The sequence below is a fragment of the Azolla caroliniana genome, unplaced genomic scaffold (genome assembly GCF_043228905.1).
Source record: "Azolla caroliniana isolate FFs.n. ecotype wild unplaced genomic scaffold, voAzoCaro1.0.p SCAF_8, whole genome shotgun sequence".
In the NCBI taxonomy this organism is placed as follows: domain Eukaryota; kingdom Viridiplantae; phylum Streptophyta; class Polypodiopsida; order Salviniales; family Salviniaceae; genus Azolla; species Azolla caroliniana.
Window position 1 is genome coordinate 9,634,694 of NW_028230443.1, and position 58,967 is coordinate 9,693,660.

Here is a 58,967-nt window from a genome sequence, read left to right on the forward strand (position 1 = left end):
CACAGCAAAATGGAGTTGCTGAGAGGAAAAACAGAACTTTGGTGAACATAGCAAGGGCAATGATGACTGAGAAGAACATGCCATTATACTATTGGGCAGAAGCTGTAAATACAGCAAATTACATTTTAAATAGATGTATTACATCAGGAGTACATGAGGCAACTCCTGAAGAGTGTTTTTATGGCAGGAAGCCTAGCTTACAACACTTGAAAGTGTTTGGATGCCTTGCATATGTACATGTGCCTGCAGAAGTAAGAAGTAAGTTGGATCCAAAAGCAGAAAAATGTATCTTTGTTGGATATTCAGAAGAACAAAAAGGGTACAGATGTTATAACCCTGTGACTAAAAAGATTGTGACAAGTCGAGATGTGATATTTGATGAGTTGGCTAGTTGGTACAGCCCAAAACAGAATCTAGAGACTGATGAAGACTGTCAAAATGAAGACAAAGACAGATCAGAAAATGTAGAAGACTGTCACAGAGATGGAGACAAGGTTGGACAGCAAAGTCCAACATCAACAGAATGTTCTGGACCATCAAAAAGCTCAGATGGTAAATCTGATTCAAATTCATGGAGTGGAAAAACTGGACAGAAAAAATCTGATGACAAAAAAGGAAAACAGAAAATGCCAGAGTATGAAATCCCGGATGACCTATCAAAAAACATGGAAGATGAAGATGAAGATATGTCTTTGGATGATTTCCTTGGAATACAGGAAATGAAAATCCCTGGTATGGAAAAGGCAATAAAGAATGCAAATCAGAAACTGAGAAGATCAGATAGAGAGAAAAAGACTGTGGAAAGATTTGGGTATGATACATGTATGGCTATGCACTATGCATATATGTCTAAGGTGGTACAGATCCCTGACCCAAACAGCTTTGAAGAAGCAAAATCTGAGAAGAAATGGATGGATGCAATGCAAGAAGAGATTGATGCATTGGCTGAGAACAAAACGTGGGATTTAGTGAAGTTACCAAAAGAGAAAAATGTGGTAGGCTGCAAATGGGTCTACAAGACAAAGCATGACTCCAATGGGAATGTAAGTAGACATAAAGCAAGATTGGTTGCAAAAGGATATGCTCAGATGCAAGGGATTGATTATGATGAGACTTTTGCACCGGTTGCAAAGATGGCAACCTTGAGAACACTACTTGCTGTAGGAGCAGCCAGAAAATGGATTTTGCATCACATGGATGTAAAAAATGCTTTTTTACATGGTAACTTGGAAGAAGAAGTGTATATGAGTCAACCACCAGGTTTTGAAGATAAGAAACATCCTGATTATGTATGTAAGCTGAAAAAAGCTCTCTATGGACTGAAACAGGCACCAAGAGCATGGCACAGAGAACTTTCAGATTCTCTGAAAAATCTTGGTTTCAAAATGTCAAAAGCTGATCCTTCTTTGTATGTAAAAAGTGAAAATGATTGCATTGTTATTATTCTGATCTATGTAGATGATTTGATTATTGGAGGAGATTCCGTGGATGAAATAAGAAAGTTGAAAAAAAATCTGGAAATGCAGTTTCATATGAAAGATTTGGGAGATCTGAGATATTTTCTTGGTATTGAAATCATCAGATCTGAAAGTGGTATATGTATGTTGCAAAAACAGTATGCAACAACTATGTTGAAAAAGTATGGTATGCTTGGATGCAAACCTATTGTTGTACCACTTGATAAAAACTGCAAATTGAGGGCTGATTTGGGAGCCAAAATAGAAGATGTAAACATGTACAGGTCTATGGTGGGCAGCCTTATTTATTTGACTATAACAAGACCTGATTTGAGCTATGCTGTTGGATTAGTCAGCCAGTTTATGCAACAGCCAACAAAGCCACATTTGGACTGCATTAGAAGAATTCTGAGGTATGTAAAAGCTACTCAGAACTATGGATTGTTTTACAGGGCTGATCTAGACATAAATCTGGAAGGATATACAGATGCTGATTGGGCTGGAAGCCAAACAGACAGGAGATCCACAAGTGGATACATGTTTACCTTGGGAAGTGCAGGAATTTCATGGAGCAGCAAGAAACAGGCTACTGTTGCATTGTCCAGTACAGAAGCTGAGTATAGAGGGGCTGCAATAGCCACATGTGAAGAAGTATGGATCAGAAGACTGCTTGCTGATCTGGGAGTATATATAGATGGTGCTGTCACAATCTGGTGTGACAATATGAGCAGCATTCAGCTTGCAAAGAACCCAGTGTTCCATGCAAGAACAAAGCACATTGAGGTGCATTATCACTTTGTTAGAGAAAAAGTGATGGAAGGTGAAGTTGATCTGGTGTATGTGAATACAAATCAGCAGGTTGCTGATATCCTTACGAAGGGATTGAGTGTGGAAAAGCATACACAGTTTCGGAACATGATGGGAGTTGTAGACATTGATATGATGGCTGAAAAGCATCATGAAAAAGAAGTTGTAGATAACCCCAAGAAAGGATAAGTTGAGCTTGAGGGGGAGTGTTGAGAAGCAAGCTCAACATGGTATGTGATGCTTATGAGAAATAAGCTATAGTAGCTATTTAGCTACTAGTGAACAAAAAGGTAAAACAGCTAATTAGCTAGTGAACAGCTATTTAGCGACTGACAGCTAATTAGCTACTGGCAGCTAATTAGCTGCATGTGTAATAACTTATGACTTAGGTAAAAGTAAGTGAGAGTGAATAGGAAGAAGTAGTAAGTAAGAAGACATACAGTGAGTAGAGAACTCTGAGAGAGAGTGAGAGACCAGAAGACTGACGAGAGCAAGTTGAGCTCTACATGTAATAGAAGAAAACCATTTTGCTACTACAGAGGTAAGTCCCCTTTCCTTTCTCTGTCTGTTTAGAGCACGCTAACGATCCAGCACACTACGATCCGCCGCGCATACATAAGAAGAGCCCGAGTGCCTTCTTCACGTTTTCTTAACAAATTTCCATCTTTAGGCACATCCTTAACCTTATTTTTCAATCTTTCTTCATATGCTTTACGACGAGCATTTTGTTGTGAGACAATACGATCTTCACTCACAAAGCATTGCGTACCTTTGAGGTATACCCAACTATTTTCGAGTATGATCCGCCACTTTGTATCATCTGTCATTGTACATACAATAGGCCTTTCTCCGGAGCGAGTAACACCATGTTTCCCAACTCGGTGTGCCCCAAATACATTCACATCTGACATCCCATAATGCATGCTAAAAAATTCACCAATGCCCTTTCAAGGGATGCGGGTGTTTCCATACTCTCGTCTTTAATCCCATGGAGGACAATGTTCTTTGATCGTCGTTCACATTCTTTCAATTCTCAGACATCTATGCTTTCTATATTCTTCTCTTAATGCATCACATGCATACTAGATGAGTTTGATACCACATCCCCACCACATACATCGGCCCATGACTTCGTTGTACATACATTTTTCATCTTACTTACATCCCGCCTCATCATGTCCAATTTTTCTTCTTTTAATACTTCCTTTAACTCAGTCTTGTTAAGGCACTCATTTGTTTCGAAAGAAACTCTTTTACATTCTTGAATCTCTTCTTGAAGTTTTGCAACCACTTGCTTAAGATTTTCATTCTCAATGACAACAATTTGGAGCTTAGCATTCTCTTTCATTAACTTCCTAATCTCTTCACCTTGCTTGTTTATGGTTTCTTGAAGAGAAATCAAGTGACTCATAAGTATTTTGTCCATTGCATTGGAATCGAGATTTGTTGGTGATCTCGGCTCATTATCAATCATACCCCCGAACTTTGCGGTGGCTTTACGAGTGTTTACCATTGTAGGGACAAACCCTACGGGAAGAGAGAGACAGAGAGGGAGGGAGAGAGAATGTACCTTTCACTCGATTTAGGGCTTCAAAATCTACCTTGCGTTTGAGGAACCGTGGGGCAAAGATGGTTGTGGATGAAAATGCTCATAACTTCAACGGAATTCAGTAAATGAACATTCTTTAGAAAGCTCTCTAAAAGAGATTTCCAATGAGCTAGAGAGAGAGAGAGAGAGAGAGAGAGGTACAAGGGGTGAGTGTGTGTGAGGGAGAACTACACAGATGAAGAGAGAGAGAGGGAGTGAGAGGGAGAGGGAGAGACTAGAGAGGGAGGGAGACAACAGACAATGGGAGAGACAGAGAGAGTGAGGGAGAACTACACAAATGAGGAGAGAGAGAGAGAGAGAGAGACTACACAAAGGAGAGAGACAAAGATAGAGGGAGACCACACAGACATGAGAGAGAGAGTGGGAGGGAGGGAGCGTGTACAATGTATACTACATAGTGGATCGTCTGAGAGAGAGAGAGACAGAGAGACAGAGAGAGAGGGAGGGAGGGAGGTTTCCAAAGCGGTTTCCAAGGGATCGGTTTGGTTTGGTTTGGTTCGGTTCAGATTTGAGAACCCCAAAACGGTTTAGGCTTAAACGGTTTGACTTGGATCAGGCCAAATCGGCTATGCCTAAACCGAACCATTGTTGATCCCTACTAATGTAGTAACTTGTTTGGGGAAAAAAAAATGCACCAAAAAATCATCCTAAAATCTATGAGTGAGGTGATCACACAAATAGGGTTGTGCAAAGGCAAACACACAATTTAAACATGCGATTCACGAGGACACCAAATTCATAGAAACTATTATTTTAAGATGTTATTCATTGTGAATTCATCTTCCTTAGTTCAGATTCTTAGTGATCTTGCTTGAGTAGCATCAGCCCATTGAAAATTATGCAACACGAATTTTTGCGACGTCTTAGGTGAACCCAACATAAAAAAGTGATAAGGGTAGATAGTCACAATACTATATGAAGTTTTATAAATGATATTCAAGAAACTTTTGCAAGAATGGGAAGATATGACGTTGCGAAAGAGAGTTTGAGATTGTTAGTTTTTTTTTTGTTTTTTTTGAAGATTCACCTTGGTATTATTGGGAAGATGCCAAAAGGCTACAAAGAACTCATACATGAAAACACAACCACCATACCCACATCAACCAACATGTCAAATAGCAAAAACCCTCACACTTGTTAGCTATTTTCAAGGAGACAACTCTCAAATTATAACGATATAAAATAATGATATGCTTCAAAGCAATGCAAATGAGTCAAGAAAATGGGTGTTCAATTGGAAAGGATGTCTCTCTAATGATTTCATTAACGAAGAACTTCATAGGTTCCATAAGAGAAGTAGTTTGTTTCCTCATTGGTGGCCTCAAGAGAACTTCTCTCATATCTAGTTTGTTGAAAGGGAAATAATTGGGGTGAATAGACAAGGTGAATGTCAAAAAGTGATTCAAAATGTAGCTCCCTCAAGTAGTGTGCTCTTAAGGGGATGCCTGGCAAATTGCAATGAGCTTCAACCATGTTGTGCACGTAGAGAAACTTGTGGATTCCATGAGAGAGTGAGTGCCCTTTTTCAATATGGTGAAAGGGGCTTAGGGTAAATAAAGGTCATGGTAATGATGGATGTGACATCCAACATAGAGTGATGGTAGTAGCACTTTGTTCAACTAATTTAATGAATGAAACTCAACATCCATTTACCAATGTTAGATTTGAGCTTATAACCTCTCTCTTAACACCCCATTTACTCAATTGTTATTGTTAGCTTTTATAATTTTTGTAACATTTATTCTATGTTTACCATCTTTCTGAATTTATATAAAAGCCATGTAGTCTTCTTAATTTCTTCAATTAAACTCACAGCCTCACCACAATATATGCCTACTTGAGGTTGTGGCACAAACACGAAGCTCATTATTCAAAAAGAAAAAACGACACGTTTGAGGTTGAAGGGGCATGTTATGATATCAAGCCCAACCAAACACTTTTTCAAGGAATATGTGCTAAAGTCCATTTTGTCATGACCCTAAGAAGAGATACATCTTGTATGATGTCACATCATGATGTGCCATGCTATACAAGGTTCATGACAATTTGAGACATATGAAATTGTGAAGACCAAAAAATAAGAAAACATAGAAATGTAGTTCAAATCGTAAGAGCTACGCATTGGGACAATAGGTTCAATAGTTTGAAACATAATTAACGAAGCTATAAATATGAACATGTCAAATTGTCACTCCATTTCATGTAGATTTGTTCTTAAGATCTTCAAATGTATTTGGAAACAAATGACTCGTCGCAATGACCTCAAGGATTTAATATTCTTTTTGTTTATTCGATGAATCTATAGAGTCTTAAAACCGAAGTTGAAAGTCCTCATCATTTTAGGGCTCCCTTTATCGCATATCTAGAACTTTAATTTTCATGTGTGCACTCATCTATAAAATACATATTTGAAGTATTTTTTCTAAAAAAAGATAAAATATTTTTAGCGTACATATTCAATGTGTATTGTATGCTAAGTATTTTTTTGAAATGGGGTGTCATCCTAATGATCTTGCAAGATGAGAAGGTCCTAATCTTCTTTACGGCCATGTAATTTGTATTGTCCTTTCCAAAATCCTGAAAACAAACAATGCATAAAACTCCCAATCCATATTGGCATTATTGTATTTGTTAAACCATGTCAAGGGTTACTAACAACGTAAGTTAGTAAGGTTCATTCAATATCATTGGCATTCACATGGGTATAGCTCTAATGTTAGGCACTTTTGTTAAGTCCATGATTTTAGAAAACATAAGAAAAAGAATAGGAGTTTGAATCCAACTCGTACTGGCCGATGATGAAGGGCACTAGTTTATAGTTGTAGGTACCTACTTACATTAAATAGTCAATTTGAAAGGATATGTACGTAGTCTCATATTCTTGAACTCGATTGGAGGGTGATTCCCTGATTTATGTATAGGCTACCTTTTGTAGTTTTTCTGTAATAATCTCTCCTGATTGATGGGAAAGTAGTTTTTCTTTTGAAAAAAAACAAAGGAGTTTGAAATCTTTAAATTAATATTAAATGAAAATTACAAACCTAGAAGTTTCTATTTCAAAGGTTTATTATTATTATAAATGGTGGGGTAAAAGTAAAGTGATGGAAGCAGAAACAAATATTGATGATCTTTTCATCATAAAAGAAAGGATGTGCTATAGGTAGAGATTTTTAAGAGATAAAGAAAGGATGTGCTATACTCATGACATTTTATCATTTTTTCTTTTTACGAAGAAAGTGTCTTTATGTGAGTTACCCCACCTTAAAGATATGGTTGGGGTACCTTTTACATTGGAATTTGGGACCATGAGTCACATCCACATCGAAACCCTTTGACCTCCCACTTCTTTTTGAGAGACTTGAATAGAAATGAAGTTAGGCCTAGTATTAAGCCATTTTCTTTATAGAACATGTTTTTTACTAGAACTCTTTATCGTAAATTTTATTTTTACTTTCGATGAATGGGTAAATACCCCATTTTTGTTGTAAACCAATTTTGGTCTTAGAAGACATTAATATATCTTTCTTTCTATCTAGCACATTACCCTATCTGGCACACTCCTCTCTATTTATCATTAAACTCCTCTAAAACCATTACTAATCACGAACAACAAAAAGACATTGTAATCTTCATATATTCAAGGACCACCCGTTTGTATTAATCATCTTGTCACTTGCAAAATTTCAAAAAAATATATTGTACATGCCCAAATAGGCTGTGAGAAAGGTATCTTTTTATGTGTCCCCTTTGTCTTTCAACAAAAGACAGAATTGCTATTTAATGGAGGCCTATGATATATTCCTTTCTCAAAGATACTCAAGTTGAAATCGGGGGCTTTGCATACAATATGCGTAGAATACGTATGCTAAGTATTATACACTTTTTTCCAAAATACTTAGAATATGTATTCTATAGATAAAATACATTAAATACATGTAAAAATATGCCAAACATAGTATGAACCATATGTATCATATGTGCATTCGTATTCGAGCATGTTTCGATAATTCAAGTATGGTAAACACCCTCGAAGTATGATAAAAACCATCCTTTTGTATTCATTATTTATTGTAAGATAAAACTATTTTTAAGGTTAAAAAGTGAGAAAAAAATCAAAGATGTAAAAAAAGTATGTTTTCATAAATAACACACGCATTGGTCTGCAAACATATGAAAAGGAATGTTAGAGCAAAAGAATGTGAATATTGCGTTCTACGATACCAATTTATACTTAAGAATATTTAAAGTTTTTTTGTAAAAAATTGTTCTTTATTTATTTTAAATTATTTTAGATTTTTCGGGAATGATCTAATACTTATTAAATATGTATAATACATGAAATATTATAGGTTGGCAAATCTAAAACATGGAATATCTATAGAATGCTTTAAGGGTATACTAGAACATATTCTAACCATAGAAAATACGATTTCTTTCACAACTTTGCTTGTGGACTTACTTGGTCGGTGATAATTCCCCGAATTCCAATTTATGCATAATTATAGAAGGCCAACACAACATGTAACCAACATTATTATGTTGCTGAAAATAATTGGAGGTGGTTTGATTACTAACTCCCATTACACTAACTTTGGTGGACATCGATGGTAGTGTGTCCTCAAATATTCTTCCATTTCGCATAGTGTTGATGGTTTCGATGATCGCATTCTATATCTATATCCATATTTGGGAGGGATCTAATTTTCCTTTCATTTTATTGCGAGAAAAAGAAAGTAAAAGAGAGGCACGCTCACTAATTGAGATAATTACAATGATAAAATAATGGAAACTAGAACTAGCAATCGACGATGGTTTGGTTTGAATCGAACCGAACCGCGACGTGACGTGACGGCTTAATGGTTTAAGCAGTTGATTTCGGTTTGAACCTTTATTGACTTAATAGCTTAACGGTTTAAAGTTAACATTTAAATATTAATTTATTTTCTTGAATATGTTTTTGAACAACTTATAAGTTTGAGGCTTAATTATAACATTTTTGACCTTAACTTAAAAATTGAAACCACACTTTTAACGGTTAAACGGTTTGAAAAACTCTTCAACCATCTAGTTTGGGCATAGAATTTTTGCAACGGTTCAGTATGAATGGTTTAATGGTTTGGTTCGGTTAGGTTTAAATTTCAATGCATAGTATGTAAATTTCGTGTTCATCTAGCATAACATTCGTTTTCCTACGTTGGAAAACGAATGCGAATGTTATTCAAACATTCTTGTGTTTTTTTCCCATTTTTTAAAGATTTATTTTAGGTTTATTTACCTCATAATAAATAGTAAATCCAAAAGTATGGTATTTATCATTCTTTGAGGGTGCTTACCATACTCGAATGATTGATACTATGTTTCAATGCTTTTAAACGGTTTGAGATTGAACTCTCAAACCGAACTGAACCCTTGCCGATTGCTAAATAGAACAACAATGACGTGAAGCAAGAGAACATGCCAACTCAATTCTAGAAATTAATGCTTATGTCTTGGACACATCGAAACACATAAAACACATTTATTTCCCTTTACTCATGGTATCGATAATCTATACATTTCCCTTTGAGGGTGCTTACCATACTCGAATGATTGATACTATGTTTCAATGCTTTTAAACGGTTTGAGATTGAACTCTCAAACCGAACTGAACCCTTGCCGATTGCTAAATAGAACAACAATGACGTGAAGCAAGAGAACATGCCAACTCAATTCTAGAAATTAATGCTTATGTCTTGGACACATCGAAACACATAAAACACATTTATTTCCCTTTACTCATGGTATCGATAATCTATACATTTTAGGTTTAGATATTTTTATTATCCCCCCCCCCCCCCCACCTTGTCAAGTTTTTGGTCCTAGAAGGCAAAAAAGGGAAGCTCAAAAGATCTGAGAATTTGATGGGAGGTAGGCAATTAGAGATGCCACAAATTATGTATTGATGGCAATTCAGCATGTGCTCATTGATTGTTTCATCATGTCATCCACGGAGACTTTAAATAATGTGCGCATTTGAACGAATGAATTGACGGCTAAACCATTTCTGTACACATAATACATACATACATACATACATACATACATGCATACATACATGTATGTATGTATGTACATTAAAACTCATCCAGACTGTACTTCATTTCAACATGTGTTCAACTAAAAAACAAAAGCTCTTTTTCATTTACTTGACACGCATTTTTATTGCTTCGATCACCTGCAAATCGTATTTTTCTCATGTATGGAAATCCATCGTAAAAGACATAAACACTCTGTACTTCATTTTTGGCATGTGTGCGAAAAGCAAAAGCATGACACACACCACTTCATTGGAATGGTAGTCACCTCCTCCTGTAATGAGGATATGATTCAGCTTCCTGCTACTCCAGCCATCCATCTGTCTCTCATATTGATCTCGCTGCCTAGATCTACCCTACTATTACTCATAAGAATCCTTCAGAAGCCACTCTAATGTTAAGTGGTGATCACGATCATGCAATCCCACCATGGGAGATCTGGCAGTGGCTGGACAATTATGATCAAGCTCCAGATGAAGAAGAAGAAGAAGAAGAAGAAGAAGAAGTTCAGGATGATGATGATGATGATGATGATCACAGCCATCATAACGAAGATACAGAAACCAGTCATCACGAAGGGTTTGATAAGTGCTTGGAGAATTACATATTGGATGGCATGCGGAATTGCAGTACTCAGTATATTGCAGGATCAACAAGAGATCATCGTTCCTTTATCACCAATTCGAGTAGCCATGATTTGGTGCCCATAATTAGGATGGAGGAGGAGAAGAAGAAGAAGAAGAAGAAGAAGAAGAAGAGGAAGAACTTGGTTGCAGAGAGGAAACGCCGGCAAATATTGAATGAGAAGCTCTATTCATTGAGAGCCCTTGTCCCCAACATCACCAAGGTAAATTCTTCTTCTTCTTCTTTTTAAGTAAGTCGCAAGCTTAGTAAATTAATTACATTCCCTCACTCTACTCATCCAGCTAAACAAATACAAAACCACGATATGATGGTTACAAAGAGGGGTTATTTAAAAGTATAAGCTCATAAAAATTAAGTGTGGCCTGAACCCTCGTATTCACACCGTTTTGTTCTTGTCAATATGTTACGGATCGGCTCCCTAAGTATCCTACACGGACGGATGGATTGTTTCATAAGTGTGTTGATTTTCTCAAACCCAAGAGATCTCATGTGTTGTTGAATTTAGATGGACAAACTGTCAATTATCGGGGATGCGGCGCGCTACTTGAGTGAGCTAGAGAAGGACGTGGAAGATGGCGAAGCTGACATTGCTACACTCATGGCCATAATGCAACAAGCCATCGCTACACGATGTGGTCGAGATGTCCGTGCACAACATGACGACTCCTTAAGGTTGCCTCCACCCACTCACAGTGTGCCCTTGCAACCCTGCGAGATTTTTAAGGTAATAGTTAATATAGTAACAAACACACTATTATACAAATTTAAGTTTGTGAAAAACACTACAATGGCATCACAACTCAAATGCTATCCCTGCCTCTACATGGGTACTCATTGTTACTAGATAATCTCTTTGCACTCTCTACTTTATACACTATCAACCTTTCAATCTCTAAGTCTCTTTATATATATCTCTAATTCTCCTTCTCTATCTATCAGTTTCTCTCTCTTTGGGTCCACTACCTCATGTCTCTCTACCTTTGAAACTGATCTATCTATCTATCTATCTAGATGTTTCTCTTTTTGGGTACAATACCTCATGTATTTCTACCTTTGTTTGATTCTCCATCTATCTATCTACATATTTGTTGGTCTCTATGTCTCGTTTTTGGAATATCGTTTACTCATTAGATCTATAAGTGTAATGTTTCTAGCCCCCCAATAACGTTTTCAAGTCAAAAACACAAAAATAATAACAACCCATCGTTATCATTCATCCCATATGTTGTAGATATCTTCAAGACATCTCTTAAGAAATAGATTCGGGCCGGTTTCTCAGACAAGGAGTTCAACTTTCTAGGCTTTGTTTATTTTCTTGTTGATTGGCAACTAGAGGAGACATACACAAATAAGTATGCTTATTTGTGGAGGGGGGGATCTTTTATTTGCCCACTACACATACACACATAAATGAAAAAAGGGGGAGTTACTCCCCTCATATTATTTTTGCAATTTAATCTCATTACATAGATATGACTCCTTTATGCCAACCATTTTTTTCACTTTCTAACCAAACCAACATAGCAAACTAGTAGTACAATCCACAAAACAATGTGAGAACCATATGTCATGGGCATTGCATATTAATACCCCAAACATAGAACATTAGAGTTGAGCTACCACCATCATAAAATGTCCCCAAATGATCATCTTGTGTTCAAGGTTGCCATCTTGACTGATTCATAATACTATTGTGGTACTATGATCTATACAAAAACATTCAAATGGTACATGATAGATGTTGATGTGGTAGTTGAGAAATGGTACTCACGTGGAAAAGCAATATTGTACATGCCCATCTATGTTTCCATAGTGTTTGTATAAAATTCTTGAACATAGAGAGTCACAAACCAATTCCACACACACTACTTGAAAATAATTTTCCTTAGGTCTCGTAAGTCAAAAGTCTTATACATTATTTGATGTCGTATTAAGACAATAATAAAATGCAAAAGAATAGCGTATGTCGAAGCTTGTATAGATAACACTATTCGCTCAACTAGACACATGTAGACAATTAGGTATACATAGAGAAGGAGAGAGAGAAACTAAGTGTAGCAAACAACAAACTTACAATTAAAAAATAATAGTTCTCATTACTTAGAAGTGTGCTCAATGAGCACATTTATACAAGCCCTGATAGTGGGCTAACATAAGTACTGACAAGTACTTTAATGCTCACATAAGAGCATATGACATTGATTGTACCTAATATTCCTATTACTAAGAATACGAATAAAGGCCTCCAACGGCTTGTTGGCTTTCCGGCCGATCCAATTGTTGGCTCCTTCAGTGGATCAGGTATCCGGCCTTCAATCGATCTTACCAGCCGATCCGGTTTTAGGCTTGTTTAGTTGATCCTTCAGCTGGACCGGTTTCTTGTTGAGCTTCTCTCTCAATACCCCTTGAAGCTCAATTTGAGGTTTCTCCTTCTACTTTGCCGGTTCTTTGCATCGACTCCTTCTACCAGCTTGCGTCGTGGCCTACGCTCCAGTACCTGTCCAGTCCTGTGCTCTTCGACCCGTCTAGTTGGTTTGTTTGCTCCTTACGCCTTCATCAACCTTCTTCTTGCCTCTACAACTTCGACGGCCCTTGATCCGTCGGTTCTCTTGCTTGGACATCGTCTTTGGTTGCATTCTCTTTTGTTTGGCAGTCTCTTGATTCAACTTGTCCAAATCATCTCCATTACCCGAATTGGCTATCTCCGATTCATCTTCTTCTTTGGGTCTCCCCTCGCCTTCGGCTACCTCTAGCTCCAACTCGTCTTCTGCGTGGCTCCCCCATCCGCTTCCTGTTCTTCCCTCATTAGCTCTCCCCCTCAAGTTAGGTACGTCGAGATATTGCACAAGCCCAACATGTCCGAGAAGTGCCGCAACTTGTTGAGACCAAGAGGCTCAATGAAGATGTCGGCCACTTGCCGATCGGTTGAAATGTGTAAAGAATCGGTGATGATTCAATGCAGTGGAAGAGATATGTGTGTGTGTGTGTGTGTGTGAGGGAGAGAGAGAGAGAGAGAGAACATAAAAAAAATATAGAAAACCAGAAAACTCTATTAACACTAGCAAGAATTAGCCAACAGTTACAAAGAGAAGGAGAGGGTGCTTATGTAGTCACATTTTGTGAAAGTTAATATGTGGAAGCGTATGACAAACCGGCTCAGCTAGATACCAATAGAATGTAGACAGAAGGTTTAATAGAGAATGCACAGGAGAGACAGAGATAGCAAAACATAAAACTTAATTCAAAATGATAATACGCTTTGCACATAGAATGTGCTCAGAGAGAACTTTTATACAAGTCCATAAAGAACTGACAAAAGCACCGATAAGTACTTCAATGCTCATACGAGCGACTAGCACTAACTCCCAAAACTATGCCTACGTACTAGGCTAGATCCGTAGGCCTCTAACGGCATAACGGTTTCAATACGATCCGGCCCCTAGTTCAGGATACCATCCGGACACCGATCCAACTCTCCGTTATGGATACTGATCTGGCTCTGGCTTATTCAGTCGATCCGGATCCAGTGGAGCTTGCTCGCTCAACACTCCCCCTCAAGCTCAACTTGAGGTAGGATCGCGATGTCAATGTCTACAATATCCAATCCTTTCCTCCGGCTCCTTCTGGCATCCTCCCACCTTGCTCGCGCTCCTCATTCCGTCCAATTCCGCTTCCTGCGACCCGTCCGCTTTTGTGCACCTCAACCTCCTTGGTCGGCTTGTCTACTTAGCATGCCCATCTCAGCTCCTTCATTGCTATGATTCCAGCGCTTGTCGACCCATCGGTTCCTCTGTATCGGTGTCGACTTCCGCTACCTTCTCGTCCACTTGGCCTTTAGTTGAGCTGGCTCCTCCGAATCAAATTGTTGAACCATATCGACTTCCTCCGATTTGTTCCAGCTCTTGTTCGAATCGGTTGGCTCCGATTCATTCTGGCTCTTGACCGAGTTGGTAGTCTCTAACTCGTCTTCCATTTTCAGGCCCTTCTACACATTGGACCACGTCTAGGTCTTCGGCTTCTTTCGGTCGGCTCTGTGGTCGCTTGCTTCGACTTGTTCGGATGTCCCGACTCTTTCGGTCATCTTAGCTTCCTTTTTCTGCTCATCTCCCCCCTTGGTTCTTTCATCCTCTTCGGCTCCTTGTCTAGTGCCATCCGTTCTCCCCCTCAAGTGTGGCACGTCGAGATGCTATAGACCAAGCATCTCCGAAAAGTGTTGCAACTTGTCTGATCCTAGCGGTTTAGTGAAGATGTCGGTGACCTGCCGATCCGTGTGACCATATCAAAGTTCAACTTCACCGCTCAAGACCCGCTCACAGACAAAGTGATAATGCACTTCTATTTGCTTGATTCGAGCATGGAAGACGGGGTTCTTGGTGAGCTATATGTTGTTTACGTTGTCATAGTAGATCAAGATCGAGGTCGGTACCTCGATCCAAAGGTCTCGCAGCAATCGCCGAAGCCAGATGGCTTCACAGGTGGCAATGATAGCACCCCGATATTCAGCCTCAGTGCTCGATAGAGCCACTGTTGGCTCCTTTTTGCTGCTCCACGCAACAGTTGCGCTACCAAGAGAAAACATGTAACCGCAGGTGGATCGACGATCTAATGCATCACCAGCCCAGTTGGCATCGGTATATCTAACTAGCTTCTTGGCTATACCGTGTTGGTATAACAGTCCCCGGGCCTTCGTGCCACTCACATATCGCAATAGTTGATGCGCGCACTGAAGGTGCTCCACGGTCTGCTTTTGCATAAACTGGCTGATCAATGTGACTGGATAACTGATGTCGGGTCGGGTGATTGTCAAGTAGATAAGGCTTCCGACAATCTGTCAAAACCATTTCTCATTACAGGCCGGTCCGGAGTCAGGACGTTGCTTCGGGTTCTGGTCCAGGGGTGTGGAGATCGGTTGGCATTCCACGATGCCATGCCGAACTTGTACAACATATTCAACACATAATGGCATTGTGAGAGAAATATGCCGTCGAGGGTTCGGATCACCTCGATCCCAAGAAAATAATGAAGGTCCCCTAGGTCCTTCATTTCAAAAGCGTCTGACAACTAGGACTTCACATGGTCGATTTCATCGAGTCCGGGTCCGGTGATGACTAGATCACCTACATATAGTAGGATATCAACTAGACCATCCGAACCTTTTCGGACTTTGAGGCCACAAACCCCATCTTACGCAACCGGTGCATGATTTTCTCATTCCAAGCTCTGGCGGCTTGCTTCAAACCATAAAGTGACTTTTTGAGTCAGCACACCGCCGACCTATTTAGCTTCGATTGAAAAATGGGGGGTTGGATCATATAGACCCGTTCTTCAAGGCCACCTTGAAGAAACGCATTCTTCATGTCCATTTGGTGAAGATGCCATCCCCTTGCCACAACAATAGCCAATACCACACGAACCGTCGTCATCTTCGCTACCGGAGCGAAAGTCTCGTTGTAGTTGATTCCGTGGGTCTATGCATATCCCTTTGCCACTAACAGGGCCTTGTACCGGTTGACGAACCATCGACATTGTACTTTACCATGTACACCCACTTGCAGCCGATCAATTTACATTGTCTTGGAGGGTCAACCAGGTTCCAAGTGTCGTTGGCATCGAGTGCCCACATTTCTTCTTCCATAGCAGCACGCCAATTTGCGTCTTTCGTTGCTTCTACGTAGCTCTCTGGCTCATGCAGTTCCACCACCTTGGTCATGTACGCATAGTGATGCGCCATGTACTAATTGTATCCATATTATTTTACAGGGTTCTTTTGGCGGGTTGACCGGTGCAATACAACAAGCCACGATTCTTAGTGTTGTTGATATAGCGCAATATCCGATGCGCACATTGAAGATGTTCGGTCATCAACTTTGACACGAATTGACTTATCAGTCCAATCGGATAACTGAGATTTGGTTGGGTGATAGTCAAGTATAAAACACTCGCGTCAGAAGCCGGCCCTGATTCGTGGCGAAGCTTGACATTCCTACTAAGAGGAGTTGAGACGGATTTGCACTCCTTCATATTGAATTTGAAGAGCATATTCAACACATAATGCCTTTGGCTGATCAATATGCCCAATATGCCTTCCGGGGTATGGGGTATTGAAGGTCCCCCACGTCCTTCATCTCGAATGATGCCACCAACTGAGACTTGACGTGGCCAATTTCCTCTAGGTCGGTGCCGACGATAACCAGATCATCTACATATAGCAATATGCTAGCCAGCCTGTTCCAACCTTGCCGGATGAACAACGAAGAATCCGATTTAGATGGCTGGAACCCCATTCAATTCAATCTCTATGTGATCTTTTCATTCTAGGCATGGGGTGCTTGTTTCAGTCTATAGAGGGACTTCTTCAACTGGTAGACTACCGACTTGTTTAATTCGGATTGGAATCCGGGAGGCTGCACTATGTACAACTATTCCTCAAGGTCGCCTTGGAGGAACACATTCTTCACGTCCATTTGATACAGGTGCCATCCCTTTGCCGCCAGTATGGCCAACAACACTGAGGTGGTCATCATCTTTGTGACCGGTGCAAACATCTTGTCCTAATCGGTTTTGTGTTGCTACGCATAGCCCTTGGCCATCAGTTCGGCCTATACTTGTTAACGGAGCTGTCAGCATTGTACTTTTCTTTGTACCATGTACACCTATTCCTCAAGGTTTCCTTGGAGGAACATATTCTTCACGTCCATTTGATACATGTGCCATCCCTTTGCCGCCGGTATGGCCAACAACACTGAGGTGGTCATCATCTTTGTGACCGGTGCAAATCTCTCGTCGTAACTGTGTTGCTACGCATAGCCCTTGGCCATCAGTTCGGCCTATACTTGTTAATGGAGCCGTCGGCATTGTACTTTTCTTTGTACCATGTACACCTATTCCTCAAGGTCGCCCTGGAGGAACAAATTCTTCACGTCCATTTGATACAGGTGCCATCCCTTTGCTGCCGGTATGGCCAACAACACTGAGGTGGTCATCATCTTTGTGACCGGTACAAACATCTCGTCGTAATTAGTTTTGTGTTGCTATGCATAGCCCTTGGCCATCAGTTCGGCCTATACTTGTTAACGGAGCCATCGGCATTGTACTTTTCTTTGTACACCCACTTGTAGGCCATCGGCTTGACCCCTCTAGGAGGTCAGCCAACTCCAAGGTCTTGTTTTCAGCGAGTGCATGCATCTCTTCCTCCATGGACGTTTTCTAATTGGCATCCTTTGCCACCTTCACGTAGCTCTTCGACTCGCGTATCTCCGCCACTTTTGTCATGTACGCATAATGATACGCCATGTACTCATTGTACCCGTATCAAATTGCACGGTTCTTCTAGCAAGTTGATCGGCGCAACCTCTTGTTGGCCGATTTCAAGGCCCTCTTGGACGATGTTTAGAGACAAGCTCAACATGACGCCGAACCAACTGAAGAAGCCGATAGCCAAATCGGCTAGGAGGATCAGCTGAAGAAGCCGAAAGCTAGATCGGCTGGAAGCCGTAACAGCCGACAAGACCGAAAGGCCATCTAGTCATTAGAACCTAGTTCTCCTAGTGTAGCCTTAGGAATATTTTAGGATAGTCAAATGTTAGAGCTCATGAATGAGCATAATTTAAGTATTGTGTCAGTATTGTTTGTATATATGGTGCTCTGTGAGCACATTGTAAAGTCGACTCTTTTTTTAATATAGTTATCTCGGTTGTTCTATGTATACTCTCTCTCTCTCTCTCTCTCTCTCTCTCTCTCTCTCTCTCTCTCTCTGAATCTCCATATTTGTGGTAACCTAACTGTCTTTCATACTACGCATGGATAGAGGAATGCCTTCTAGATAGAAGAAGACAAGAACATGGATAGAGGAATGGGTGGTGTGCTTCCAATGAAGAAGTTGGATAGAAGCAACTACACATCTTGGGAATACAAGATGCGCTAATACTTACTCGGGCACAACTACGGGAGCTACATCCATGGAGATAACGAAGTAGCGCCAAAATTGATACACAAGGATTTTCCAGCCTAGGAGCAGGCACCAACTAGGGTCATGTACTATCTTGCATCTTGTGTGCATGAACAAATGCTGGGCTACATTCAAAATGCAAAGATGCCGAAGGAGGCCTGGGAAAATCTGAAGAAGATTTTCGCCACGAGTACCATGGCCCGTAAGTTGCAACTTCTTTAAGAGCCCAACAATATCCAACAAAGGGATGTGATGGTGACTGACTATACTACAAAGATCAAGGAGATTTGTGATGCTTTGGGGTCCATCAATGTGACAGTGGATGAGGATGAGATGGTATAGATCTGCCTTGGTGGCCCAGCGCAAAGGTACGGGCCGATTAGAATGGCAATCTGCACAAGGAAGAAGCCACTAACATTCTTCAACTTGCAATCGATGCTTCAAGTCGAAGAAAACCACACAGGCGAGTCAAGGAGCACGCACCCTTATGGCCGGATGCTATAGACATAGATGGATCGACCTCGTGGGTGTAGACAAAGAGGCGGTTTGACACGCACAAATGGTGGTTGAAACAAGTAAAGACAGAACAGAAGAGGTGAAACCAGTCAGGGACCCTCGATAAGGAGGGGGAGTCAAAAGTCGGCAAACCAAGTCAATGGACTGCTGGTATTGTGGTAAAAAGGGCCACAGGGAAAGTGAGTGCTAGAAGAAGAAGGTCGATTCGGACAAAGCCGAATCAAGTAGAGCCAAATAGGGAAATCTACAGAGATCGCATTACGCAGAAGGATCAGGTCAGGCCGAAACAGGCCCTACATTTGTAATGAAGCACAACGTTAATTCGATGGAGATGAGCACCTCAAGACCGAAGGAGGTGTGGTATGTTGATTCCAAAGCTTCCAACCATATGAAGAACCACGAGGAATGGTTCTCTAGTTTAGAGAAACTAGAGTAGTTGGGAAACATTGAGATTGGCGATGACACAACTCACCCCATCAAACATATTAGCAATGTTCCTCTGAGCCACATCAGCCAAAGAGGTTTGATGAAAAACGTCTTGCATGTGCCAACAATCACCAAGAACTTGGTGTCGGTTGGATAAATTCTCGACTAGGGCATGCAAGTCGAATCACTCATCATGGCTGCTTCATCGAAGACGAAAGCCACATAATCGCGCATGGGCATAGAGAAGGGAGGATGTTCATCCTCGACACAAATAATGTCAGCACCACTATGTTTGCGAAAGGATAGAAGGTTGAATCGGATATCGACCTATGGCACAAGTGGATCGGCCACATCAACTTCCCAAAGCTTCACGACATGCAAACAAAGCAAATAGTTTTCGGCTTGCCGAAATTCAAAAGGCCCAGGTCTATGAAGCATGCCAACCACCTTGCTTTCCCTAACAAGCGTAATCAGAGACATAACAAGCTCGACTTAATCCATTTGGATGAGGAATGATATTTTATCTCTTTCTTTAATGAATTCATTCCGAACACTTGGGCCTGTGTAATCGAGAAGAAAAGTGCAGTCCTCTCATGTTTTTTGAAGCTTAAGAGCCTAATTGAGCGGGAGATGGGTAGAAAGATCAAGTGCTTGAGGCCGATGGTGGAAAGGAATATTTTTCTGGCAAGTTCACAAATTATCTACAAAAGGAAAGAATTCGGAGAGAATTCACCTATAGATACACATCGGCGAAGAATGGCTTGGCCAAAAGAAAGAACCGGACGATTGAGGAAACGACAAGGGAAATGCTTGAAGAGAAGCATATGCCTAAGTTTTATTGGGCTAAAACCATCAGAACGAATGTCTATCTTCAGAATCGGACGTCAACAATGGATCATAAGTGTCACCACATGAGCTCTATTTCGAGCGTAAGCCGAATTTGACGCATCTACTAGTGTTTGACAACATCCCAAATGTGCATGTGTTGAAAGAGAAGCGCATGAAGTTAGACCCGAAAGCCAAGAAATGCATACTCGATGGATGCTCGAATGAGCAGAAGGGTTATAAGTGCTATAACCCCCAAACCAAAGGGGTGTGAGTAAGTGAAGATGTTATTTTTAACGAATTAACTTCGTGGTATCTACCTCCGCCTAATCGAACCGCCATGCACTCCGACCTAGATTCAGAAGACAAAGCAAGTTTAATTGGCTCATTTGTGGAGGAAATCGGCAAACAAGAAGAGTGTTCAATTTTGTTTCGACTAAGCGGGTCGAATGACGAGCTGGGCCGAGATGGCCAACTTTCAAGCGAAGATGAATTGGTTGTGATGTCGCCAAGGAACAAGACAAAGAAGAGGCTCATTTGCCTCAAGAAAGGAAAGAATAAGCAAGTGCTAGAGTAGCACTACAAAGATGAGACACATTGAATCATAGTGAATTCGACGAAGCCATATTAGTGATGGAGGTCCGCAAGAGCTGAGGATAGATTCGACTAGAAGGGCCTTGAAGACGGCCAACGCGAAGTTGCACCGATCAACATGCCACAAGAACCTTGTTATCAGGTTTAGGTATAATGAGTACAATGTCATGGCCAATCATTATACATACATGACCAAAGTGGCGGAGATACGCGAGCCGAAGAGGTACGTGGAGGCGGAATAGGATGGTAATTACAAAATGGCCATGGAGGAAGAAATGTGGGCATTAGCCTTTAACGACACATGGGACCTAGTGGATCGTCCTCGATACCGCAAGAAGATCGAATGCAAGTGGGTGTACAAGGTAAAGTACAATGCTGACGGCATGGGCAATAGGTATAAGGCCCGATTGGTGGCCAAAGGCTACACACAAACCCCCGACATCGACTGTGATGAGACCTTCACGCTCGTTGCGAAGATGATGACAGTTCGCGTGGTGGGGGTAGTAGTAGCGTGAGGTGATGGCATCTCCATCTGATCCGCACCCCCAATGGCATATTGTGATGAGGATACTATCGGCCACAACCGGTTGGTACATGTGCGTACACAGGCGCAAAGATCGAAATGACCGAAAACAAAAGACACAAGACACAAGACACACATGAAAGTACAGAGACAAGTATTTTTAATGTGGAACCCCTGATAGGGAAAAACCACAAGAGTCCACAAACTCCAAGCAAATCACTATAGGTAAGAGGAATGTACAACAAGAAACTACAAGGCAACAACCTTGAGTTCTACTTCTTCCACAGATGGTTATAGAGGAGTTATACTCGCTCTCTCTCTCTCTAGCTACACTAATGATTCATCACACATATAATGATTTGCACTAAGTGTATTGTTACTCATACACAATATGGGATATTTACAAATATAGCCTCAAGTCAGCTTTGCTTGATTCGACTATTAGCCGAATCGATTATTATTCAACTTTCGGCCTCAACCAGATTGGGAATCGCCCGACTTTTTTGCCAGGGTTGATTCTCTATGACTCACGCTCTCCTTCCCATCGAGAGGGACCTGTTTCCTAACATATTGCTCACTCAACCACACTATGTCTTGAATATGTTGTACAAGTTTGGAATGATGGATTGTTGATCTGTCACCACTCCTCTCGACAAGAATTTGAAGCTTCGTCATGACTCGGGAGAGACCTATAATGAGAAACGGTTTTGGCAAATTTTGGGAGGCCTAATATATTTGACAATCACCCAAACTATCTGATCCGCTTGATAAGCCAATTCATGCAGAGGCTAACAACCAAGCACCTTCAATGCATGCATCAGATATTGTGTTATGTCAATGACACAAAGGATCGTGTGTTGTTGTATCGGCATGGCGTAGCCTAACATCTAGTCTGCTACACAGATGCCAATCGGGCTGGAGGCACCACACATCAATGATCGACATCGGGTTTTGCATTCTCCCTTGGGAGCGGTGTTAACTCTTAGGGCCGGACAATGGCCTAACACAGGGTGTCTACGGAAGACACTTCACCAAAGGGTGTTACAGCAACCAGATTAGACTCAACGCTTAATCCGACTTAATCAAGTTACTTAGCATGATCGTCTTTCATAATCACACGCGTAAGATATAACAATTAAGACAGAACGGCAATTAACACAGATAGGTAACAACGCTAAGCTTTTATTAATTAACCGTTATTCATTACATTGTATCCGGGCCTTTAAATAGGTTTCCGGTCTGTATTACAAAACGGTGCCATCCGCACCTATTCGGGATCGGTCCGGATCCGGAACGACATACCAATTCCGGTCCGTCCGTTCACACTCATAGCTTAATTACAACCAAATTCCTATTACTTAAATAACTCTCCGTTTCCCACTCTGGACTCCTTTGCCGGCCGGTAACACATGGCACGCCTGTGGGACAGTACCTTGTACGTCGAATCCACAACCGACCCTTGCTATTCTTCGTCCAAAATATCCAGAATGCTTTGTTCGAGAGGCTCCAATGGTTCATCTGGAAGTGGTTGTTGTTGTTGTTGTTGTTGTTGCTTTGTTGATGTCTGCTGCGGCGGGTCCGTTGGTGGTTGCTGCGGCCGCTCCTCCATTTGTTGCCCTGACACCGACGTCTCCGTCGTTGCTCCCTTCGTCGTAGTGGTCTCCGGTTGACTGGTTCCGGGCTGGCCCTCAGCCGGCGACGGTTCCTCATCACTAAGGTTAACCGTTGCCGCTTCCCTTGCTTTTTCTTCCCGAACCCGGGACCGCTCGTAGCTTTCAAACTGGATTTGAGCGTCCAGCCTATCATCGTCTAGCTGAGCTACGAGCTGCCTAACCTGCGCCAGCTATTCATCCGCCAGGACTTGGAAGTCGTCGGCCAGCTCGTCCCGTATGGCGATGAAGTGCTCGGAAGTCAACGTATAACAATCATCTCCTTCCTTCTGCCGATTTGCCACATCTGCCCGTAGCAACTGGAGTTCCGCCGCGTTTTGTGCCCACTTTGTCCACCATTTTACGGAGCTTTCATCAATCAAGTGTTTTTTCTGATTCAGCCATGCCCGGAGGATGGACTAAATCCGGCTTGTTCCCAATTGCGATTTGGTTTCCGCCGCTTGTCGTTCCTCCTTCAGTTGCTTGATGATTTTGACGTTGTCTTCCGCCTGCGCCTTGTAATGCGTCAATTGCCTTTGATATGTACTTTGTAATTTCTGCAATACTGTTGACGCTCTCTCTTTTTCTTCCTGCTGCTGCCTCTGGAGCTCCATCTGGACCTTCTCCGCTTCGTCCAAGCGTCTTGTATTTTCCGCACGTTCGTCGGCGATGGCCGTCGCGGCCCGATCAACTTCCTGCTGGAGCTCGGACATCTGTTCTTTATGCTCCATTTCCAGCCGTTTGTAGTCTCGGTGCAGGTGCTCAAAATCATCTGTCTTTTGCTTGAGTCGTGCGTTGATCTGTCGACAGGCCCGGTCCTCGCGGTCCTTCTGTTGGCGGAGCTCTTCCTTTAGCCGTTCACGGCTCATTAACGCTTCTTGTGCGGCAAGTTCATCTCTCAATTCCGCAAGCTCCTGGGCTTGCGCCGCATCTCTCGCCAGAACGGTTTCCGTTGCCGGGGTCTTATTGCTATGTACAGGTCAATCCGTTTCTTTATTCTGTACACTTACCGGAGTCACCGGTGATTGGATCTATGTTGCCGTTAAGGCCATTTTGGCCATCTCTGTCGTGAGCTGATCCAAGTCTTTTTCAAGGCACCGGATTCTGGACCGGGCCGTCTCTAGTTGTTCAGTTGTGATGAGCAACCGTTCGCTTTGCGCTCTTTCTTCCGCCTCAATATACCCCACTGCTCCGGCTATTTGTTCGCCTATCCACCGGAGCCACAGGCTACCGGTGCCTTGTTGTGCTTGCACAGAGGTTTGACAGATGGGCTCACTTGTAGATAGGTGGTCCCGCCTGGTTGCGCCGAGTTGCAGTTCCGTTTCTGCCCGTGGACCACCCTGCTGTCCTAGTTCCCCTTGTGCTTCTTCTTGGCTGGCAGAGGGAAGCTGCATTGACCTTTCCGGCTCTGGCGAGATGGGACTTGCCGGTGTTGCCGGTGGTGCCGGGGTTTCTGATTCCAGTGCCATGCGAACCGGTTCCGGTTCCTTCCTTGGCGTAGGAGTCTCAGTATGGGGAGCCGGTGTTCCCTCCGTCTGAGGGTCCGAACGATTCCCGGCTGCCTCAACGGTCCTTGCCGACGACCGTCGCTGGAGGTGCTCCGTAGGCTCCTCCTCTATTTCCTCTTCCTGAGTCCCAGCATTGAGTTTTGCCGCCAAGGGGTCCGCTTCTCTATTCACCAGTCGACGGAGTGTAACCTTTACGGGCCGTGCCGGTGGTTCCTCCTGCGCCTGCGTTGGGCGCTTCTGGCTGCCGCCTGTTCTGCATCCGCCGCCTTTCCCTTACTGGCTTTAGAGGCCAATAGCTGTTGTAGTTTTGAAGCCGTCTTTGGGGTGCCGTCTACCACTCTTCCTCGCTTCTTGGGTTGGACAGGCTGGACGGGTGGCACAAGCAAGGTGAGCCACTGCGTTACGGCGTGCCATATCCTCCGTCCGTCTCGGCCTTCCTTGCCGTCTTTGCCTTTGACGATCTCGATTGCCACACACAACCTGTCTGCGATCAATACCGGCCAATCCACCTTGACCCCTTCATAGGTGGCGATGATCATCCCTGCCCGGTTCTGCGGCATGACAGGGGGTCTAGGGTACACGTGGCAGTATTCATGGAGCACACGAGCAATCTCGCGGAACAACATATCTCCGCCGCCCTGTGTCCGGTAGCCCTTGCTGGCTAGAGAGTACTCACCAAAATACCTGATGAGTTGCTCCGGGGTTGGATTGTCGATCGTGAGTATGCCTCCCTTCGGAAGGCCCGTTAACGCTCGAATCGCCTCTGCCGTTATGACCTCTGTGTCGATTTCTTTGATCACTTTGTCGGCTTCTTTGTGTGGCGGTACTTCCATCATCATCAAGAAGCCCTCGAGCCCGTGTTGCTTTGGCCATGTCTTGGCAGCTTCCGACAGCGTTTGCGGGTCCATTTCTGTGTCAAGGTCGGATTGCGATGGCGAGGTTGGATTGTGATGAGAGTGAGGTTGAGAGAGAGAGAGTTCAGAAGGCGGGGGTTCTCTGTGCGCAGGTTCTCTTCTGATGATCTTGCAGCGTCTTGGTGCTTGTGTGCTCCTGGGTTCGGTGCACATCGCCAAGGAGATGAAGGCCGAGGACAAAACGACGATGATCACACTTCTCATGGAATTTCGCGATGTGTTCACCTGGTCATACGAAGACATGCGAGGACTCGACCCTCAATTATACCAGCATCAGGTGCACTTGAGCAAGGACGCAAAACCAGTGGCCCAAAGACGGTACTGGATGAATCCCAATTATGCCGCCAAAGTCAAGGAGGAAATCGACAAACTGCTAAGAGTTGGCTTTATCCGTCTGGTAAAGAAAGCGACATGGCTGAGCCCGATCGTAGTCGTACCAAAGAAAAACGGAAAAATTCGAGTTTGTGTGGACTACCGGAAACTCAATGCAGCTACGGTAACGGATGCGTTTCCACTTTCGTTCACAGATGGAGTGTTGGATGCCGTCGCCGGCCATGAGGTCTACAGTTTCCTAGACGGATTCAGCGGGTATAATCAGATCCGGATGCACCTCGACGACCAAGAGAAAACGGCTTTCGTCACCGAATAGGGGGTGTTTGTGGCTGTGGTGATGATGTTAGGACTCAAAACGGCACCGGCAACATTTCAACGAATCATCATGGAAATCTTTGGAGAATATATTCCGGCTTTTATGCAGGTTTTCCTTGACGATTTTTCCGTCTATAGCCGGGAGGAGGACCATTTTCAGCACCTCCGCCTTTGTCTAGAAAAGTGTAGAACGTACCGGCTAAGCTTGAATCCGGCAAAGTGTGTATTTGGAGTATCCAGTGGAACTCTATTAGGACATATTGTGAGCCAAGAAGGTATTGCAGTCGACCCGGACAAAGTGAAAGCCATATTAGAAGCACCGGCGCCGTCAACGGCAAAAGCATTAAGCCGGTTCTTAGGCCAGATCCGGTGGTACAACCGGATGCTCCGATACTTGGCCGACCTGGCTACACCGTTGCATGCCGCCGTACATCGGACACCATTCCAGTGGACCGAGACCGAGGATAGGGCGTATAGGGCCCTCAAGGTACTATTGTCGCAGGCACCGGTAGTGCAGCCTCCGGATTGGAGTAAAGAATTTCACGTGTTCGTGGACGCCTCCGACATCGCAATCGGAAGCGTACTTATGTAGCTTACGGAGCCAAAATGGTACCGGCCAGTATACTATGCCAGCCGGAAGCTATCCCAAGCAGAACGGAACTACTCTACCACAGAACGAGAAGCTCTAGGGATGATCTACAGTGTGACAAAGTTTCAGCATTATTTATTGGGAAGGAAGTTTTCCTTCCATGTAGATCATTCGGCACTCCTTTACCTGGTGTCCAAAGCATCACTCACCGGCAAATTGGCCCGATGGACCTTACTGTTACAGGAATTCGAGTTTGAAATATTCCACCGACTCGGTATACAGCATGCCGTGGCGGATTACTTAAGCCGATTAGAGTCTGACGGAGTAGCGGATGAGTTTCCGGATGCGGAGCTGTTTCGAGTCACTACGGAGACGGCAACAGATGAGATGGTGGCCCAGGAAGACAAGTGGCTCACAAATATGCACCAGTTTTTGAGCACGGGACTGCCTCCGGAGGAGATGAACCGGGACGAACGGAAACGCCTGGCGGTGCAAAGCCGACATTTCTGCTTACTGCAGGACACACTATACCACAAGGGCGCGGACGGCATATGGAGACGGGCTGTGTGCAGCGATGAAAAGGAACTCATACTGAGGGAAGCCCACTGCGGAGTTGCCGGAGGTCACTATGCCGGAGATGCAACGGCCAGGAAAATATGGCAAAGTGGCCTATGGTGGCCAACGACATTAAGAGATGCGGTACGATACGCAAAAGAATGTGACCTATGCCAGAGAATGGGCCAGCCAACGGAGCAGGCTCGTATGCCACACCAGCCGGTACTACCACTCGAGCCATTCCAGAAGTGGGGGTTGGACTTTGTGGGACCGTTCAAGCCACCGGCAATGAGAACGGGTAATCGATACGTCATCGTCGCGACGGATTACTGCACGAAATGGGTGGAGGCCAAAGCATTAAGGGACAACACCGCTGCGTCAACGGCGAAGTTTTTATATGAGTACATCTGGTGCCGTTACGGATGCCCAATTGAATTAATAAGCGACCAAGGGGGGCACTTTCTCGGCCAAGTAGTGGAAAGCCTGACGACATTCTATGCCGTTGTCCACAAACGGAGCACACCTTACTATCCACAAGCGAACGGTTTAGCGGAATCAATGAACAAGACGCTCCAGAATATCCTCCGGAAGATCGTCAACGAAAACCGAATGGATTGGGATACAAAGCTACATAGCGCGCTTTGGGCATTACCGGATGGCATACAAGACGAGCATCCGAACAACACCGTTCCGGTTAGCGTTCGGACTAGAGGCGGTAATGCCGGTGGAATTCCAAGTACCCAGCTTACGGATCTAGCTACGGGAACGACTGAACGAGAAGGAGTCGGAGGCAATACGGTTGATAGCGCTGTGTGAACTCGAGGAACAACGATTGGCCAGCATCCTGCACTTAGAATTGGAGCTACGACGACGGAAAGCATTTGTCGACCGACACAGGAAAGGAAACGAAAAGATGTTCGCAATCGGCAAACCGGTGTTAGTATTTCAGACCCGGATGGGCAAGATGACGGGTAAACTACGGTTTAGATGGACCGGACCATATTGGCTAACACGGGAGTATAATGGGTCCTACCAGTTAGGGACACTTGCCGGCGAAGTGCTAGGAAAATGGGTCAACGGATTCCGGTTGAAGCCATATAGAGGACCGATGCCTAAGAACCCATTTGAGCAAAGGACCGACACTAGTGAGGAAAACGGCAACCACCAAGACGGCAGAGACGGCGAGCCGGTAATTGGGGAAAATGAGGCCGGTAAGGGTCCGAGAGGACCAACGGATAAGTAACGTCACACTCAATTAAATTTAAAAAAAAGAAAAAGAAAAAAACAATCATGCAAAAACTGTGTTAACTCTTAGGGCCGGACAATGGCCTAACACAAGGTGTCTACGGAAGACACTTCACCAAAGGGTGTTACGGCAACCGGATTAGACTCAACGCTGAATCCGACTTAATCAAGTTACTTAGCATGATCGTCTTTCATAATCACACGCGTAAGATATAACAATTAAGACAGAACGACAATTAACACAGATAGGTAACAACGCTAAGCTTTTATTAATTAACCGTTATTCATTACATTGTATCCGGGCCTTTAAATAGGTTTCTGGTCTGTATTACAAAACGGTGCCATCCGCACCTGTTCGGGATCGGTCCGGATCCGGAACGGCATACCGATTCCGGTCCGTCTGTCCACACTCATAGCTTAATTACAACCACATTCCTATTACTTAAATAACTCTCCGTTTCCCACTCTGGACTCCTTTGCCGGCCGGTAACACTTTCTTCTTCCAACACTCACTCTCTTTGTGGCCCTTTCAGCCACAATACCAATAGTCTGTGGCCTTTCCTCGCGGGCTCCCCAGGACCACTTGGACTCCCCTTGCTTGTGGAGGGTCCACAGTTGTCCGCACTTCCTTTATGCCTCTAATTCTACTCCTGTCGGCGACCTCCATTGTGTGGCTCCACGGCTACTAGGCCTATCTACCTTCATGTCCAACATCTTGTTGTTGTCTTGCATGCTTGTTGATGCACACACTTGATTTTCTTCCTCGTGCAGACCATTGTTCGGAATTATTAGAACTTCTGCATCAAACCTCTTAGGCAGACCTGCACCATTTCATCTTCTTCAACAGTTACATTGATGGAGGTGAGGGAGTCGTAGATCTCCTTGATTGTGGAGGTGTAATCAGCCACCGATACGTCTCTTTGCCGGACATTGCTTAGCTTTTGTCTGACCTGCAACTTCCTGGCCATCGTTGTTGCAGCGATGATCCTCTTCAGGTTTGCCCAAGCTTCCTTTGGCGACTTGGCATCGCTGATATAGCTTCCTTTGGTGTTGTATCGTTAGCTCCTTCGACATAGCTCCAATACCCATGTATGAGCAAGTACAAGTGTATCTTGTATCACCAAGGTGCTTAGTTGCTCTTGTGGAGCTTTTTCGTCAAAAGGGAGTTGCACATTCCTCTAGCCATGCTCATTTCTATTCTTGTCTAGAAGATGAGCTGATTAAGTTTGTTGGCTATAGAGGATCTTCAAACCTCGCACTCTAATACCATGCAAAAGAATAACATTTGCGGAATCTTGTAAAGAAGACACAACTAGCTCAATCGGACACCTGTAGATAATTAGGTATACATAGAGGAGACAAAGAGAAACTAAGTAGAGAAGACAACGAACTTTCTATTCAAAAGTAATTGTTCTCAATAGTTACAAGTGTGCGCAACGAGCACTTTTATACAAGCCCTGACAGTGGGCTGACACAAGTACTCACAAGTACTTTAATGTTGGCATTAGAGTATCTGACATTGACCGTACCTAATATTCCTAATACTAAGAATAGGAATAAAGGCCTCCAATGGCATGTTGGCTTTCCTAGCCGATCCAACATTTGGATTCTTCAACCAATCAGGTATTCGGCCTCCAACCAATCCTACCAGCTATCAACTTCTTCAGTCGATCCTTTAGCTAGTTCGGCTTTATGTTGAGCTTGTCTCTCAACATAAAATCTATGTCAATCTCAAGTACATAATATATTCAAATGCATCAGCAAACATTCTTTTTCATACATTTGCAAACGAATGGATATGTTATCAAAACTTTTTTGTGATTTCTTTTTGCACTTTTTACCTTTAAATTTTTTTACCTTATAACAAATAATGAATACAAAATTATAGTATTTACCATTTGAGGGTGTTTACCATACTCAAACAATTGGAACATTCTCGAATGTGGATGCATGTATGGTATGTAGGGTTCATCCTATGAGATTCTCAACCTATACCATATGTTGTTAATGAGTAATGGGAGAATGAGGGGATAAAAAGAGTCTTGTGGGAGCATGTCACCCTTGTGTAGAGTGTGTCTTTTCACAAAACATTCACATTCACTTTTGAATATTGCCAATGGTTGAATGATATGACCCTATTGGACCTCTCATTTTGCATTACCCCATTACATGCATTTCTTTTGTTCTTTGCCATCCCAAAATGCATATGGTAAGGATGCACAATTATGCTATAAAAACATATGCATCACAAATTGGGGATATTTTCAAATGGGAACAAAATAGGTAACAACCTATCGTCCCTTATAATGCAAGAAAACCAATGTCCAATGAGGTCCCGCAACGTCCTCTCTAAATACACCACTATAGTTGAATGTGTCGTCTCTTGAGGCATAATAGTTTGGAATATATATATATACACACACACAAAGAGAGAGGGGGTCTATATTAAATCTATAATAACAAATGCATTTATAAATTTTTCGAGGACTCTATGATTCACCATAAATGAAAATATTAATAATATAAGTGGTGTGTGGGGCACTCAAACAGTCCCAACTTGAAAACAACCCCAAGATGAGTCTGGACAAACCCAAGTAGCCTCAAAAGGAGTTGGGACATTCCCAAATAGCCCCAATCAAAGTTGGGACAATCCCAACGAGTCATAAGCAAATTTGGAACAAGCTCACGCAGTCCCAAATAGAGTTGGGACAACCCCGATCAACAAGCCGTCCCAATATGAGTTGGGTCTACAAAAGGAACTTGTCCTACTTCTTACTACAGAAAAGACGCCACCTCGGGTTGGGATAACTAGTCGCAACAGCTAGCCCTCCCTATGGCTAGTCCAACGGCCACATCGTGGCCTAGATAAGGAGGAGCCTCTCCTCATATTTGTTGATTCCTGATCTTTGAGTTCTACTCTCTCCCATTGTAATATAGAACACTCTCTAGCCCCTTTTAATCTTTTAGTTTTGCCCCAACATTGGGACTATTGTAATATTGTATAATAATCTAGGGTCATCGCATGGTGTTTGTATTTGCCCATCCTTAAAACCACAAAGAATGTTCGACAAGAATATGTTGAGAAGATAACCAAACCCTAAAGTCCATGCTTTTTAAATAAAGGAAAAGCCTTAAACTATTTAAAATTTTGAACGACTTCTTTAGACACTTTTCACATAGGTTCAACACATACCAAACTTCGTGGATAACTATTGAATGATCCTCTTTGGAATGATTTTTCGACCCAAAAGGGGTGGTGTGTTGGTGGGATGTCCACTTCTACTTTACATAGTCCATGCATAATAACTATGGGCGATATGTATGTCCCATACATCATCAATAGATATTTCATTCTCATTCCAATTATTATTGTATTGGCACCTTTAGCCTTTTTAAAGTGCATGATATCTTGTATTGGCACCTTTAGCCTTTTTAAAGTGCATGTGATATCATGGAGTTCTAACTTTAATCTCTTTGGTCTTGGGCTTTTTCAATTGTTAAAATATCTCTCTCTCTCTCTCTCTCTCTCTCTCTCTCTCTCTCTCTCTCTCTCTCTCTCTGTGGTCCACCTCCCTTGTCTCTCTCATGCACGCACACTCTCTCTTCCAGACTCCATGTTAAACTCCTACATAGCCCCAGCTTGCCAATATTATGAGGTGTATTATTTTTATCCACTTGGGAAAGGGACAAGGGCAATCACATACTCCACATACTTCCAAGTCACATCATTACAACTTAAGACACATGATGATGCACAAGCTGCTTTTGAAACTATTGTTTCCATTTCCAAATATTTAATGCAATGGCTTTCATGTACATACTCTAATAAGAGAATTTTAACGAAGAACTGTTTAATGATTTAGTTTCCATAAATTTAAACGAATTGGGAAGGAGGTTTTCAAAGTCCATTTACAATTAATTTATCATGCATTTTTGCAATACCTTTTTGCTACGCTTTCTATTATACGCTTGCATGACTTGCAAATTGTGAGATCTTTCAATATTTTGGAATACAATATGATTAAATATGACAATAATAAGAAATTCCAACATTGAAGTTGAACATGAGTTACTATTACATTTTCGGCAATGCCATTGTATGTATATGTGCAGGTGCATGTATCCCAAATGGAGAAACAATTATACCATATTCTCATACATTGCAAGAAAAGTGATAATGTGTTGGTTCAACTATGTCGAGCTATAGAAGCTATCGAAATTAATATTTTGACTGCCAACATCACCTCACATGGCAATCACATTTTCCAAACTTTAACTATCCAGGTAATATTCATTATTAGTTTCTTCCTTAACTTCCCCAACTATCACAAATTGTTTAATTCTATCATAAATAGCAATATAAACGTTAAAACATGTGAATATATACTCAATATTAATGATAAATGATAAGTAAGGGTATGAACATCAACACTATATAAACAAACTAAAAATTGACACTATCATCATTTGCTAAATCTCCAAATCAATGCATGATTATTGGTAGTAAGATTCAAATCATTCTTTCACGGATTTCTCCATGTTAGGATCTCAAATAATGTATTGTTAATTTCCACTATTAGAAAGATTTGTATTTCCCAAAAAGGGTTTTTTATTATCCAAGATAGGTTCCAAAATGACCTTTACTCATGTTTTACCAAATCATATTAGAATGGGTTTAGAAAAGGGGATGATTGACATCAAAATAGTTATGACAATCACAATGGTTATCAAAATATGAATTGTGGTATTATTATTTGATCAATATGTAATCGATCGAGCTTCACTCTATGTTTAAGACATAAATAAATAGAACTTCTTATAGTAATATGTATCAATTTGTTGTTGCTTATGTAGGTAATCAAATAGCTAGCTATTTAGTTGTTTGTATTTCACATTTAATATCATTATCTTTTTGAATGTTTGCTAATAATTCATCTTCTTGATCATTCTCAAGGTTAAAAGCAATTTTTTGAGAACAATTGAAGACGTTCGACAAATGATAATTCATACCACATCTATATTTGGACTTTACTTACAAAGTTGAGTGTCACTGGTTGTTCCTCATGTCATGAAGCACTATACATTTGGGAATCATAATTTAAGATAAATATTGTCTACATCTGCATTGATTGGTCTATTGAACTCTTATTTTTGAGAAGCATAAATATGTTTCCCTTAGTTGTGTCAAGGTCATATGAAAACACTTATGTATAATTTTTTTTACGACTTTCATCATGACTATGCAAATCAATTGTTTTTAAAATCTTTGTAAGTACTAGATGAAGTTTGTGCCATATCTCAATATCTTAAGCATCAATTTCAATCGTATTACATACTATGTTGAATCCATACTAAGGTCTGTAAAGGATATGCGAGTAACCTGTGCCACATACCATTTAACAATTCAAAGATTGAATGATAATATAAACCTAAGTTTGCATTGCATAGCATTCAAATGTGGGTTATTCTTCTAGTGAGAAGGGAATTTAGAGTATTGGTAGCAGTTGGAACAATTTGGTTTGGTTAAACTCAAACAATTTAAGTAAATTGAAACTTAAACAAAACAAAACCAAATCTTGAAACTATAAATCAAAATTCTTCAAACTGAATTATTAAAGAAAATCTAAGTTCAAGCCAAACAATTTTAGACATTTCCAAATCGTTAAATAAGACAATGGCTTCACAGTTTGGTTTCGGTTTTCAAGGTAAGTCAAATTTCAAATTTTGAAATTTGTCAATATTTTAAAATTTAATTTTTTTTCTTAAAGTCTCATAATTAGGGCTGAAAAATGTTGTTTAAAAAAATAATAAAAAATAAATTAATATCTAAGTGTCAATTCTAAACCGTTTAACAACCAAATTGTTGACCCCCAAACCGAACCTTCTACAAAATTTTGTACTTAAACAAAACATAATTGGACCGTTCAAACCATTAAGCTGTTAAGTTGTGGTTTAGCGGTTCAATTTGGTTCAAATGAAACCCTTGCAGATTATTGCTAACTATTGGCACTACTTAGTTTGCATAAAGGCATGTTTAAATCTCTTTCAAATTACCTCATCCTATGTATCATATTTTAATTCCTTGAGTTCATTCTAGAAAGAAAGACAAACCTTGTATCTAAACCATAAACAAGGATCCATTTAACGGTGCCATATAACACTTCACTTAAACCATTTGCAAATAGGATCATATGACATTTTTGAAGGCATATCAAGAGATGCACAACAATTACACACGTCAAATCATCCCATTTCCCCATGTATGATGATAAATGACATAACTACATGACTACACATGAAAGATAATTATGCTTTCAAAAGAACTACATAGAACATGCAACACATATACATCTTGCACATAGGTTTGGAACAAGTGTTATGGAAATGTGGAAAATAATAACTAAATAAATAAATAAAGAGATATAATAATATAAATAAATAAGAATTATATTTCTTATAAAGTTGGTTTCCTTCATTAGAAGGAAACTCCATTGGTGGTGGTATGCTATAAAGCCACCACGACCCACTATACAAGTAGGGTGTTTTCTATTAAGATAATATTAGGAATCGACAATGGTTTGGGTTAGGATTAAGCTTAACCGGTTTGGCCTATCCAAGCCAAACAAGTTAAGCGTAAACCGGTTTAAGCTTAATGTAAAGAATCAAGAGATGGCTTCTTGTGTAGTGGAAGAGATGTGAACTATGTGTGTGTATGAGAGAGAGTGAGAGAGACAAGGAGTAAGACACAGAGAATACACAAGGTAAAAATATATTAACAAAGGAGAAAGATTCAACCAAATACAAGGTGGGAGGAGGGTGTTTTATATAGTCACCCTCTCTCTTCATTAACTACAAGACTCATGGAGCATGGGGAATGTGAAAGCTCATAAGTTATGTGTCATAGAATATGATTCTATGACTTATACTAAATGCTAGAATACAAAGTGGTGACATAATGGTGACTCTTGACTGTTGGAGTGTCTGTTCACTCTCAAGGTGAGTTCACACACTAGACCAAGTTGAGCTTGATTCTCAACACTTAACCAGTTTGCCTAAATTGGTTCGGAACCGGTTTGGAGCTCCCACCTATACACAAAACTCAATTATAGTAGGAACCTTACCATAATACCTTTTGAGTTCATTGTCCAGTCTAAGAGATAGTAAATCTTTAATATGCTAAACATATTTAACTAGAATCAAGTCATCTACTGCCGCCTTTTTCCATCCATGTTCACCTGCTCTCCATTGATGCTTAAACGCTCCACAATCCCTCACCATTCCGCATGGTCATCCACGTTTCCGAGGTTCTTTCAATAACCTCAAATGTTGAAATTGTGGCAAGATCTATGTAAAAGGTTAGATGTGGAAGCTCTTGAACAACAGACACAACTAGCTTAGCCGAACACCATGAGACAATTAGGTAGACACAGAGAGAGTCAGAGTTCAGTAGACAACAACAACTATATTCAAAAATATAAGACTCTATACATGATGATGTGCTCATTGAGCACCTTTTATACAAGTCCTCCAAAGACTGACACAAGTACTAGCAAGTACTTTAATGCTCATTATTCCTATTTACTAAAATAAGAATATAGGCCCTAATGGCCTATCAGTTGTCAACCGCTCTTTGTCTGATCTGGCTTCCAACTTGTTTAGCTGATCCGACCCATGTCACTCAACACTTCCCCTCAAGCTCACTTGAGGTTCTTCGTCAGCTTTATTTGGTCCATCACTCAAGCTTGTCCTAGCTTCACGCCTCCTTGCTTGCGCTCCACGACTCGTCCGGTCCCGTGCTCCTCGACCTTTCCGGTCATCTTGTTGGCTTCCAAGGCCTTCTTCTTGCCTCTACAAATTTTCCGCCCTTCGACTTGCCGGATCCTCCATATCGACTACCTCTTGATACATTTGGCATTCATATGATTTGGCTCATTCGAATCATTCCTTTCGACCGAACCGACTATCCCCCAATCGTCTTCAATCTGGCCTTTGGCTATGTTAGGCCAAGTTTTTCCGACTTTCTTCTCTTCTTGGGTGAAATCATATTAATGGAAACACTATTATAGCTAACATGTAGCAAAACTGACCACAACTAAGTAGTTTTTTTATAGCTAATTTTTAGTGGGAAAATCTTAAAGATACATATCATTTATTATGGGGATGGAAATATTACCATTTATGGTTGTTATCCATTCCTTTGGAAAACAACTTCGATGAGCCCACAGGCTATCAGTGTCAAGGGATCGTGTTATGTGGAAGCTTCTTCTACATGGGACAAAGAGAGGAGAACAAGGATCATACACGGGCTACAACCTGTTAAGTATGAACGTAGCCCGATTTACAAGTATAGGGAGAATACACAGATAGAAGTTTTGGAAAGGCGAAACTTATATTCCATAATAAAGCTTACAGTGATTACAATACTCGGCCTCAGTCGGAAATAGTACGTACAGAGCTAACTCCTATGATATTACTCTCGCTCAGAATGATCTAGATATCCCCCCATCGAGGTATGCAGACCTCGATTTATATACTTTTTCTTCATATAGAATCGAGCCATCAGCTGACTATGAGGCTTGAAACTCAACGTTTTCCTAAACTCTACCTTCCTCACCTACTAACCTTACCTACCGGTGTATTACATTTAACTGATTTATGTTTTTGTCCCATGGAAAACACCTAGCATGGCCGTGGGACAGGACTTTGTCCGTCGAACCCACGGTTCACCATGGAGTTGGCAAAACAACACAAATTACAAAAATTGCACGTTCATTACAAATTACATATTACACGTGGGCTTATAGGTTGGTTTTATTCCTCTTCCAATCTGCCAAGGATATCCTTGGGGGCATGGGGTTGGTTTGGTTGCTCGGAAGGTGGGGTTGGTGATGGAGGTTGTGTTGCCGAGTCGGGGAAGGCTGTGCCGATATGTGCGGCCTCCTCTGTTGGGACCGGTTCAGGTAGGGTCGGGGTTATAGTCAGTGGCTCGGGTGGGATGTCGAGGTCTATAGGGGCAGGTTGCCGTGGGGAGTGTCTCGGTTGGGATATGGAGGTCTGTAGGGGCAAGTTCCTCCGGTCTAGCTGCCGCGGTGGGTGGCTCGGGTCCTTGCTCGTTGGTTGTGGGATCTCTGTTAATCCCGGTAGCGAGACGTTCCTCCTCGTACGCTTTGGCTTCTAAGTGAAACACCATAAGATTGTCGTTGAATTCTTCTAAAAGTTGCTCGATGGCCGTGGTGTGGGAAGCTGCTAAGGTATGATATTCCTTAGTTAAGTCCTCACGGAGGGCCTGGATGCTGGTGTCATCCATCTTGTAAAACCCTCAGCCCTCCTTCTTTCGGTTCTCAACATCCGCGCATAGTATGTGTAGGTCTGCAGCTTGGACTAACCACCCCTGCCAGACATGGTCAAGCGTTTCTTTGATCGTTGTGGTGAATTACTGGCGATACTTGTTGATTAGGACCTTGATTTTAGTATCTTCCATGCCGATGCTAGCGCGGTGAACTTCCATTGCCTCCCTTGCAGCCTTGGCTTCCGCTTGGCTTTTGCGGACTAGGAGTGCTAAATTAGCTTGATTATCTTTTGCTTTTTTGGTGATGAGCGCGATTTTCTGCTAATAGCTTGTGGTGAGCTAAGCTACAATTTCGTCCATGTCCTGTCGCCAAGCATCCCGATGTTGTTCTCTGGCGACAATGTGCTCGGTTTGCAATTGGTGATACGCATCGGAAATTTTTGCTCTTTGCTCTTCCGAGATGTTCGTTGGCCATGTCTTGTAAGGCTCTTTGATGACGTCGTAATTCCTGGTTGTCCGCGAAGAGCTCTTGTTCCTGTTGGCTATTCCGCTCGGCTTCTTTGATGAAATGTTCTTTGGCCTCAATGATAGAGACCTTAAGGGTCATCACCTCCCTTTCTCGTTCTTTGAGTGCGGCCGACCTTTCAGCAAGCTGGCGCTTGAGATCAGCTTCGCGGCTCGCGGCTTGTTCCCGTAGCTGGCCAAGACTGTTGTGGTGGTTCTGTTCTGCCAACTCGGCCAGAGCGATCTGGGCCTTTAGCTCCTCCTGGTAGTCTCGAAGGGGAGGCCCTGTCTAGGTTGCCACTTGCTGGATTCAAGGAGAGGGTTCCCTGTCTATCTGTGTAGATCGTTCCATGACGACCGGGGGTGGTGGCGTTTGCGTGGAGGATTGGTTGGATTGGGGGTGCGGGCTGATATCTGCTCGTGACGATGGCTCACTTATCTGTATCGAGTTCGTCAGTCTGCTGGCATCGACCGTGGCTACCCTGGGGTAGGTGGTGTCATCTTTGTGTGCATCGGTACCTTCAGCACCCGGGCTTGGGTTCAGAAGAGTGGCTGGTGAGACAACGTCACTCGGCGCAGGGAGGCTTAAGGGCGGCTGTTCTGGATGTTGTTGCTTGAATGTCGTCAGTTTCTCCTCGGCGGCTTGCCATAGCTCGGTAGCCCGTTTGGCTTGCTGATGCGCCGTTTTGATACATCGGGCCATGTCCTTTGCTGCCAGGGTAGTGCGGTGAGGATTGTGATATGCCTCAACTAAGGGCATGTTCAGATCTGGTAGTTCCATGAGAAGAGAAGCATTCTGTGCTTGCTTCTGTCTTCCTATCTTCTGTAAGGCTCGATCCTTGTGAGGTTCGATTTCACCCATTAGAGCGCGTTGAATCATCTTTGTTTCGGCGTGCTCCTCTGCCATACGAGTGGTAGCAGCTACTTGGGCACACGCGAGGAAATCCATTAACTCATATGTTGTGCCCAGTCGAAGTAGTGCACTGAACTCGTATGCCTACGCAGGTAGATCTTTGTAACCGAGGACTTCCACCTATGATATCTGCGTGGTTTTTCCATGCTTGATCCTACCGACTTGGAGCCATGACTCCGCTGGTACCATGTCTGTGGAGGTTGGGCTAGCCTCTTTTGATTTTTGATGATGGTCGCCCTCGGTTGCTGTGGTTTCCTCTCGAATGATGCGGCGTCTTTTTGGCGGCTGATCCTTTGCATCCGGGCCGGTGGTGTTGGCTCCTTGGCCGTTTCCTCTTTTGTTGCCGGATGGCCGAGGGCTGCTGGCTTGTGGGCCGTGGGTTCGGTTGTGGAGAGGTCATTGATGTCCTTGGTGGTTTCTGCCGTATGGTGATATCCTCGGGGATGGGCTCCTCAGCCTCGTCCCATTCGACATGGGTCTCTATGACCGCTCGTTGTTTCTGTGTTTTTGGTGGGGCTGGTGCCGAGGCGGAAGTGGGGTTCCGAACGCCTGAGGGAGGTGGAGAAGGCGAGGGATCTTCCCATTCGTCCTGGGTTATCGCCAAAATCTTCTCCCATTGTTTCCTTGGTGGTGGTGGAGAGGTCAGGATGCGTCGAGGGGAAACCCTCGACGCATCCTGACCTCTGCACAGGCAACAAACGCTTACTGGTTTGGAAGGATTCGAGCGCCGCGCGGACTCCTTCGCCGGTGATGATTCCCTAATCGATTTTGTTTACCTCGTATGCTTTGTTTTGTGGCATACTTGTAGGGTTGGTATGCACGAACGCGTACTCCATGAGGATGCGAGCGATTTCTCCGAAGGCCTTGTTGGATCCACCGTAGGTGCGATAGGCCTTACCAAATATGGAATACGCGATACCAATTTGGGGGCGTGCATTGCATAAGTGTGCTCCCGATGGCGATATTTGATGTGTCCACGAAGACGTGAAAAGGTTCCGACCATATCGGGGGTTGTACAATTGGGGCATGCGAGAGCATTAATTTCAAAGCTTGGTATGCCTCGTCCTCGATTGAAGTCCATTGAAAGGGAAGTTGATGCACCGCCGCGTGTAGTGGTGTCGCGAAATCGGCCAGGTGGCATATCATCTGACTGTGCCATCTGATTTGCCCCAGAAATCGGCTGAGGGCCTTTGCGTTCGAGGGTGCGGGGCATTTAGGATGGCTTGTACTTTATCTGGATCCATGGCAATACCTTCTTGACTAACGATGTGCCCGAGTGGGTTGCCGCTTGTGACCAAGAATGCGCATTTTGCCGGTTTTAAACTTAACCGAGCTTGGCGACATCGATCAAGACAGAGACGTAACTGGGTCATGTGTTCCTATCGCTGGCCATACACGGCAAAGTCATCGAGAAAGAATTGCATGAACGCTGGGATATACTTGTTAAAAATTTCGGTGATGATGCGCTGGAACATGGCCGACGCCGTTTTCAAACCGAACATCATTACTTCTGTCACGAAAACACCCCATTCCGTGACAAATGTTGTTTTCTCCTGATCATCCGGGTGCATTCTGATTATGTTGTAACCACTGAACCCGTCTAGAAAGTTGTAGCATTCGTGACCTGCCACCGTGTCGAGAACGCTATCCGTGAACGGGAGAGCGAATCCATCCGTGACTGTTGTAGCATTCAGCTTGCGGTAGTCGACGAAGACTCAGATTTTCCCGTTTTTCTTGGGGACGACTACGATTGGGCTTAACCATGTGGCGCGTTTTACAGGTCGTATGAACCCTACTCCGAGGAGCTTGTCTATTTCTTCCTTGACCTTAGCCGCATAATTGGGGTTCATCCGGTAGCGTCTTTGTTGAATCGGCCGAGCGTCAGGGAGAAGATGGATCTGGTGTTGGTAGTATTGAGGGTCCAAAACCTTCATATCCGTGTAAGACCATGAGAATACATCCTGGTAATCGGTGAGTAAGCGTATGAGGGCTACTTGTTCGCTGGCTGGTAAGTTATTAGCAATGTGTAGGGTGCGAGGGTTCTCATCCGAACCGAGGTTCAATGTCTCGAGTGTTGATGCCTTCACGACAGGAGCCTTTCCGCGGTCTGTTGTTGGGCATTGCGTAGCGTAGTGACCGGGTTGGTTGCACTTGAAGCAGGTAACGACGACCGATTTGCTGGTGCCAGCCCGATCTCTGTGTGTGTGGGGGGGGGGAGGGTGTGATTGATTCCCGGCCTCGTGTGTTGGTGGGTTGGTCTAGGGCGCATTCGAGATGCGCGATTCAATTTGAGGAGGGTCCCGACGACTGTTGTCGTTATTCCTTCTGTTGTTACACGATCCTCGGTGAGAGTTGCATAGATCATTACGTGAATTTCTCTGATCGTATCGGTCATCCCAATCATCATCATACCGATCATAATCGTCGTTTGCCCGATATTGGTCATCGTGATAGCGATCACGGCGGTCGTTTGATCTCTGTTGGTTGTCGTTTCGGTAACGGTCGTCGTCCTGACGGTAATCGTCATCACGGCACCACCTATCTGGTGATCGGGGTCATTGGTTATCCTGGTTTCGGTAGGATTGTCGCTCGTCCTGACGAGAGTATGTATCCTTGGGCTCGATTTGGCGAACCGGGGCTGTCGTTGTGCGGTTGAGCATATTGTATTCACATTGCTTGACAGTGTGAGATCGCGATTGGTAGATCAGACACTAGGGCCGGTGAGGACATTCTAGGGCCAGATGGCCCGATCCCTAGCAAACTGTGCATTGGAGGGCTTGGCGGAAGCGATTTTCCTCCTGGGGAAGGGCGCTTTGCAGCGAACTCATAGAGAAAGTCGTGTTTTGCTGTGTCCGATCGAGGGCGAGGACGCGCGCTATGACTTGCTCGATCGTTTGGTTGGAAAAATTAGTAAGTGCAAGAGTCTTCTGTAGAGGCTCTCGTTGTCGTGTGAATCTTTTCACACTATGTAAAATAAATAAATAATAAAATAAGTACTTTATATTAGCTTAATGGCATGTTATAGAAAGATGGATGTTTGAGAAGATAAGGAAAAAAGAACTATGATTTATCCCACATAGATAGGAAACTTAAGGCCCTGGCTATATAAGCACTTTCAGACCCCTCATTTTCATTTGTGCTAAGAGCAGTTTGGCCACTTTGTCTTCATGGATGATGGTGACTATTTTCCCAAAAACTGGAAACCGGCCGATAAGCAATCCGGAACCGGCCGGGAAGCAAATTGGAACCGGCCGGGAAGCAATCTAGAATCGGCTGGTAGGCAATCCGGAACCGTTCGGTAAGCAATTTGGAACTGGGCCGGGAAGCAAACCGGAACCGGCGGTGGAGCCGGCGAGGCAGTGGGCGACCGGACGAGGCTGGACACAAACCGAACGGATAAAAGGATCATGTGGCTAATTAAAGTGAAGTGAAGAAAACTAAAGTAAAGGTCATGTGGACAGTCGCATGCAACGAAAAGAAAAAGCCATGCAACTAAAAATAGATGCAACTAAAAGAAAAAGCTAAGCAACTAAAAGTAGAGGCCATGCAACAAAAAGTGTACATGCATATGATCAACTGGGAACTCTATATAAAATTCCATCTTTTTTTTACACTCATGCTCTCTCCATATTATCTTAATTATTTTTCTTTTCCTTCTGAGCTCCCTTATCTTATTGAAGCCAAGAACCCTAAATTTCCTTACAGAAGTCATAAACCCTAATTTTCCCTACGGAAGCCATATCTTTCGTATAACCTAATTCTAATTTCCCTACGGAAGTAAAACACCCTAATTTTCCCTACAGAAACCAAAAACCCTAATTTTCCATACGGAAGCTATTGAACTCATAAACCATAATCTCTTATCAAAGCCAAGAACCCTAAATCTCTATTGAATCCATATCTTAGTTTCTTCTAATCTATTATACTAGTAATATCCTTAAGATAAAACTTTTGTAATCCCAATCTTGGGATTGATTGTAATTTTTCTTTTCTATTTATTAATGAAATTTGCCAATCTTTCTCATTTTCCATTAACTGTTTAATATAAGCATACAAATTTGATATCTTTTGGTCGGAAGGCCCCGGGGTCTTGTCTCAAAGTTGACGTATCCTCGTCGTAATTTCACAACATCTTTGGTGAACCCGACGTGAAACGAGGAGGCAAGTGTTGCCGATTAGGAACACGGTCCGCGGTCAGTCCTTCGACCTATACCTCCAAGTGGGTGTGGAACAACGAATAGGCGTCTAAGCGTAATGCGTAGGGGAATGTTCCCTGTAACCTATCAACGTATAAGGGAGACGGCTACAACCGAATCTTTAGCAAGGGTTACACTTACGTTCTTACATGCTCAAGTATTCAAGACACACAGTGGATTAGCCGTAGCTATACACAGAAAATCAGAGAAGATAGAATTCTTTTATGAGACGTTTCTTTACATTCCCAAATTTACACGCTCCCTCTATCAGAGGTTTTCTGCCCTTTATATACGCAGGGTCTATCTAGCCGTTCACGCTTCCTACGTGAACCGTTACATGCGTTATGATCTAATATTATTTCTTATTCCTACGCTCTTCTCCGTCGGTTACTATTCTGGCGGACAACACCTGGCACGTCTGTGGGACAGTGCCCTGGCACGTCGGACCCATCCCGTTAATCCTCTTCCAAAATGGCCCGGATGTTTGGCTCTGCTGCGGCGTCCGTGTCCGAAGGCGACGTAGGGCCCATAGGTGCATCGTGGTGTGGCTCTCCTGTTTGGTCGGACTGGTTTCTCCCGGTGTCGCAGTCGTCGTGTGTGGGCGGTCCGGGTACGGTGGGCTCTTCTTGAGCTAGTGGGTTGGGCTCCACCGTCCTCGTGCTTGCAGTTGGCCGCGGTTTTGTCTCAATCGTTACTTCCTCCATGGTGTCCACCGTCTTTGTACGTATCGGGGAGTGGGGCGGCGATTCTGCCTGGCCCGCACCATTCTCCGTGTGGTCTGATGATAGCGTGGGTTCGTGCGGATGAACCTCTTCTTGGGTAGTGGTTTCGTTGTTAGTACTATGGGGAACTCTGCTTGTCGGTCCGCGCTGTTCACCGTCGTAATTTTTGGTGATCAGGCCTGAGGTTCCTCTTCTTCGGTCGTGCCCGGAATTGGCGTCGCGTTGGATTCCTTGTTTGTTCGTGTGTTGCCGGCTTGTGTTGATCTGGTGAAATAGCTCCTCATGGCTTTCACCAAATCATCTAAGAGATGTGCGAGTTCTTCAGAGTGTTGGTCCGCTAGCGCATGATAGTCTTGTGCAAGATCCTCTCGTACGGCCGCAATGCTCTCCTCATTTAGTTTATAGAACCCTCAGTTGTGTTTTCGCTGGTTCTCCCAGTCTGCACGATACGCGAGCAATTTCGCTGCTTGGGTTGCCCACGCCATCCATCCTTTGTCCAACGTCGTTTTCAATTGTGCTGTGAACCTCTCCCGATTTGTTTGGAGAAGATACGCATGTTATCTGTGATGGCCTAGCAATGGTTGCGTGCGTCCTCCATCGACTTCTGGAGGTTTGCAATTTCTTGCTGTTTAACCGTCGCCGCTTCTTCGTACGTGGCCTTCAGGCCCGCCCACAGTTGGGCTTCCTTTGCATGTTGTGAACCTCTCCCGATTTGTTTGGAGAAGGATATGCACGTTATCGGTGATGGCCTGGCAATGGTTGCGTGTATCCTCCATCGACTTCTAGAGGTTTGCAATTTCTTGCTATTTAACCGCCGCCGCTTCTTCGTACGTGGCCTTCAGGCCCGCCCACAGCTCGGCTTCCTTTGCATGTTGTTCTTCTAATTTTCCCATTTCATTGTTTAGGCGGATTTCGAGCTGATGCCTTCTTTCTTGTTCGACCACCAGCTACTCGTCGAACCATACCTTCCTTTTCTCTAATAAGGCCCGGAGTCCCGCGATTGCCGCCTCTGATTTCTTCGCGTCCTCCCGTAATTGGGTGTTTTCGTCTTTTGTCCAGATGTGTTGAGCCACCTCCGTAGCGAGTTTCTCTTCAAGGATTTTTACTACCTTCCGGCTGTTAGCCCATATCTCTTTTTCTCTGTCTGAGGATTGGCGTAGTTCAGCTCGAAGGCGGTCAATTTCTAATTCTGCTAGTTGCACGACCCTTTTCGCTTTTAGTAGCGATGGCGGTCTGAGCCTCAATTTCTTCCTTTAAAGTGTCAATGGCGTGGTTTGGTGGCGGAGCTGCGTGTTGCGCCGTAGTCACGTTAGCTTCCAACTCTGCGATGCGTTTGTTGGCTTTTTCCAGTTCGGCTTGGGTCAGTTTCACCTTCTTCCAGACATTCTTATTTTTAATGGCCATCTCCTTGGCGCTTGTGCTGACATTTGCCAGTTCCCTATGGACTTCGACTAGGGCCGTATTTAATGGGGGTATCTCCATCCCCACTCGGCGTACCCCGACGTTCCTCTGTCTGTCGACCCTGGCTAACCGCTCCTCATCGTTGCTCTCTCCCGTTTGTGTTAGGGCGCGCTCGATCATCTGGCATTCCGCGTGCTCTTCGGCCATTCGTTGGGAGGCTTTGACCTCTTGTGTTGCCAGGAATTCCATGAGCTCGAAAGAAGTTCCGAACTGTAATAGGGCGCTGAACTCATGGGCCGTATCCGGGATATCTGGATATGCCAAAACCTCGCTTTCCGCCGTCAATACGGCTTTCCCTCATTGGGACTGAGTCATAATGATTGGTCATGGCTCCCAGATGATTTCGAAGGTGGTATTGGGTTCCGTAGCTGCGGAGCCATGGCCTTCGGTCGGTGTCTCTATCGCCGTGGGGACATCTTTCACCAACCCCCGCCCATCTTTCCTGTCCAATCTACGCCGTTTCGGTCTGGGGCTATCCTACCGTGTTTCAGTGTGTGGCTCTGGGGCTGCTTCCACGGAACCTGCCGACCGTTCCTCCTGTGTTATCCGTGTGTCTGGCTGGTCGGTAGTTGTTGTCCTCAGGTCTTGCTGGGTGGGTTTGGGTTCCTCTTCCCACTCTGGGGCCGCTAACTCCGCTAACCTGTGTTTCGCGGATCGGGGCGGGGGCATGGGTCGGCTGGGCTACGGTGCCGGCAGGCCTCGGGGTGGGAATAGTACCATAAGGTATTGTTGTATGATCGGCTTGAGCTTTTTGCCTGCCTGATACGCGTGCAGGCCTTCCCTTAACGCCGACCCTGTGATGACCCCCCAATTGACCACACGCCCATCAAAGGTATCGATAATGATGCCCGCCTTCTGCTTGGGCATCCCATATGCGTTGACATGTACACAACCGACTTCTAGCAAGAACTTGGTGACTTCACGGAAGAAGGGATCCGGAATCTGCTTCGTTCTTCAGGCCTTGGCGGCGGAGGAATATGACCCGAAATATGGCTGCAGCGCCTCTGCAGAAGGGATTTCGAAATGCCTTTCTCCTAGCGATGACATGTCCAACTTCTTCTGGATGGAGAAGTTGGTGACCATGTCGATGTTAAGCTTCCTGGCGATGTCCATGGCATCCAGGTGTGGGGGTGCTTCTGCGACCCGGATGTACCCATCCAGGCGTTTCTCCACGAGCCATCGGCGTAAGGCAGTAGAGATGAAGATCGGCATCGCCAGAGGAGGTTCGTGGGAAGGAGACTGCTGGTTGCGGTGGGCTGAAGCTCTGTGATAGGATGGAGGAGAAGGTGAGGGGGAGGAGCGATGGGAGCGCTGATAGCTAGAAGATGGGTTTCTGTTTTGTGTAGAAAATCTTCTATTTCCTTCCTTTTGTGGCTTAGGGTTCATTGGGCGGTGAGCCATCGTGGTGCCACGCGTTCTTGAACTAGGAGTTTGTGAATGCCTTTAGTCGTTTTAATAGTCGCTATCTTCTCCTTTTTTTAATTTTTTTATTTTTTCGTAACGGTTATCTACAACCTATTTTTACATTATGGTACAAGTGGGGCCGCTCATTTACAGTGCGGGTTCTCCGACTATGTCCTGTTCGGTGGTGAATGGGTTAGGTGGCATAGGGCCCAGAAAGGGAAACCCATTCACCTTTTGCCGTACTACTTCCCCGGCCAGCGTACCTAGCTGGAACGTGCCTTGTTCTGCTCCAATTATCCAGTATGGGCCGGTCCAACGGAATCGTAACTTCCCTGGCATATGGCCCATGCGAGTTTGGAAAACCAGCACCGCTCGACCCACGGCGAACTCCTTTTCCTTTGTGTTCCGATGTCAATCCACAAACGCTTTACGTCGTTGATGTTCCTGCTCCAACACAGCCATACTGTGTACGCGTTTTTCCCCGAGTTGGAGGAGTTGGTGGACCCGTACCTCCTCCGACTTGGCTTCTGATAGTTGGTTCCGTACTTGAATTCGCAAACTGGGTACCTGAAATTCGACCGGCATCACAGCCTCTAGTCCAAACGCTAGTCGAAACGGTGTTGACTATATGCTTGTTTTGTAGCTGGTTCTGTACACCCATAACGCACTCTGTAATTTAGTATCCCAGTCCGTTCTATTTTCATTGACGATTTTCTTCAAAATGGTCTACAACGTCTTGTTGGTGGATTCTGCTAATCCATTCACCTACGGATAATATGGCGTACTCTTCTTATGGACTACGGGGTAATGATGTGTTAGTTCCTGAACCACCATATTGAGAAAGTGACTCCCCTGGTCACTGATGAGCTCAATCGAACAACCGAACCGGCACAAGATGTGCTCGTAAAGGAATCTGGCTGTGACGGCCGCCGTATTTTCCCGTAGTGCCTTTGCTTCTACCCACTTGGTGCAATAATCCGTGGCTACCAATATGTATTTATTGCCCGTACGGGCTGCCGCCGATGTGAAGGGGCCCACAAAATCCAATCCCCACTTTTGGAAGGGGTCTAGCGGTAATATGGGCTGGTGTGGCATCCTTGCGCCCTCTGCGGGCTGGCCCATCCGTTGACACAAATCATACTTTCTACAATTCTCGGATGCGTCCTTCTGCGTTGTTGGCCACCATAAGCCCACCTGCCATACTTTCCGAGCTGTAACGTTGCCCGCGTAATGGCCGCTTGCCGTAAAACTACTTCCTTCTCATCTTGACGTACCCCACGTCGCCAAATGCCGTCAGTTCCTTTGTGATATAAAACGCCTTTGACGAGGCAAAAGTGACAGCTTCGGACGACGAGTCGTTTCTTGTTGTCCGTGCATAATTGTGGTGGAGGCAGTCCCGTAGTAAAAAAGTACGTCATTTCCATAAGCCACCGGTCCAGAAAGGTCGATTCCGTTCTTTCTGCTAGTGTTGCTACCCGCAGGATATCGGCGTCCGGAAAATCGTCGTCATCTTTCTGTACTGTTTCTCCATTCTCAAGTCTGCTCAGAAAATCCGCCACTGTATGTTGTGTCCTTGGTCGGTGCTGGATTACGAAATCGAATTCCTGGAGCAGTAACATCCACTGCACCAATTTCCCCGTCAGGGCTTGTTTCTCCACCAAATACATTAGCGTCGAATGATCCACGTGGACCGTGAATTTCCTTCCTAATAAATAATGCCGGAATTTATTGATGCTATAGATCATCCCTAGCGCCTCCCGCTCCGTTGTGGAATAGTTACACTCTATTGTTGATAATTTGCGACTAGCGTAGTATACTAGCCGGTACCAGTTTGGTTTGGTGAGCTGCATTAGTGCACTTCCTATTGCTATGTCTGAGGCGTCGACGAACACGTGGAATGGCTTCACCCAAACTGGTGGTTGTACGACGGGAGCCTGTGTGAGCATTATCTTAAGTGCCTCATAGGCCTTATCCTCCGTTGCAGTCCAGTGGAAAGGAATCCGATGTACGACAACATGTAATAGCGTGGCGAAGTCCGCCAAATACCGTATCATCCGACTATGCCACCATATTTGTCCTAAAAACCGGCGGAGCGATTTGGCGTTTGTCGGAGTTTTCGCTTCCGTAATCGCGGAGATCTTATTTGGATCAACCGCTATTCCCTCCATTCTAACTATATGGCCTAGGAGAGTCCCGCTGGTCACGCCGAAAGCACATATCGCAGGATTTAGGCTTAAGCGTGCGGTGTAGCAACGTTCTAGGCATAGTTGTAAGTGCGCAAAATGGTCTATTGTTCTCCCATATACCGCAAAGTCGTCTAAAAAAACTTGCATGAACGCCGGAATGTATTCCCCAAAGATCTCCGTAATTTTTCGTCTTTAGCCCGAACATCATGAAGACTGCCACATATACTCCCTAGTCCATGACAAATGTCGTCTTTTCTTAGTCCTCGGGATGCATGTGTACCTGGTTATAGCCACTGAAGCCATCTAAAAAACTGTACATCTCATGACCTGCGACGGCGTCCAATACGCTATCGGTGAAGGGTAAGGGAAATGCGTCCGTAATGGTTACGGCGTTTAATTTTTGGTAATCTACGCATACCCGTATTTTGTCGTTTTTCTTTGGAATGACCACTATCGGGCTTAACCACGTCGCTTGTTTAACTGGTCGTATGAACCCCACCTTCAGGAGCTTGTCAATTTCTTCTTTCACGCGAGTCGCGTAGTTCAGGTTCATGCTGTAGTGGCGCTGCTGGACGGGTTTCGCGTCGGTTGCTAAATTGATCTTATGCTAATAGAACTTGGGATCTAACCCCTTCATGTACTCGTGAGCCCAAGCGAACACATCCTTATATTCCGTGAGTAGTGCGATCATCGTGTTTCACTCGTCCAGCCTTAATTCCTTTGCGATGGAGAGGAAACGGGGCTCTGATTCCGTACCCACATTTACTTCTTCCAAGGCGGAAGTGGTGACTCGTCGTGAGATCTCCATTTCCCTTTCGAATGCCGCCCGTGCTCTGCTGAGTTCCAATATGGACTCTGGGTTTGGTTCGTAGGCCTCGTCGTGGAGCATAGTGGTCGTGGCATATCCAGCTGCGGTTGCGATGACGTCGATTTCGAACAGCGGAATGATCCGTGGGTGCTCATCTGGGTATGCCTCTAATTCTGCATCGTTCACCCCAACCAACATATTTATATCTTTTGCGTATAATGGTGTTATACCCTTGGGTTGTGGTGTGCTTCCTTCCGTAGGTACGCGAACCTTGGTGCGTCCGTGTCGGAAACTGATACACTTGTGTTGCCAGCTCTACTTGATATTTGCTGCCCGAAGCCATGGTCTGCCGAGAAGCACTGGGTACGCCCCTGGGGCATCCAAAGCGAGGAAGACCGTCGAGATGTCTAAGCGGTGTCCGCCCACGATAATGCCTATTTTGCGAATTAACCCCAATGGTCGTACTGAGCGGGTATCTGCCATTCGGAGCTAGAATGGGCAAGCCTCCCATTCTGAAATGCCTAACTGCTCGCAATTTTTGGTGCTAATTACATTGACGCCTGAGCCGCCGTCGATTACGCATCCAGGAATTTCCTGTCTGTGTAATATTAATGTAATAGCCGGGTTGTGCTGATCCACTATCGACGGTCCATCGCTAACATCTGTAAGGTTTGTAGCAATACTCACCCCGGGTATGCCTGTTACCCGTTCTTCCATGGTCTGGCGGAAGCGTGGGACTAGCTACAGTAGTTTCTCCATGGTTAACGTTATCTCACAGCCTGCTAACGCCTGCCAAATGGGGTCTAGGACCGGTCTTTCGTCCTCTGCTCACTCCATTGTGTTCGTGGACTCCTTCCGCATTTGTTCCGTATTTGTCGCGTTTGCTTTTTCCACCCACGCTTGGGCTTGTCGGCATACCTCGTCTTTCGCAGCCCAATCAACCGTTTTTGATTGCTGGGGTGTCGTGACTTGCTGCACTTCTGCCGTAATCGTATTGACAGCGGGCCCCTTTCACTTGCGTGTTGGGCATTGCGTGGCATAATGTCTGGGTTGCTGACAAATAAAATAATGGATGCTTGATTCACCCTTCTCGGCTCCTAGTGGTGTGTGCCGCTCCCCCGGTGCTACTTGTTCCTCGTTGTAACCGGGCATGCCAAATTGTGTTACTCGTTCCTTTGGAAAACACCTTCGATGAGCCCACAGGCTATCGGTGTCAAGGGATCGTGTTACGTGGAAGCTTCTTCTACATGGGAAAAAGAGAGGAGAACAAGGATCGTACATGGGCTACAACCCGTTAAGTATGAACGTAGCCCGATTTACGAGTACAGGGAGAATACACAAATAGAAGTTTTGGAAAGGCGAAACTTATATTCCATAATAAAGCTTACAGTGATTATAGTACTTGGCCTTAGCCGGAAAAAGTACGTACAGAGCTAACTCCTATGATATTACTCTCACTCAGAATGATCTAGATATCCCCCTGTCGAGGTATGCAGACCTCGGTTTATATACTTTTTCTTCATATAGAGCCGAGCCGTCGGCTGATTGTGAGGCTCGAAACTCGGCGTTTTCCTAAACTCTACCTTCCTCACCTACTAACCTTACCTACTGGTGTACTACATTTAATGAATTTATCTTTTTGTCCCATGGACAACAATGGTCCACATTCTAGCTAGTCCTTATTTGAGATCACATTCTGATAATCCCTAAAATTGCCAACATATGCAAATTACATGTAGCTTTTTGCATAGCTAATTAGTTATGTCAATGACACAACTAATTGTTCCCGTTCCCATGCTTTCACCCCTTCTAGTTCTCCCCTATGTTTGGCTTGCTCTAGCTCGCTCGTTCTACTCCCCCTACAATCGACTGCTCTTCCCTTGGCCAATTTTCTTCCAATCGTTCTCTCATCTAATTCAACTTCTGTAGCTTATTCGGTTACCGTACGAGATGTATGGGTGATTGATAAGTGAGGGTGAAAGATGTAATGTATGTGTAATGTTATATGATTATGAGTATGAATGTAAGTGTGAGTGTGGTGGATACAAAGAGGCGTGAGTGAGTGACTAGGTATGAACGCCCAAGGGGACTTGCACCCTTGTGTATCTACCCTTTTGTAACTATTTAACACCCCTTATGGGGAATGAATGAAGAGAAGGATCATTTCTCTCTGTCTCTCTCTCTCTCTCTCTCACACACACACACACACACACACATCTTTCTCTCGCAGTACTTGTTAGCTATCGGTCTCTTGGCCGTATTTATTCTTCGATGGAATTTACCACCCACTTAGGGTTGCATTCCCAAACAGCCCGACTCGTCGACAACACCTCATCAGGTTACTTGCACCTCCGTGGGTTTGCCACCCACCAGCTCGCGTACATGTTAGAAAACTTTTTGGCGACCACTACGGCGACCCTGCTTTGGAGACGAAGTCGAATACTAATACATGGCAAAGACTAATACGAATTGTGTGAGAATGGTGGCGATGATGTGCGAGAAATCAAATTGACAATGTGCGGGAAATGGTGATGGTGATTAGAAGCCATCGAGGTCGAGGAATGCAACAGGGTGATGTTGTGCGAGAGGACGTCGCAAAAGGATACGCAACAGACATATGTGGAAGCGTGCGGTTAGTGACAATGTGTGTGTCCAGGAAAGCGTGGTACGAGAGACAACCAATAAGACAAAGACGAATAGGTCGGATGGACAAACATAAATGGGGACACCGACAACCGGAGGATGGCCAAAACTGTGACAAAAATGGAAGGCCGACATAGGCAACAGAAACTAACGACGACCGGAGCGGAAGGACAATAGGGCCGGAAATGGCTAGAATGACGGACAACGACGGATCGTCGGCCAAAGCAGCAACAACCGGACAAACGACCAAAAACAGCCGGTGAAAACGGCCAGATGGACTAAAACGAACCGGAACGGACAAACGGATGGACCGAAAGACGAATGACAATGCTGGACAGAGATGACGAAAGAGGTGGCTGGAGATGGAGACGGAAACAGTGGCAGTTGTCAGACAGGGCCGACAGGACGACGAAGATGCCTGACGACAAACAACCAAACAACGGACGGACAAATAGGCGGACAACGGAAAACAACAACTAGGAGATGGCCGAAGTGACAAAGAGGCAACCGAAAGGGTTGGATAGAGAGAGGCAGCGGTGTCGACAAAGATGTTGGACAACGGCCAATATGTACAGCGATGGCCGAATGATGGCCAAAAGAGAGAAAGGCCGGATAGGGCTAATAGATGGCGACGACGCCGGACACTGGCCACACAGAAACGGTTGTAGAGCCAGAGACAGATGGCGACAACCGCCGACCAATGGATACTATGGAGCTTCAGAAGGAGAGGAAGCAATAACATGCATAGAACAAGGAGAAATAGAGCAGAGAAAGAAAAAAAGAATGAAGGAGAAGAAAGGACGGAGTAGCACAAACAGAGACGAAGAGAAAGAAAGATAGGAGAAATGGAAGAAGAATTCATGGAAGACATGGAGAGACGGAGAAGGGAGCAGGAGAGACAGAGAAAGAAGAAGAAAGAGGAAAAAGAAAGAATACAGAAGACGAAAAGGTAGAAGACCGGAAGAAGAAGAACACATCAAGCAGGAAGAAATGCTTCTTGTTGCCAGCAGAATCCAAGGAGAAATAAACAATTACAATAATCATAATAATTAAACAAAAGAGAGGGAAAAACAAAACACAAGGGCATAAGTAGTAAATTTCATAAACATAAGGGTACATAATTAAAATTTTAAAAATCAAAGGGCACCTACAAAATTTCGAAAACTCATCAAACTAAAAGAAATGGACACGATCGACACACAACTCACAAAATCAACAAAAGGAAGATACACATACAAACAACATTTTTGGACCCATGATACCAATGTTCGTGTCGATGAAGATTCGCTGACCGACGGAGATGTTTGAGTCAAGCACTCTGATCGAGGGAGTCAATCGTTGAGAGGACCGATGGAAATTCCGGTTGAAGAAAAATTATGATTAAGGCATGTGGGATCTACATGCAAGGCACTCTTCCACTGGCGTGCCATATTGTGTTACCGTACGAGATGTACAAGTGATTGATAAGTTAGGGTGAAAGATGTGTGTAATGTTATATGATTATGAGTGTGAATGTAAGTGTGAGTGTGGTGGATACAAAGTGTTGTGAGTGAGTGACTAGGTGTGAATGCCCAAGGGGACTTGCACCCTTGTGTATCTACCCTTTTGTAACTATATAACCCCCCTTATGGGGAATGAATGAAGAGAAGGATAATTTCTCTCTCTCTCTCTCTCCCTTATGTTGAACCCGCTTGGGAGGGGGGTGGAGCCATTCTAGGCACCAACCCCCACCCCACAATGCTTCTCAATGCTCATCCCATCATCATCAATTCCACAATGCTTATCTCCATCATCACAACCATCATTATCATCATGCTATCATAATCGTCATCCCTAAACCTAAAACATACAACATATTCGACTGCCCTCTCGTCAAGTATCTCCTCGACTTTCCCCCTCAAGTTCGGCAATTTGAGGTGTTGTAGACCAAGCATACCAGAGCATTGCCACTACTTGTCAAGTTCATGAGGTTTGATGAAAACGTTGCCCACGTGCCGATCAGTCAGAACATATTATAGTTCCACTTCACCACTGAGAACTCGCTCGCGCACGAAGTGACAATGCACTTCAATGTGTTTCATCTGAGCGTGGAAGATGGGGTTCCTCACTAGTTGGATACTGTTGAGGTTGTTACAGTAGATCCTCGTTGGATCAGACACCTCCACATGTAGTTCCTTCAATAGCCTTTTTAGCCAGATGGATTTGTACGTTGCGACAACCACTACTCTGTATTGGGCCTCAGTGATCGATAGTGCCATTGTCGCCTGCTTTTTGCTGCATTAGACGATTTCCACACTCCCTAATGAGAATGTATATCTCGATGTCAATCAACATTCACTTGCACTTCTGGCCCAATCCGCATCTATGCAATAGACTAGATGTCCGCTTACACCTGTCCAAGAGAGCATCCCATGTTCCTTCATGTCGTTGACATAACACAATATTCTTTGTGTGAATTGAAGGTGAGCAGATGTCAACTACGACATAAGTTGACTGATCAAGCTGACCGGATAGCTGAGGTCCGGCCAGGTGATGGTCAAGTAGATCAGGCTTCCAATAATCTGTCGAAACTGATCATGTCACAAGTCAACCTTGATCCATGGTGAAGCATGACATTCTTGTTAAGAGGAGTCGAGATGGATTTACAATCCTTCATGCCGAACTTGAAGAGCATATTCAACACGCAATGCCTTTGGTTGATCAATATGTTGTCTGGGGTTTAGATTACTTTGATGCGGAGGAAATAATGAAGGTCCCCTAGATCCTTCATCTGGAATGATGCCGCCAACTGAGACTTTATGTGGCCGATTTCCTCCAGATCGGTGCCGGTGATGACTAGGTCATCCACATAGAGCAATATGCACACTAGTCCGTGTTGACCTTGCCGGATCAACACGGAAGAATCTGACTTGGACTTGTACCTAATGATAGTACCGCCAACGTTGTATTTCACTTTGAATACCCATTTGCAACCGATCGGCTTCACTCACTTTGGGGGGGTCAACAAGGTCCCATGTCTCGTTTTTGGCCAATGTGTGCAATACTTCCTCCATGGCCGTTTTCCAATTGGCATCTTGTGTCACCTCTACATAGCTCTCTAGCTCACGTATCTCCGCCACTCTAGTCATGTACGCATATTTATGCATCATGTACTCATTGTACCTGTACCGGATTACGAGATTCTTCTAGTGAGTTGATTGACACAACCTCTTATTCCCCATCTTCAAGGACCTCTCGGATGATTCTGACCTCAACTACAGAGCTTGTAGATAAGTTATGGCCCTATTGGATTCACTCCAATCCGACGTGTCCGCTTGGGTGCCTTATTCTGACATCTTCTTCTTCCCTTTTTCCTTACCGGTGAACCATCTCTTCGGCTTCACCCTCAGGGATTACACGACTAAGTCCCATCACTCGTCAAAATGTCAAATGGATGGCTATTCTGACTCAGCCCCTTAGTCGGCATGCTTAGCCGAAATGAGGTCGTACTCTCATCCGGAGCACCGGCCTCTTCTTCCATGATCATCTCCACCTCACTAGCCTCATCTCTAGAATTAGGCATGGAGTCCACAGGGCCGAATTGGTCGGAGGTTGGTACCATGATGTCATTTCGTCGAACACGACATCAAGCCTAATTCGAACCTGTTTTGTTCGGGTGCTATAATATTTATAATCCTTCTGCTTGTTCGAGTAGCCAACTAAGATACATTTCTCGGCTTTGGCATCCAGCTTCCTCCACTTGTCATTCGATACATGCACATATATTATGCTACTGAACACACTCAAGTGTCCCAAATTTCCCTTGCACCCAAAATAAACCACAAGTGGCAACACTTTGCCTCTGGCCGCAGATGTCCGATTCTACAAGTACACTATCGTCCTGATGGCTTCGGCCCAGTAAAACTTGGGCATGCTCTTCTCTTTTAGCATTGCCCTGATGGATTCTTTTTTTCGTCCGATTCTTTCACTCCACGTCGTTCTGCTTTTGGTTGTATTTGTAGGGGAATTCGTGTTGAATTCCTTCCTTCTACAGATAACTAGAGAACTGGTTGGGAATTACTCTTTCTTGCCATCGGACATTAGGCACTTGCCATTCGGGGTGGCTTTTCACCTTTAGGAAGTAGGATAAGACTTCACTCTTCTTCTCAATCAAGCACGCCCAAGTGTGCCGAGTGGAGTCATCAATGAAGGTGACAAAATATCGACTCCCTCCGATGCTCACATCCTGTGCCGGTCCCCACACATCTGAATGGATTAAATCGAGCTTGTTTTGGCTCCAATTTTGTTCATTAGGGAAATGAAGTGAGTGTTGCTTCCTGAATTGGTAGGCCTCGTAGACGTGGCTATTGGCCGGTTCAGAGGACCAAGTGTGAAAGGGATGAAAGGCGGTTATGGGGTGAGCTGAAAGCGGGTGGGGCCGAGCAAAGCAATAAAGAGAGCGGGAAGTAAAAATAGCGAATATTTAATATGAGTAACAATTCACGCGACGATTCGTAATCGTTCATAATCCCTATAAAGAGGGACACGAGAAGTCTGTAAGAAGCTAGTACTGTATCATGTGCGTCTTCGCTAATAGAATTTTGTTTGCCTTATACATTGCGTTCTGTGTCGAAATCTTTTGTGAAGAATAGTGCGCAATATCGCTCGGCCACAACGAAGTCTTGAATCAGTGAAATGGGAATGAATGAGAGAGTACACAGAAATAGCACAGGATGTTTATGTGGGAAAACCCTAATAGGGAAAAAACCACGGGAGCCCACGGACTCCAACTATCACTATATGAGAGGAAAATACAAAGTGGAGGCACAGAGGCAACGACCTCGTGCTCGCGATCTTCGCCAGACGGTGGTTACAAAAGAGAGTGCTCGTAGCTACTCTCTCGCTCTCATTGTACAGTAGTTAGGCACATACATCAATATGACAATAACAACAACCTTATAAAGTGATTGACCTAAGACAATAACAACAACCCTAGCCTCAATAGGCTTACTCAAAACATATTTATAGATATGTCTTCTCTTCCAGTTCTCACCGGCTCTCTTCCAGTTCTCACTGGGTCCTCTTTATTAATCACTCGATCCCATTCGGAGAGACCGATTTCCCAAGATCTTTCTATGTACGTAATCAGTCGGTTGTAGACCGCTCGAATTCATCTCCACAGTCATACAATCATGCTCTATGTGATTCATACGTGTATTATTAGTATCGTTTTCTTCATCGAGACGATCCCACTGCAACTTCCCGACCACAAGACCTATAGTCGAAACTAAAGGAAGAGTATCCAACACCATGTTATCCTTAGTGGTAACACTTTTCGCACGCCTAGTTGATCTATGAGTACACAAAAGAACATCGGGGAGTGAATGTCGTCTAGCCGACGAGGAAACAAAGCGACGACGCGACGAGGCAAACCTCATACTCGAGCGGAATCCCAATGCGTGATAGAGGTCTCATTGGAACAGTCTCTACTAGACGTTGTGAAGATTTCCGGCTATAGTGTGAAATCGGGGTGGAATAGGGCAAGTCGGTGGTGTGCAACATGTGCACATGTATAGTGGGAAAACGGTGTATAGAATAAGGGGGAGTATTGATCCCACATTGTAACGTTCCTCCCTCCTTGGGTTATAACGGGAAGGGAGGGGTCTCTTGTATGGGGTTGCCCATTTTTGAGTCCTAAGGGCATACCATTTTTTAGAGGGTCATTTTATTAGGAATTTCTAGGGTTAGTAACTTCTTCTCCTTCTCCTTCTTGGCCGAGGAGACGGTTCACGCGCAAAGAGAAAGGGAAGAAAAAGATGCCGGACTTTGAAACCGGCAACGATGAGTCAGATCGGTGTGCATCCGACTCCGGCAAGGAGAAAGGCGGATCTTCAGCAACGAAGACCGAACCGGCCAAGAAAGCCTTAAACTGGGTAACGGTGAGTTACGCCGGTCCACTCGCCAGAAGGATCCCGCCAAACGGTACGGGTACAATGAGTACATGGCGCATCACTACGCGTACAAGACTAAGGTCGCAGAAGTGCATGAGCCGGAGAGCTACGCAGAAGCTGCAAAGGATGCAAATTTGTGTGCCTCTATGGACGAAGAAATATGCCACTCAATGCCAACGAGACATGGGACCTGGTTGACCCTCCTTGTCATTGTAAACCGATCAGATGCAAGTGGGTATACAAGGTAAAGTACAACGCTGACGGTTCTGTTAACCGGTATAAAGCCCGGTTAGTGGCGAAGGGATACGCGCAGACCCACGAAATTGACTACGACGAGACCTTCGCTCCTATAGCGAAGATGACAACGGTTCAAGTGGTG

General features: G+C 44.2%; 1 protein-coding gene across 1 annotated transcript; it reads left to right on the top strand.

The window, feature by feature from the left end:
* The first annotated feature begins 10,244 nt into the window (after nt 1-10,244).
* LOC147860986 (transcription factor bHLH27-like) lies at nt 10,245-33,691 on the top strand. Its single transcript, XM_087323841.1, has 4 exons — nt 10,245-10,794; nt 11,098-11,316; nt 32,646-32,816; nt 33,487-33,691. The coding sequence occupies exons 1-4, from the start codon at nt 10,342-10,344 to the stop codon at nt 33,574-33,576; spliced, it is 933 nt and encodes a 310-aa protein (XP_087179967.1). The 5' UTR covers nt 10,245-10,341; the 3' UTR covers nt 33,577-33,691.
* The last annotated feature ends 25,276 nt before the right edge of the window (nt 33,692-58,967 follow it).

Bases quoted from the DNA above. Each gene is read 5' to 3' on its own strand.
- LOC147860986 (XM_087323841.1), top strand. From the start codon at position 10,342: ATGTTAAGTGGTGATCACGATCATGCAATCCCACCATGGGAGATCTGG. The intron at 11,317-32,645 runs GTAATAGTTAAT...GTATATGTGCAG, and splicing joins AACCCTGCGAGATTTTTAAG to GTGCATGTATCCCAAATGGA. The intron at 32,817-33,486 runs GTAATATTCATT...ATCATTCTCAAG, and splicing joins TCCAAACTTTAACTATCCAG to GTTAAAAGCAATTTTTTGAG.